At 42.3% G+C, this 69,097-nt stretch overlaps 1 protein-coding gene across 1 annotated transcript; it reads left to right on the top strand.

Moving 5' to 3' along the window:
- Positions 1–877: 877 nt before the first annotated feature.
- Positions 878–47,191, top strand: LOC143962298 (uncharacterized). The gene is made up of 13 exons (XM_077471600.1): positions 878–947; positions 10,938–11,051; positions 19,443–26,993; positions 30,843–30,947; positions 33,758–33,879; positions 35,747–35,805; positions 35,897–36,039; positions 37,955–38,017; positions 38,113–38,278; positions 41,178–41,342; positions 43,860–43,960; positions 46,143–46,198; positions 46,839–47,191. Exons 1-13 carry the CDS (start codon positions 878–880, stop codon positions 46,872–46,874), a joined length of 8,751 nt encoding a protein of 2,916 aa, XP_077327726.1. The 3' UTR covers positions 46,875–47,191.
- Positions 47,192–69,097: the final 21,906 nt, after the last annotated feature.

Here is a 69,097-nt window from a genome sequence, read left to right on the forward strand (position 1 = left end):
TGGCTTTGCATTTACTTTAAGACTGAAAACCTGAAAAAAAAGAGTTGAGAAGCAGATTCTTACAAATGCCCATTCTTAACCGCTTAAGCCCCGGACCATTTTGTTGCCCAAAGACCAGAGCACTTTTTGCGATTCGGCACTGTGACGCTTTAACTGACAATTGCGTGGTCGTGCGACGTGACTCCAAAACAAAATTGATGTATTTTTTTTTCCCACAAATAGAGCTTTCTTTTGGTGGTATTTGATCACCTCTGCGGTTTTTATTTTTTGCGATATAAACAAAGAAAGAGTGTCAATTTTGAAAAAACGTATTATTTTTATTTTTTGCTATAATAAATATCTCCAAAAGATATTGAAATTATTTTTTTCTCAATTTAGACTGATACGTATTCTTCTACATATTTTTGGTAAAAAAAATCGCAATAAGCGTATATTGATTGGTTTGCGCAAACGTTATAGCGTCTACAAAATAGGGGATAGTTTTATGGCATTTTTATTAATATTTTTTTTTTTGCTAGTAATGGCAATGATCAGTGATTTTTATCATGACTGCGACATTATGGTGGACATGTCAAACAATTTTGACACATTTTTGGGACCATTGGCATTAATACAGCAATCAGTGCGATTAAAATTACATATAAAATCTTGATGGGATTTAAAATATCGGAGCCCCCACTATATATTAAAAAATGGGATGAAGAGATTGGGACAGGTAGTACAGAGGCAGAAGTGTATAAAATATTAAGGACGCCGCATGCGATTTAACCAGATTGTAGTTTATTGGAAATGAACTACAAATGTATGGCTCGTGGTATTTAACTCCAGATAGAGTACACCATTTTCAAAGAGAGGTCTCTAATTTATGTTGGCGAGGATGTTCAGAAATAGGATCTATGATCCATCTTTGATGGACATGCCCCAAAATGAAAGAATTCTGGAAAGAGGTAATATCAACAATTGAGGAAATTACGGGTTTAAAAATACCAGAAGAGCCAAGGGTGTGCTTGGTTCACGGAGCTACGTTGCCCATTAAACAATATAGGAATACACTGATATCTTGCTTACTAAATGCAGCAAAGAGTCTAATTCCTCTGATATGGAAAAATCCGAAGAGTTCCTCTTTGAGAAGTTGGTTCTGTAAAATTAATAAAATTTACAACCTTGAGTATTTAAAGTTTAGTGGAGAAATAGGTGAAGTGGGGTTTCTAAAGAGATGGAAAGATTGGGAAAAATACAAGCAATTAGTGAGATACGCCGAAAGGATGGCTGCAGTAGTATAATATGACTCTGAAAGGGTAGGATTTTACATATTTGGAGAGACCTAGGGTGGGTCGTGGGAAGGGGGAACTGAAATGGGTTGGATGAGATACTACTTTGTAAACATTGTATACTGTGAGAGGACCTGTTTGCAGCCCAAGGGGCAAAAAACAAAAAACACCACATTTAAAGCGGGAGTCCGCCGGGACTCCGCGTTTATTTTATTTTTTTAAAGTCAGCAGCTACAAATACTGCAGCTGCTGACTTTTAAAATAGTGTCACTTACCTGTCCAGCGCGCCCGCGATGTCGGCACCCGAAGCCGATCTCTAGATCGACACTCGAGTGCTGCCGCCGCCATCTTGGGTATGGGAATCAGGAAATGGAGCCTTTTGGCTTCATTTCCCGGTTCCCTACTGCGCATGCGCGAGCCGCGCTGCGCAATGAGGACGGTCCCCGCTGCCTCTGGGATCTGTGTGTTTCCCAGCAGGCAGCGGGGCACTTGCGGAAGGGGGCGGGCACTTGCGGAAAGGAGCATAATGTACGCCCCTTTCCGCAGAGAGCTAGCCCGGAAGTGGGTGCAGTTACCTGGATTATCCAGGTAACTGCACCCCCCTCCCTCCTGAAAGGTGCCAATTGTGGCGCCGGAGGGGGGGAGGAATCTGATGAGCGGAAGGTCCATTTTAGGGTGGACCTCCGCTTTAAGTGATATATATTTGCTACTATGATGTTGAAATGGGTTGAGACTAAGATGAACGGAAGAGTTGATTCAAGTCTCTCTAAAGGATTCAAAAAATAAAAATTGCATTGATTACTGTAATAATGTCACTGGCAGTGAATGGGTTAACTCTAAGGGGCAGTGGAGGGGTCAATATGCATCCTAGGAAGTGTTCTAACTGAAGGGGGATAGGACTGTGCAGGGAAACTAACAGATCGCTGTTCATACTCTGTATGAACAGACAATCTGTCAGTTCACTGCTCAGAGAATCAGAAACTGTGTTTACACACACAGCCCCTGGTTCTCCATGTGCCCGAGCGATCGCGGGAGCCCAGCGGCGATCGAGACCGCCGGGCACTCGCATTGGCTCACGGAACGGTCAGGGGGCACTGCGGTGGTTGGTCAGCTAGCAGTTAACTAGCTCTCTTAAATAGACCTTTAAAGTGTTACTAAACGCTGTTGGATCACTTTTAGAAGCGGCAGAAGGGGGTCCCTCCCCATCCCCCGCTGTTTTACAGTGGTTTCTGGGCTTACCTGGATGATCGGTAGCTCCACTAACCAATCCTGCGCTGCCAGTGTCTGCTCACAGAGATGAACAAAGAAAAAAATTGCCTCCACTCATCTATATTGCCTAGGAGGACCAGTGCAATGTCATGACGTCACTTACGGTTCCGGACCCTTGTAAACAAGGACATTTTTTTTTTATATCAAAAGATCACATTTTTTTAAATCTTTTGCTTTTAAAGGTAGAGGAGAGATTTTGGGTCTAATAGACCCCAGATCTCTCCATAAAGAGGACCTGTCATGCTGTATAATTATCGCAAGAGATGTTTACCTGTGCTAGCAATAAAAGTGATAAAAGTGATAAAAACGAAAAAAAAAACATTTTTAAAGGGACAACAATTTAAAAAAATTTAATAAAATAAATAATAATTTTAAAAATGTTTTATCCACTTCTGGACTGCCACACACCGATGTACATCCCTAATTTAAGGATGGATATCATTGTTAAGGCAGCAGCTAGCTGCCATAACCCCAGTATCCCGTGTTCGGCCGGCGGTCCAGTACAAGATAAAAGTGGTCTCTGCAACAGATTCGCCACAAGATCACTTTTATCGGCGGCGGGAGAGGGCCCCCCTCCCGGCGTGATCCTATGCCCTCCGCCGCTTACCGGGGCCGTCAGCAGCGACGGAGGGGATCCAATCCTTCTCAGGGCTGTGCATGGAGATGAGTGAGGGGGAAGATGGCCCTCACCCATCTCCAGGACACTGCAGGGCGGAAGCAATGTCAAAACGTCACTTCCGCCCATTTATTTTTTTCATTTTTTTAAATGACAATTTTTATTTATTTTGCATTTTAGTGGAGGTTGTGTCATGCTTTTTTTCTATTAGAAGGAATGTAAACATATTTACACTAAAATGTAATAGGAATAAAAGTGACACAATTTTTTTTTTTAAACAGTGTAAAATAAAAAATAAAACGTAAAATAAATAAGAAAATAAATGTTTTTAAACATGCCCCGTCCCGCCGAGCTCATGTGCAGAAGCGAACGCATACGTGAGTAGCGCCCGAATATGAAAACGGTGTTCAAACCCTGCATGTGAGGTATCACCGCAATTGGCAGAGTGAGAGAAATAATTCTAGCCTAGAACTCCTTTGCAACACAAAACATGCAACCTGTAGAATTTTTTAAATGTTGCCTATGGAGATTTTTAAGGGTAAAAGTTTGTCACCATTCCACGAGTGGGCGCAATTTTGAAGCGTGACATGTTGGGTATCAATTTACTCGGTGTAACATTATATTTCACAATATAACAAAAAAATTGAGCTAACTTTTCTGTTGTCTTAATTTTTAATTCAAAACAGCATATTTTTTTTTTTAAAAGTGCGATTGTAAGACCGCAGTGCAAACTATGATGTGACAGAAAGTATTGCAACGACTGCCGTTTTATTCTCTAGGGTGTTCGAAAAAAAATGTATAATATTTGGGGGTTCTAAGTAATTTTCTAGCAAAAGAACTTGTAAACACCACATCTAAAAAAGAGGCCCGGTCTTAAAGTGGTTAAAGTGCCCTCGTTCACGTGCAGTGGTGAACAAATACAGTGCCTTGCGAAAGTATTCGGCCCCCTTGAACTTTTCAACCTTTTGCCACATTTCAGGCTTCAAACATAAAGATATAAAAAAATTATTTTTTGTGAAGAATCACCAACAAGTGGGACACAATTGTGAAGTGGAACGAAATCTATTGGATTTTTTAAACTTTTTTAACTAATAAAAAAATGAAAAAGTGGGGCGTGCAACATTATTCGGCCCCCTTGTGGTAATACTTTGTAGAGCCACCTTTTGCTGCAATTACAGCTGCAAGTCACTTGGGGTATGTCTCTATCAGTTTTGCACAACGAGAGACTGAAATTCTTCCCCATTCTTCCTTGCAAAACAGCTCAAGCTCAGTGAGGTTGGATGGAGAGCGTTTGTGAACAGCAGTTTTCAGCTCTTTCCACAGATTCTCGATTGGATTCAGGTCTGGACTTTGACTTGGCCATTCTAACACCTGGATACGTTTATTTGTGAACCATTCCTTTGTAGATTTTTCTGTATGTTTGGAATCATTGTCTTGTTAGAAGATAAATCTCTGTCCCAGTTTCAGGTCTTTTGCAGACTCCAACAGGTTTTCATCCAGAATGTTCCTGTATTTGGCTGCATCCATCTTCCCCTCAATTTTAACCATCTTCCCTGTCCCTGCTGAAGAAAAGCAGGCCCAAACCATGATGCTGCCACCACCATGTTTGACAGTGGGGATGGTGTGTTGAGGGTTATGAGCTGTGTTGCTTTTACGCCAAACATATCGTTTTGCATTGTGGGCAAAAAGTTTGATTTTGGTTTCATCTGACCAGAGCACCTTCTTCCACATGTTTGGTGTGTCTCCCAGGTGGCTTGTGGCAAACTTTAGACGAGACTTTTTATGGATATCTTTGAGAAATGGCTTTCTTCTTGCCACTCTTCCATAAAGGGCAGATTTGTGCAGTGTACGACTGATTGTTGTCCTATGGACAGACTCTCCCACCTCAGCTGTAGTTCTCTGCAGTTCATCCAGAGTGATCATGGGCCTCTTGGCTGCATCTCTGATCAGTCTTCTCCTTGTCTGAGCTGAAAGTTTAGAGGGACGGCCAGGTCTTGGTAGATTTGCAGTGGTCTGATACTCCTTCCATTTCAAAATGTTCGCTTGCACAGTGCTCCTTGGGATGTTTAAAGCTTGGGAAATCTTTTTGTATCCAAATCCCGCTTTAAACTTCTCCACAACAGTATTACGGACCTGCCTGGTGTGTTCCTTGGGCTTCATGATGCTCTCTGCGCTTTCAGCAGAACCCTGAGACTATCACAGAGCAGGTGCATTTATACAGAGACTTGATTACACACAGGTGGATTCTATTTATCACCATCAGTCATTTAGGACAACATTGGATCATTCAGAGATCCTCGCTGAACTTCTGGAGTGAGTTTGCTGCACTGAAAGTAAAGGGCCGAATAATTTTGCACGCACCACTTTTCAGTTTTTTATCTGCTAAAAAAGTTTAAAACATCCAATAGATTTCGTTCCACTTCACAATTGTGTCCCACTTGTTGGTGATTCTTCACAAAAAATGTATATCTTTATGTTTGAAGCCTGAAATGTGGCAAAAGGTTGAAAAGTTCAAGGGGGCCGAATACTTTCGCAAGGCACTATATATAGATATATATATATATAGATAATGTTTGGGGTTCTAAGTATTTTTCTAGCAAAAAAATACTGATTATTACTTGTAAACAAAGGGTGCCAGAAAAAGGTCTGATCAGCAAGTGGTTTATATCAAAGAGCCGCATTTAGCTCATGCGACTGTGGGCGAAAGTTTCCCACAAGAGCTAATAAAAATTCTAAAAACAGCTCCATAAGCAGGCAGATTTACAATAATTATATATCATAAACAGTAATATGAAAATATGTTCTGCCTTGGTTTTGACCTTGCTTGAAGGATTCATATACTGTATGTTGAAACAGTGCCTCTTATTATCAGACAAATTAAAATAAACTTCAATTGTCTCCTTGTCTTCTAGATCAGTGGTCTCCAAACTGCAGCCCTGGGGGTGGATGTGATCATTTGTTTGCCTCTATCTGGCCCTCCCATTGATATCAACAAAGGGGCACCATTCCACCAAAACCAAAGATGGGGTATTGTTTACTTCCATTGACTTAAGCATTTTCTAGTCTCACCGGCCACAGTCCGGCTCCCCTAAAATCTCAAGGACAGTAAACTGGCCCTTTGTTTAGAACATTTGGAGACCCTTGTTCTAGATTTATCTACCAATGAGATTTGTCTATTAAGCATTATTTTACAAAGTAGGGAATATTATACAGATAACTCTAGTACACACATAGGAGAGTTTATCCTTGTGATATACAGTATATGACTTTTACCATTTTCTGAAGAAAAGGGAACCTAATAATTTCATTACTCACAGGGTAATAAATAAATCTCCTGTCTCAGGAATACTTTAACTTCCTTTCCAAAATAGGTGTTGCAGAGCTGAATAGCTGAATATCACAATACATAAACACCTAGTAGGGCAGGCTACCCAGGTAGCTTCACATGGCCTTCGCATTCAGTCGGGTGCCAGCCTCTACATGCAGCTTGCAGCACATTGATTCAGGTTGTTCTCAGGTGGCCTGAGTTCAATCCTTACCATCCTACTGGTCATCTCTCTGCCCTTTATAGCTCACAGCTTCCTACCTAGAGGATTTGCTTATATGTGCCCATGGTGGACATGTGGTACAGAAGGAGGTTCCAGAGTCCAGCTGATCACCTGGGGCCCATGCGACATGGAATCCTGTGCCACATGACACATGCCATCTTACCAACTAAACAGGGCACTCCTTCTCCACTATCATCACCAACTACAAGCCCTGACCTGACATGCACTAGTAAAACATAGAACTCTCTTCACCTTCCAGGTACTGACCATGCTGAACACTTCACATTAGATTATCACATAGAGGCTTCTTCTAAACTCTCCTGCAATTTAACAACCCTGATGATGACAGCAATATACTCCAAATACTGGATTTTATATCAATAGACAGGAACAAAGATAGCTTGTGGCTTTTAGCTAACATACTGGTTTTCTCAGTCCCTCGTTGGAATTCTTCCAACATGCCTTCTAGTTCTTCTGGAGAGACAAACAAGAGGACACACCAACCTCTCACACTTTCTTGGGCCCCTGCTCCAGCCCTGCTGTTCTTAAATTCTTATTGCCCATTTCTCCTTCTTGTGAACATCTTATGAAAGATGGAGAACCAACCACAGCTCCTCTCCCGATGGGGAGAGCACAAACCCTGGAAGAGAACCTCTACTCTCTCTCCAACACTCTGCCAGAAGCCTGTAGACCCTGACTCCACCCACCTTAAATAGGGACACATACAGTGGTCTAAAAAATAGGAGGAGCAACCATTAAGAGGAACACCACTTGCCTACAAGCTGGTGGAATCAGGGCAGGTAAAAGACAAATAATGCAAAACATATTGCATTCTTGTACCTATATTGCAAGTGCTGGACACTAATATTATGTAGGTATTTGCTGCCCTCTACTGTCAGCTGCTAGTATCATACTGTAATATATAATTATGTATGTCACTTCCTGACTCTATGGTTGCTGGGAAAAGATCCTGGAAGGAGAAAGTTGAGAGACTAAAGGTCTTAGCCACATGTACTGTCTATGCTACCAGATCAGAAGAGACAATTATTGCCAGATTACTAGGAGTGTCTGGATCCAGTCCACTTGTGCTGTGCACTATAAATTAGTACAGTGATCCTGTTCAGAGAGTTTCCCCCTGAGGGGGCCCAGGGGAGTTGTCTTTGGTCCTGCAAGAGAAACTGAGTGAACACAGTTCAGATTTGAGTGTGAAACCCACAGGGGATGGAGACAGAAGAAGAGACCCACAGGAGTAGGAGAAGGTTATCTGGTATTGTTTAAATTGTACATATTTATATTGATGTGATTTTTTATATGCATATTATATATACTATTTATTTATGTAGCTAGGTAGCGCCACATCATTTATTTATCACTATCTGTTATGGCCTGCAACAGAGACTTTTAACTTGAGGTTAGCCCTGAAGATGCTAACACTGGATTATGCCTCTAAACAACCTACACTTGCGTGAGAGAGCCTGTGTAGAACTATGGACACTGAAATGCACTTTTTTCAGGTATGCAGGGGCAGCGTTTGAAACTTTGTCCTTGCTTGGTCTAAAGTTATTATTAAAGAGGTGTATCATAGTAACCAGCACACACACAGTTAACCAGTGAGTATTAACACATTGGGGTATGAAGACATCAATGTAGAATGAAGAACCGTGAAGCCATAATTAGTTGGCAAGAGTAATGGAAGTGTAACGAGCAGCCTGTCGATAGCGTGAACCTGTTATAGGTGACAAGGCCTCTAGTAGTGAAGGAGATGTTGTCGGCATTCCTTGAACCTGCGGTCTGTCTCTCATAGCAATCAGAGCGGATTACACCGCAGAGGTTTGCCATCCTGTACAATGGTGCGGAAGTTTGAGAGTTACCTAAGTGCATACGTGGAGCCCACACATAGGGCATGGTGGGGCCCCTTAACTACTGAAAAGTAATATTGGAAGACACTAGACATAGGTGGTTGTGGACATTGGCTCAGCCTGTACCTTCAAACTGCAAGTTACTGTGGAAGTTCTGCTTTGAAATGAGACCTGACAGTTAACTGGAGAATAGATGCAGTGCAGTGTACGTAAAGTATGTTCATCTCTAAGAGTAGAGGCCCTCATTGACTTTGAATATTACCCCCATAGTAGCCTCAACTTTGTTGCAAGGTGTCAAGAAATGACAAAAAGTAAATGTACCCTGTGTGTGTAAAATTAACCTGTAACAAAGTGCCTAACGTAGCCCAGAAGAACCCGCCCTGGGGGTAGGCCTCTCATGTGACCCTTGCTTGGTGTCCAACAAAGAAGGAAACATGGAGGATGTAAGTGAAACCCACCCTCCTACCCCTTCTGAGACTGGGCCGCAGGGCAGTATTCCAACATAATAACTACCCCAAACACAACTCCAAGATGACTACTGCCTCCCTAAAGAAGCTGAGGGTAAAGGTGATCTGGCCAAGCATGTCTCCAGACCAAACATGCTCCAAAGGTGCTGCTTTATACAAGCTGTACACTCCCTACTTTACATTGAAGCAAAGTGTCATTTGTTCAGTGTTGTCACATGAAAAGATAGAATAAAATATTTACAAAAATGTAAGGGGTGTACTCACTTTTGTGAGATACCGTATGTATAAACAGTTCGATATAGAATAGGAGATTCAACATGACACTGACAATAGCGATCTGCGTTCGTCGAACCTGTGGTCGAATGTGCCTAACCTTAGCTCTATTAGTCCAAGATTATTCTACATAGAGAGAAAAGATTCAACATGAAGATTCGACTAAGCAGTCGCCGCGAGTGGACATTTATGGTCAAATGCTCCGCCCATAAGCTATAGAAGAATTCTAATGTTGGTTGACTAGTAATAATAATTAATAAATATAATTATGACTAGTGTCATACAACATTAGAATTCTACTATAGCTTGTAGGCGGAACATTCGACCGGAAATGTACGATTGCGGCGTCGTACAGTTTAGCTGCTCCGTCGAATCTTCTTAGAACATTCGACAGACACCATAAGCCTTCAATGACAAATTCGACCTTAATTATTTCGGATTTTCGGACGAATTCTTTTTTTTTTAACGAAACAAAATAAATAAAAACGAATTTCGGATGTAACTAAGTAAATGTATTTTTCGGACAAAAACTAAATTCCAAAACAAAATATTTCACTGTGCACATGTCTGCTGTATACTATACTATACTATACTATACTCTCTCTCTCTCTCTCTCTCTCTCTCTCTCTCTCTCTCTATATATATATATATATATATATATATATATATATATATATATATATATATATACACACACAAATAAAAAGTACAGTTAGTGCTGCACTGTCCCCCCTAGGCGTGCATGTAAATGTGAAGAAAAAGGCTTTTAATTTAATAAAAAAAGTATATGTACAAAAAATCACAAAAAAAATCTAATATAATTTTTAAATGTAATTTGAAGTTATTTTCAATCTTTTCTAATCTGTAGCTTACATTAAAATAATACCTGCGATCCGGTCATGGGGGTCCTATCAGACCTTTGCTTGCCAAAAATCCGGCGGACTTTAGAAATAGAACATATTTAAAATTTTCTCACCGGAACTCCGCCGGACCGAGAAATCTGTTCGTGTGTATGCTAGTCCGACGGACAAACAGACACTGACGCTAGGGCAGCTATTGGCTACTGGCTATGAACTTCCTTATTCTAGTCCGGTCGTACGTCATCATGTTCGAATCCGTCAAACTTTGGTGTGATTGTGTGTGGCCAAGTCTGTTCATTCTGAAAGTCCGTCGGAACTCCGCCAAAAGTCCGTCGGAAAGACAGTCGGACCTAGTCCCTCAAAAAGTCCGGTTGAGTGTATGCGGCATTAGTCTTTGGGACCTAGACACAGAAGGTCTTTTACCCTCATGCAAAGAATGATTTAGAGTAGAACATCTTCTGCCTTTAAAACCACTTTAATGTCTTTGTCATTGTACCGTCTATGTCTATATGACAGGGACGCTAGACTCTTCTGAACACCTTTGTACCTTAAGGTTTGATGTGCTAGGCTTTCCTTTACTGTATGACAATCAGGAAGTTTTTTTTTTTTCTTTGACTTATGAACTGTCATTCAAATTTATTTTCTATTATATTATTTTACACCCCAATTCATCCTACAATAAACGTATGTGTCCATGCAATGTAGGCAATGTTGACGCAAGAGAAAGGTATATAAGGAGAGATATGTAGTCTCAGTCTCCATATTTCTGTTAAGGAAGGATCTTCTACAATCTCATCTCTGAGAAGCAGATCTTATCATTGGATTGGAATACTGAGCAGACCATGAAGCTTCCAGTGATGACTGTGATGCTACTTGTTGCAACAATAGGTAAGTAAAGCTCTTCTTATTACTCTCTTTTTATCTTTTTTTTGTAGCTGGAAGTATGTTTTGACTTTTTTTTTGAACACAACATTTTTTCTTCTTGATTCCAATAAGATATAGAATACTTTGACAGTATAGTATTTATGGTCTTTCTTCTCCCCTTGAAGCAGTGTTGCCAACCTACCATATTGAAATTTACTGACACGACAGCCAACATTTCCTGGCACAGCCAAGTTTTTACTGGCATTTTCAAAAGTTACAAAATTACAGTTTTAAGGGCAAATTTTTGTATTTAGGCTACAAACAAGTACAATATGCAATGTGATTTAAGGTAGATATTAGGGCAAAAAACATATTTCTTGTTTTATTTTTGATATAGTAAGTAAGTAGCTAAGGGACAGGACTCAGGAGGGTAAGAAATTAGAATAGGAAGGCACACACACACACACACACACACACATGAAGTTGACTCTTGGTCCCTTAAGTCCACTCCAGTCTAAACAGTAGTGACTGTTTAGTCCCACTCCCGACCTGCCCTGCTCCTGTCCTGCAGACCCGCACAGGAGGCTTTGGCCGCTCTGCTTTGCTCACTTGCACTATGACATCACACGACATGCTCGGGCACCACCTCTGCCACAGCTGCCTAAACACAATGTAGCAGGGACTCGGAATGTCCCGGTCGGCTCTGGACTGAGCCGAACATCACAGCCATATTTTTTACTGGCAACTTTTTTCTTTTTCTGACATTTACTGGCAGGAGAAAATTGCCTGTTGTTTTTACTGGCTGCCAGTAAAAATACTGTCTTGAAGCACTAGCTGTTTGGGGCAATTTTTACCATTTTCACATGCATGAGAAAAATCTGCATTTTCTTCTAGAAAAGTACTTAGAACCCCCAAATATATATTTTCTCAAAGCAGAGGCCCCAGAGAATAAAACAGTGGCCATTCATGAATTGTAATTCGTCAATTTTAGTACACACAAACACAATATAATACTTGATTTTTGGTAAAATATAAAAAGATGATGTTGTGTTAAGTAAATCGATAACAAACATGTTAAGATTTAACCACTTGAAGACCAGGCCTTTTCTAGAAGTTTTTATTTAAATATTTAAATTAGTATTCTTTGCTAGAAAATGACTTAGAAGCCCAAAACATTATATATATATATATATATATATATATATATATATATATATATATATATATATATATATATATATATATATATATGTATATATATTTTGGGCTTCTAAGTCATTTTCTAGCAAAGAGTACTAATTTAAATATTTAAATAATAACAATCGCCATTTTATTCTCTAGATTCTCTGCTAAAAATAAATAAATAAATATATATATATATATATATATATATATATATATATATATATATATATATATATATATTTTTTTTTTTTTAGCAGAGAATCTAGAGAATAAAATGGCGGTTGTTATTAATTGAATATTTAAATTAGTACTCTTTGCTAGAAAATGACTTAGAAGCCCAAAACATATCTATCTATCTATCTATCTATCTATCTATATATATATATATATATATATATATATATATATATATATAGATAGATAGATATTTATTTTTTAGCAGAGACTCTAGAGAATAAAATGGCGACTGTTGCAATATTTTATGTCACACTGTATTTGTGCAGCGGTCTTTCAAACTGAATTTTTGGAGAACAAATACACTTTAAGGTTGGATTCACACTGCTGTGTAGAGCGTCTCACAGCTGAACCTGAAACGGACCAGAAAACGCACAGGACTCCTGTGAAATTCGCTTCACAACGGTCCCAGAGCTGTGTAAACCAGCTCCATTGAGATCCAGTCAAGGTCTCCTGGCATGCGAATTGGATGCAGGGAAACCCGTAGCCAATATTTCCCTCTATTTTCTTATAAAATGTGAAAGATGATGTTAAGCCAAGTAAATAGATACCTAACACGCCATGCTTTAAAATTGCGCATGTTAATGGGATGGCGATAAAGTATGGTACTTAAAAATCTCCATAGGCGATGCTTTAAACATTGTCACAGGTTACTTGTTTAGAGTTACAGAGGAGGTCTTGCAACAGAATTATTGCTCTCACTCTAGTGATCACTGCGATATCTCACATGTGTGTGCTACATATGCGTTAGCTACTTATATAAGCTTTCACCTCAGCGCACAAGCACAGAGGGATGGGGCGCTTTCAATTTTTTTTTTTCTTATTTGTTTTACTCTTTATTTTACACTGTCCCTTTATTTATTTATTTGTAATCACTTTTATTCCTAAACATTTATTGTAATAAAAATAAGGATGACAGGTCCACTTTATTGAGAGATCTGGGGTCAAAAACATCCCAAATCTCTCATTTACATTTAAAAGCATAATGATTTTTTTTTTTTTACTTTTGCCATAAAAAAATTATATTTACTATGGCCCGAGAACCAGAAGTGACTTCAGGCATCACTCGGTTCCTCCAAGGGCATAGAGATGAGTGGCAGCAATCTTGGACTCACTTTTCTCCATGCCCAGCCAGTGGCTGCATTGAATAGCTCCCGGGCTTTACAGATCCATTAGGTAGGGGGTGACTGGGAAGCGGCCATGAGACCACTTTTATCTTACAGAGAATCAGTCTTAGTAAAAGTATTGGGACATCTGCCTTCTTTACACGCAGATGAACTTTAATGGCATCCCAGTCTTAGTCCGTAGGGTTCAGTATTGAGTTGGCCCATCATTTGGAGCTATAACAACTTCAACTCTTCTGGGAAGGCTGTCCACAAGGTTTAGGAGTGTGTCTATGGGAATGTTTGACCATTCTTCCAGAAGAGCATTTGTGAGGTCAGGTACTGATGTGGTCAAAGGTGTTCTATTGGGCTGAGGTCAGTACTCTGTGCAGGCTAGTCAAGTTCCTCCACTCCAAACTCACTCATCCATGTCTTTATGGACCTTGCTTTGTGCTCTGGTGCGCAGTCATGTTGGAATAGGAAGGGGCCATCCCCAAACTGTTCCCACAAAGTTGGGAGCATGAAATTGTCCAAAATATCTTGGTATGCTGATGCCTTAAGAGTTCCCTTCACTGGAACTAGTGGGCCAAACCCAACACCTGAAAAACACCCCCACACCACCAAATGATTTTGAGGGGTGGCCCAATGTTTTTGCCAATATAGTGTGGATAAGCGAGTATGAGGTGGACTAAGACTGGAATGCCATTAAAGTTCATGTGTGTGCAAAGACCGGTGTCCCAATACATATAGTGTGGGTGTATATATATATATATATATATATATATATATATATATATATATATATATATATATATATATATATATATATTTGTGAGGACATCATCCTCAAGCAGGACGTTTCTACACTATGTTATCTATGCTATAAAGTGTGTATATATATATATACATACACACTTTATAACATAGATAACATTGGGGGTTATTTACTAAAGGCAAATCCACTTTGCACTACAAGTGCACTTAGAAGTACAGTCGCTCTAAATCTAAAGCCCCGTACACACGAGCGGACTTTTCAACATCCAAAGTCCGTCAGACCGAGTCCGTCAGACTATCCGATCGTGTGTGGGCTGCAACGGACTTTAGCTTCGCAAAAGTCTGACGGACTTTAGAAATGAAGCATGCTTCAAATTTTCCCGACGGAACTCCGCCGGACCCGGTCCCCTTCGAAAAATTCGCTCGTGTGTGTGCTACTCCGACGGACTAAAACCGACGCTAGGGCAGCTATTGGCTACTGTCTATGAACTTCCTACGTCGAATCCAGTCGTACGTCATCACGTTCGACTCCGTCTGAGTTTGGTGTGATGGTGTGTGGTCAAGTCCGTTCGGTCGAAAAGTCCGCCAGAACTCCGTCGGAACTCCGTCGGAACTCCTTTGGAGGTCTGTCAGACTTAATCCCTCTCGTGTGTACGGGGCATAAGGGGTAGATCTGAAATGATCATCCAATTATGTACAAGCTAAAATGCTGTTTTTTATTTTCCTTGCATGTTACCCCTCGGATCTACAGCGACTTTACTTCCAAGTGCACTTGCAGTGCAAAGTGGATTTTCCTTTAGTAAATAACCCCCATAGTGTAGAAGCGTCCTGCTTGAGGATGATGTCCTCACAGATATAGGTTAGAAGTGATACATGGAGGGAGGCTATAACTCTTAATGAATTTTGCAAAAAAGGGGCCTACCCTGTTCTCCTGAAGATCGATCCATTGGCTTCCATTCACACATGAAATTAAATTCAAAATACTAACAACAACTTCCAAAGCCATCCACAACTCTGCCCCCAGCTACATCACTCAAAAGACCAACCAAATTATTCTCTTAGTTCCTCCCAAGACCTCCTGCTCTCTAGCTCCCTCACCTCCACCCATGCTTACTTCAAGAACTTCTCCCAAGCCTCTCCCATCCTCTCAAACCCCCTACACCAACCTAGTCTATCCACTTTTAGATGATCCCTGAAATCCCTTCTCTTCAGAGAAGCCTATCCTTCCTCCACCTAACAACTGTACTTTTATTTTCTCCATCAGCTCATCTCCCACGGTTATTACCTTTTGTATCACTTGACCTTCCCCTTTTTCTACCAAGCAGGGATCTCTGATTCCTCCTGTATTGCATTGTATTGTAACTGTACTGACTGCCCTCATGTTATGTAAAGTGCTGCACAAACCGTTGGTGCTAGATAAATCCTGTATATTAATAATAATAACTATGCCCACTAGGTAGCGCTGATGATATTGGAAACAATTTTCATGATTGTGTGGAGGTTTGTCATATCTGCACAGTGATCATTTTTTATAATGATCCCAGGTGTTTTAAGACTGCAATCGGAAAACGATCGGAATATACGATGAAAAGCTCCCGTCTGACTTTTTCTGTCGAACATTCCGCTCGTGTGTACACAGCATTAGATTAGGGAATGTATTGGGGGGGGGGGAGGGGGGTGTATTACTTCTATAACACATTTAGCTATGAAAGAAGTTTGTAAATAACTGTTTATTTATTAGTACAGGAGATACGTTGATTAGTCAGATTAGATTGAGAAAGAGTAGAACCCTGCCTCCTCCCTGCTCTTTCCTCCACTCTAGGTTCTCTCCTCCACAACCAAGCTCTCTCTTCCACTTCCGGCTGTCTCCTCTGCTCCAGGCTCTCTCCTCCACTTCCGACTCTCTCCTCCACTTCCGGCTGTCTCCTCCACTCCCGGCTCTCTCCTCCACTCCCAACTCTCTCCTCCACTCCCGACTCTCTCCTCCACTCCCGACTCTCTCCTCCACTCCCAACTCTCTCCTCCAATCCTGGCTCTCTCCTCCACTCCGACTCTCTCCTCCGCTCCAGGCTCTCTCTTCCGCTCCAGGCCCTCTCCTCCACTCCCAACTGTCTCCTCCACTCCCGACTGTCTCTTCCACTCCCGACTCTCTCCTCCGCTCCAGGCTCTCTCCTCCACTCCCAACTGTCTCCTCCACTCCCGACTCTCTCCTCCACTTCCGACTCTCTCCTCCACTCCCTGCTCTCTCCTCCGCTCCCAACTCTCTCCTCCACTCCCAACTCTCTCCTCCAATCCCAGCTCTCTCCTCCACTCCCGGCTCTCTCCTCCAGTTCCAACTTTCTCCTTCACTCCCAGCTATCTCCTCCACTCCCGATACTCTCCTTCACTCCATGCTCTATCCTCCACTCCCGACATTCTCCTCCACTCCCAACTCTCTCCTCCACTTCCGACTCCCTCCTCCACTCCCAGCTGTCTCCTCCACTCCAACTCTCTCCTCCTACTCCCAGCTCTTTCCTCCATTTCAGGCTCTTTTCTCCACTCACGGCTCTCCCCACCACTCCAGGCTTTCTCCTCCACTCCAGGCTCTCTCCTACACTCCCAGCTCTCTCTTTCACCCCAGGCTCTCTCCTCCACTCCAACTCTCTCCTCCTACTCCCGGCTCTTTCCTCCATTCCAGGCTTTTCTCTCCACTCCTGGCTCTCCCCACCACTCCAGGCTTTCTCCTCCACTCCAGGCTCTCTCCTCCACTCCAGGCTCTCTCCTCCACTTCCAGCTCTCTCCTTCACTCCAGGTTCTCGCCTCCACTTCAGGCTCTCTCCTCCACTTCCAGCTCTCTCCTTCACTCCAGGTTCTCACCTCCACTCCTGGCTCTCTCTTCCTACTCCCGTCTCTCTTCTCCCCTCCAGGCTCTCTCCTGAACACTTCTGCACTCAGCTATGGACTGTGTTCTCTCTCGTCTCCTGCCTCCTGCAAGCACAGTGCTCCTGTGTGTAGAGTTGCCACCTGTGCAGGATTCACCCAGGCAGTCTGGGTTTTAAATCATGTGTCTGCCTGAAACCCAGGCACATTATTTAGACCAGATTGTAGTTTCCCAAGTAACCGAGATAGTCCCACACAAATCTGTTGCCGCCTGGGTGCCATACCCCTGTTTACCGCAGCATGCCCCATTACTACTCTCCTTGGGACACCCACAGGTGTACTAGGTATTTTATTATCCTATAGTGTATACTATGAAAAAAAAGTGCCCTGTGCCGCTAAAGTGTTTGGGTTTGGCTTAAAGAACAACCCTACCTGTGTTTCTGTGATCACTGCTGTCGACTTCTGAATACAAGAGTGCTGCACTGGCAGGAAGGAGGAGGGGCCACACTAGGAAGGTGCCCACATCCTTACAGTAAACCATTGTGCCCAGGGCAGCTGACCCTCCTGCAACCCCCCCCCCCCGTCCTGGCTCTGAGTACTAATAAGAGCAAAACAACAGGTTTGATAAATAGCCCCCCTTCCACCCGATACTTTCCTCCTTCTCACTCCCACACTTTCTCTCAACCTGGCTAGTTCCAAGTAAGGACAACTTCTTGTACTGGGTCTGAGCCCCATCAGTTCAGGCACCTAAACAGCTCAGACACCTGCCGACCAGGAGGGATGGCTGTACTGTCTTATTGCACACACTGATCCTCTTCTGCTTCCCCTGTAGTGTCGCCCCCCCCCCCCCTCCACCTCTGGCTGCACTGCAGGGGGATTGGTTCTAGCACATGCACCCCTTCCATCTGCTGCCTGGGCATCCCTATGTACCTCTTTACCCCGCATCGCTGCTGGCTTCCCTCCACTCCTGCTGGCAGCTACTGCGGGCACATGGGCGGGATATTTCAGGAGGGAAAGCTGGGGGAAGAGGCCCAGTAAATATATAATTTACTGCCCCCTTCATTTCCTGAATATACACAGTGAGCGACTGGTACCTATCACTCCTGTGTCCTTCATCACTGAAGCATAGTAAACTGTGTTTACTATGTTTCAGTTTGTGAATGAGCAGGAAACCTCAGAACATTTCCTATTTAGTCATACAGGGGGTTGTTTTAGGATGGAAAAGGGGGGGGGCAGCAAATATGTAATTTATTGACCCCTTAATTTCCTGAATGGACACAGTGAGCAATTGGTACCAATCACTCCTGTGTCCATTCATCACTGAAGCATAGTAAACTGTGTTTACTATGTTTCAGTTTGTGAATGAACAGGAAGCCTCAGACCACTTCCTACTCATTCATCTGAGGCTGTAGAGATGGGGACTCTATGTCTATGTAAATCTATGTCCTCTGTCACTTTCGGCTTGGGAGGGGGGGGGGGGGCTGTCATGTAGGCTGTATGGGGAACCATGATTTCTAATAGCAGCCCTGGGTATCAGTGTTGGTATACAGGGTGCCAGTCTTCCCTCCCACTCACATGCTTACATTTCCCTAGAGCCAGCGCAACACTGAGGATAATAGAATGAAACAGACCCAGTCCCTTGCCACACACAAGTAGAGGGTGATAGGACTCTGGCCAATTGGACTACGTCTGAGCTGGCAGGTGGCCAATGAGCTTGATAGAGTTGGATGCCTTGGAAGAGTTGTGTAATTTACTGTTTAGAGGAGAGTTCTGGATGACGGACTAAGCCTTCCTGCTCTCACCGTGTTAGGACACAGTTCAGTTTTGTTCAAATCCTGGGGCAGTACCACTTGGGATGGTTGGATAGTATTCTGCCTCCATATGGCAACTCATAAACTTGAGGATTGGCTGCTTAGGAACCCAGGGGTGCACCAAGTGAGGAAGGGGAGGAAGTCGCACACTCCTCTATATATATGGAAATTGCAGGTATTTCATGGAGCTTCGGAAGGTAAACAAGGTAACTGGGAAGGGTAAGCATCTGCAGCAGTGGGGCAGACTACTCAGAAAATCCATTACCTTGCCGAAAAAAAAAAAAAAAATGTGCTTCATTTACCTGGGAAACTTATACAGGCTTTCCAGCCTGCCAGTAATGTTTAAGCATTTCTATCCTGTCTTATTCATTTTATTTTGAAAATATACCAGGAAAAGAGTATCAGCCGTGTAGGTGACCTTCAATAATCTTGTTTTCATTTTTTTCTAGGAAACAACAAAATCACTGCTCAATCTGCAACAACCGACTATAATACAGAACCTACAAGTCCAAACATTGAATCAACCGACTCTAATACAGCAACTACAAGTCCAAACATTGAATCAACCGACTATAATACAGCACCTACGAGTCCAAACACAGCAGAAATCGACTCTAATACAGCACCTACGAGTCCAAACACAGCAGAAATCGACTCTAATACAGCACCTACGAGTCCAAACACTGCAGAAATCGACTCTAATACAGCACCTACAAGTCCAAACATAGCAGAAACCTACTATAATACAGCACCTACGAGTCCAAACACTGCAGAAATCGACTCGAATACAGCACCTACGAGTCCAAACACAGCAGAAATCGACTCTAATACAGCACCTACGAGTCCAAACACAGCAGAAATCGACTCTAATACAGCACCTACGAGTCCAAACACTGCAGAAATCGACTCTAATACAGCACCTACAAGTCCAAACATAGCAGAAACCTACTATAATACAGCACCTACGAGTCCAAACACTGCAGAAATCAACTCTAATACAGCACCTACGAGTCCAAACACTGCAGAAACCTACTATAATACAGCACTTACGAGTCCAAACACTGCAGAAATCAACTCTAATACAGCACCTACGAGTCCAAACACTGCAGAAATCGACTCTAATACAGCACCTACGAGTCCAAACACTGCAGAAACCTACTATAATACAGCACCTACGAGTCCAAACACTGCAGAAATCAACTCTAATACAGCACCTACAAGTTCAAACACTGCAGAAACCTACTCTAATACAGCACTTACGAGTCCAAACATAGCAGAAACCTACTCTAATACAGCACTTACGAGTCCAAACATAGCAGAAACAGACTCTAATACAGCACCTACGAGTTCAAACACAGCAACAACCGACTCTAATACAGCACCTACGAGTTCAAACACAGCAACAACCGACTCTAACACAGCACCTACAAGTTCAAACAATGCAATAACTGACTCTAATACAGCACCTACGAGTTCAAACAGTGCAACAACCGACTCTACTACAGCACCTACGAGTTCAAACACCACAACAACTGACTCTAATACAGCAACTACAAGTCCAAACATTGCAACAACCGACTCTAGTACAGCATCTACGAGTTCAAACACTGCAACAACCGACTCTACTACCGCACCTACAAGTTCAAACACCACAACAATCGACTCTAATACAGCACCTACCAGTTCAAACACAGCAACAACCGACTCTAGTACAGAACCCACGAGTTCAAACAATGCAACAATTGCCTCTAATACAACACCTACGAGTTCAAACACTGTAACAACTGACCCTACTACAGCACCTACAAGTTCAAACACTGCAACAACTGACTCTACTACAGCCCCTTCGAGTTCAAACACCGCAACAACCTCCTCTAATACAGCACCTACAAGTTCAAACATTGCAACAGCCGCCTCTAATACAGCACCTACGAGTTCAAACACTGCAACAACCGCCTCTAGTACAGCCCCTACGAGTTCAAACACCGCAACAACCTCCTCTAATACAGCACCTACGAGTTCAAACACTGCAGCAACTGACTCTACTACAGCACCTACAAATCCAAACACTCCAACAACCGCCTCTACTACAGCACCTATGATTTCAAATACTGCAACAACAACCACCTCTACTACAGCACCTATGAGTTCAAACACTGCAACAATTGCCTCTACAACAGCACCTACGAATCCAAACACTGCAACAACCTCCCCTACTACAGTACCTACGGGTACAAACACAGCAACAACTGCCTCTACTACAGCACCTACAGGTACAAACACAGCAACAACTGCCTCTACTACAGCACCTACGAGTACAAACACAGCAACAACTGCCTCTACTACAGCACCTATGAGTCCAAACACTGCAACAACCACCTCTACTATAGCAAGTACAGGTACAAACACAGCAACAACTGCTTCTACTACAGCACCTACGAGTTCAAACACTGCAGCAACTGACTCTACTACAGCACCTACAAGTACAAACACTCCAACAACCGCCTCTACTACAGCACCTATGATTTCAAATACTGCAACAACAACCGCCTCTACTACAGCACCTACGAGTTCAAACACTGCAACAATTGCCTCTACAACAGCACCTACGAATCCAAACACTGCAACAACATCCTCTACTACAGCACCTACGGGTACAAACACAGCAACAACTGCCTCTACTACAGCACCTACAGCTACAAACACAGCAACAACTGCCTCTACTACAGCACCTACGGGTGCAAACACAGCAACAACTGCCTCTACTACAGCACCTATGAGTCCAAACACTGCAACAACTACCTCTACTATAGCAAGTACAGGTACAAACACAGCAACAACTGCCTCTACTACAGCACCTACGAGTTCAAACACTGCAGCAACTGACTCTACTATAGCACCTACAAGTACAAACACTCCAACAACCGCCTCTACTACAGCACCTATGATTTCAAATACTGCAACAACAACCGCCTCTACTACAGCACCTACGAGTTCAAACACTGCAACAATTACCTCTACAACAGCACCTACGAATCCAAACACTGCAACAACCTCCTCTACTACAGCACCTACGGGTACAAACACAGCAACAACTGCCTCTACTACAGCACCTACAGCTACAAACACAGCAACAACTGCCTCTACTACAGCACCTACGGGTACAAACACAGCAACAACTGCCTCTACTACAGCACCTATGAGTCCAAACACTGCAACAACTACCTCTACTATAGCAAGTACAGGTACAAACACAGCAACAACTGCCTCTACTACAGCACCTACGAGTTCAAACACTGCAGCAACTGACTCTACTACAGCACCTACAAGTACAAACACTCCAACAACCGCCTCTACTACAGCACCTATGATTTCAAATACTGCAACAACAACCGCCTCTACTACAGCACCTACGAGTTCAAACACTGCAACAATTGCCTCTACAACAGCACCTACGAATCCAAACACTGCAACAACCTCCTCTACTACAGCACCTACGGGTACAAACACAGCAACAACTGCCTCTACTACAGCACCTACAGGTACAAAAACAGCAACAACTGCCTCTACTACAGCACCTATGGGTACAAACACAGCAACAACTGCCTCTACTACAGCACCTATGAGTCCAAACACTGCAACAACTACCTCTACTATAGCAAGTACAGGTACAAACACAGCAACAACTGCCTCTACTACAGCACCTACGAGTTCAAACACTGCAGCAACTGACTCTACTACAGCACCTACAAGTACAAACACTCCAACAACCGCCTCTACTACAGCACCTATGATTTCAAATACTGCAACAACAACCGCCTCTACTACAGCACCTACGAGTTCAAACACTGCAACAATTGCCTCTACAACAGCACCTACGAATCCAAACACTGCAACAACCTCCTCTACTACAGCACCTACGGGTACAAACACAGCAACAACTGCCTCTACTACAGCACCTACAGGTACAAACACAGCAACAACTGCCTCTACTACAGCACCTACGGGTACAAACACAGCAACAACTGCCTCTACTACAGCACCTATGAGTCCAAACACTGCAACAACTACCTCTACTATAGCAAGTACAGGTACAAACACAGCAACAACTGCCTCTACTACAGCACCTACAAGTTCAAACACTGCAGCAACTGACTCTACTACAGCACCTACAAGTACAAACACTCCAACAACCGCCTCTACTACAGCACCTATGATTTCAAATACTGCAACAACAACCGCCTCTACTACAGCACCTACGAGTTCAAACACTGCAACAATTGCCTCTACAACAGCACCTACGAATCCAAACACTGCAACAACCTCCTCTACTACAGCACCTACGGGTACAAACACAGCAACAACTGCCTCTACTACAGCACCTACAGGTACAAACACAGCAACAACTGCCTCTACTACAGCACCTACGGGTACAAACACAGCAACAACTGCCTCTACTACAGCACCTATAAGTCCAAACACTGCAATAACCACCTCTACTATAGCAAGTACAGGTACAAACACAGCAACAACTGCCTCTACTACAGCACCTACGAGTTCAAACACTGCAGCAACTGACTCTACTACAGCACCTACGGGTACAAACACAGCAACAACTCCCTCTACTACAGCACCCATGAGTCCAAACACTGCAACAACCACCTCTAGTACAACACCTACGAGTTCAAACACTGCAACGACTGCCTCTACTACAGCACCTACAGGTACAAACACTGCAACAAGTGCCTCTACAACAGTGCCTATGAGTCCAAACACTGCAACAACCACCTCTACTATAGCAAGTACAGGTACAAACACAGCAACAACTGCCTCTACTACAGCACCTACAGGTACAAACACTGCAAAAACCGCCTACAATACAACACCTACAGGTGCAAACTTTGCAACAGCTACCTCTACTACAGCACCTACAAGTCAAAACACTGCAATGACTGCCTCTACTACAGCACCTACGGGTACAGACACCACAACAACCTCCTCTACTACAGCACCTATGATTTCAAATACTGCAACAACAACCGCCTCTACTACAGCGCCTACGAGTTCAAACACTGCAACAATTGCCTCTACAACAGCACCTACGAATCCAAACACTGCAACAACCTCCTCTACTACAGCACCTACGGGTACAAACACAGCAACAACTGCCTCTACTACAGCACCTACAGGTACAAACACAGCAACAACTGCCTCTACTACAGCACCCACGGGTACAAACACAGCAACAACTGCCTCTACTACAGCACCTATGAGTCCAAACACTGCAACAACCACCTCTAGTACAACACCTACGAGTCCAAACACTGCAACGACTGCCTCTCCTACAGCACCTACAGGTACAAACACTGCAACAACCGCCTACAATACAACACCTACAGGTGCAAACATTGCAACAGCTACCTCTACTACAGCACCTACAAGTCAAAACACTGCAATAACTGCCTCTACTACAGCACCTACGGGTACAGACACCACAACAACAGTCTCTACAACAGTACCTATGAGTTCAAACACTGCAACAACCTCCTCTACTGCAGCACCTACGGGTACAAATACTGCAACAACCACCTCTAGTACAACACCTACGAGTCCAAACACTGCAACAACTGCCTCTACTACAGCACCTACAGGTACAAACACTGCAACAAGCGACTCTACAACAGTGCCTATGAGTTCAAACACTGCAACAACCGCCTCTACTATAGCACCTACGGGTACAAACACAGCAACAACTGCCTCTATTACAGCATCTACAGGTACAAACACTGCAACAATCGCCTCCAATACAAAACCTACAGGTGCAAACATTGCAACAGCCGCCTCTACTACAGCACCTACAAGTCAAACTGCAACAACTGCCTCTACTACAGTACCTACGGGTACAGAGACACCAACAACAGTCTCTACAATAGTACCTACAAGTCCAAACACTGCAACAACCTCCTCTACTGCAGCACCTCCAGGTACAAACACTACAACAACCACCTCTAATACAACACTTACGAGTCCAAACACTGCAACGACTGCCTCTACTACAGCACCTACAGGTACAAACACTGCAACAAACGCCTCTACAACAGTGCCTATGAGTCCAAACACTGCAACAACCGTCTCTACTATAGCAAGTACAGGTACAAACACAGCAACAACTGCCTCTACTACAGCACCTACAGGTACAAACACTGCAACAACCGCCTACAATACAACACCTACAGGTGCAAACATTGCAACAGCTACCTCTACTACAGCACCTACAAGTCAAAACACTGCAATAACTGCCTCTACTACAGCACCTACGGGTACAGACACCACAACAACAGTCTCTACAACAGTACCTATGAGTTCAAACACTGCAACAACCTCCTCTACTGCAGCACCTTCGGGTACAAATACTGCAACAACCACCTCTAGTACAACACCTACGAGTCCAAACACTGCAACAACTGCCTCTACTACAGCACCTACGGGTACAAACACTGCAACAAGCGCCTCTACAACAGTGCCTATGAGTTCAAACACTGCAACAACCGCCTCTACTATAGCACCTATGGGTACAAACACAGCAACAACTGCCTCTATTACAGCATCTACAGGTACAAACACTGCAACAATCGCCTCCAATACAAAACCTACAGGTGCAAACATTGCAACAGCCGCCTCTACTACAGCACCTACAAGTCAAAACACTGCAACAACTGCCTCTACTACAGTACCTACGGGTACAGAGACACCAACAACAGTCTCTACAATAGTATCTACAAGTCCAAACACTGCAACAACCTCCTCTACTGCAGCACCTCCAGGTACAAACCCTACAACAACCACCTCTAGTACAACACCTACGAGTCCAAACACTGCAACGACTGCCTCTACTACAGCACCTACAGGTACAAACACTGCAACAAGCACCTCTACAACAGTGCCCGTGAGTCCAAACACTGCAACAACCGCCTCTACTATAGCAAGTACAGATACAAACACAGCAACAACTGCCTCTACTACAGCACCTATGAGTCCAAACACTGCAACAACTGCCTCTACTACAGCACCTACAGATACAAATACTGCAACAACCGCCTCCAATAGAACACCTACAGATGTTAACATTGCAACAGCTGCCTCTACTAGAGCACCTACAAGTCCAAACACTGAAACAACCTCCACTACTACAGCATCTACAGGTACAAGCACTGCAACAACTGCCTCTACTACAGCACCTATGAGTCCAAACACTGCAACAACTGCCTCTAATACATCACCAACGAGTCCAAACACTGCAACAACTGCCTTTACTACAGTACCTACAGGTACAAAAACTGAAACAACTGCCTCTACTATAGCACCTACGAGTTCAAACACTGCAAGAACCTCCTCTACTACAACATCTACAGGTATAAACACTGCAACAACTGCCTCTACTACAGTACCTACAGGTACAGACACACCAACAACAGTCTCTACAATAGTACCTACAAGTTCAAACACTGCAACAACCCCCTCTACTACAGCACCCATGGATACAAACACTGCAACAACCGCCTCTACTACAGTACCTACCAGTCCAAACACTTCAACAACTGCCTCTATTATAGCACCTACGGGTACAAACACCACAATAACTGTCTTTACTACAGCACCTACCATTACAAACACCACAACGTCCGCCTCTAATACAGGACCGACGAGTCCAAACACTGCAACAACCGGCTCTACTAGAGCATCTACAGGTACGAACACTGCAGCAACCGCCTCTACTACAGCACCTACAAGTCCAAACAATGCAGCAACTGCCTCTACTACAGCACCTACTAGTCCAAACACCGCAACAACTCCCTCTACTACAGCACCTATGAGTCCAAATACTGCAACAACCGCTTCTACTACAGCACCTACGAGTACAAACACTGCAACAACTCCCTCTACTGCAGCACCCACAAGTCCAAACACCGCAACAACTGCCTCTACTTCAGCACCTACAGGTACAAATGCCTTTTTTTTTTCTGGGAGGGGGTACCCTTTTTCTAACAAATGAGAAGTATGGTCAATTTTGACCTAGGTGAGAAATACTAAAGCTTTGCCCGAACCTTGCTCACCCTAAACCTCTTGGGGCATGTCACATGTCCCAGGAGGCTGTGGGACCAATGCCGATACACAGTATGATCTTGCACATGCACAGTGGGGAGCCAACTGTAAAACGTCAGGAAGTGACAGCCGACTCCCACAACCAAGATGGTGGGGCTGGGAATCTTAAGCCTGGCAAAAAACAGCTTAGTTAAACACAGCACTGAACTGCTGGACTGGTAAGTGTCTTTTTGTAACACTTTTAAGAAGTGTCCAAAGTTCTTCTTTAAAGACCTATTCTAAATACAGTTTGGTGATCTTAAAGATCATATGGAAGGAAAAGATTTCCTAGTTTTAGTTCTGGATAGAGTGGAGAGGGCTTAGGGCCTCTGTTGGGTTTCTTTACTCCTGTCTGTCTCACACCGAGGACATTCACCCTCTCTATTTGTCCTGATTAGGGATGAGCCGAACACCCCCCGGTTCGGTTCGTACCAGAACATTCGAACGGACTGAAAATTCATACGAACTTTAGAACCCTATTAAAGTCTATGGGACTCGAACGTTTGAAATCAAAAGTGCTAATTTTAAAGGCTAATATGCAAGATATGCAACAGACAACACCAGCACTAAGGGGTATCTTCAGGTGTATGCTGTGTTTGAGGCACACAACACCTGATTTAACTCCTGCAGATGCCTGTATTAGAGAACACCAGCAATAAAGGGTAGATACAGGTGTATACTGTGCTGTGTTGGAGGCACACAACACCCACTAACTCCAGCAGATGCCTGTATTAGAGAACACTAGCAATAAAGGGTAGATACAGGTGTATACTGTGCTGGGGGCACACAACACCCACTAACTCCTGCAGATGGCTGTATTAGAGAACAACAGCAATAAAGGGTAGATACAGGTGTATACTGTGCTGGAGGCACACAACACCCACTAACTCCTGCAGATGGCTGAGAAAAGAACACACTGTCCCTGCCTATTTAGCTCTTTCCCTGCACGCCAACACACTACACAAGGCCGCCACGCTGGCGGCCTTATTTAGTGTGGGGCGTGTACTAAACCCCCTGAGCTATAATTGGCCACAGGCAATCATGGCTCTCCTCGCTGCCGGCACTGTGATTGGCCAAGCATGCGGTGTCACAGTGCATGCTTGGCCAATCATGAGCCAGCAATGCACTGCGATGGCGTAGTGCATTGTGGGCCGTTGGTGCGAATGGTCCACAAAGTTCTGAATCCACTGAACAGACGAACGGCCGATGTTCGAGTCGAACATGCATTCGAATCAAACACCAAGCTAATCCCTAATCCTGATGACCGCTGTCTCTGGTACAGAAAGTTCTGGGAAATTCAAAAGTATATACTTGACCCTAAAACAGAAGATGAGGGGAAATCTGATTCAATGACAACTCTCCACAAAGGAGGTTTTTTTAAATTCAGGAAGACTTACGTTTTCTTTCTAATGTGTCTCCAGGGTCACAGGCAGGAAAAAAAATACTTAGAAGGTTCCCTACTTTATTCCAAGCCTAAAATCACTATAGACATATATATAGACATATAGAAATGTGTACTGAAAAGATCTAGAAGCAGAAATGCCGATCCCTCCATCTTAAAACGCTGGTTGTTGGGTTGTCATGCTAGTAGATTTACATTTTTTTGAGGCACTGACACGGAAAAAGTATGTACAAAGGACACTCTGACTTTCTAATTGGCCAAATCTATAAGAGGCAACCCATGAATGTGTACTAAAAGTTGTTTTTTTTTCGATGTGAACACATCTGTTTGAGTAAGTTTTTACCTTTATAACTGAAAATGGGCAAACAGCATTTACAACATAAAAACAACATAAACAACATAAAAGAATGAACTATGCCAATCAATGTCAATACCAACTATGTTAAAGAGGAGTTCCACAAAATTTTAGAAGTTCACCTTAATAGCTTCCTATCATTACAGACATTGTCAAATGGAATTTTTTATTTTTTTTTCCCAAAGCCCCATACACACTATCAGTTTTTCTGCAGAGTTTTTCCTTCAGATTTACCAAAACCATGTTGTAGTACAAGAGCCTGCCTGATTGCATACAAATTGAAACTCCTAAGGTTTGCCCTCATATTATATGGTTTTGGTAAATCTGAGGGAAAAAGCACAAATTGCAGCAAAATCACGTGCACAAAAATAAAAAAAGGTACAGCAAAAAGCACTGCAGAAACAGATCAAAAGAAAACTGCATAGGTGTGTACTAAGCCTTATGCCGGCCACATGGATCAATTTTTAGATGTGAATATTCAGACGAAAAATCTTTGTACATTCGCTGAATGAAAGAATGTTGTTTGAAATTTTCACTTGTTTTTAACATTCTTTATTAAAATGAATATTATTTCTCAAAGAAAACCGCATACGCTGTCTTAAAATTCCTTTGACCTAGAAGTTTTCTATTATTGCTAAATTTTCCCTTCACTCTGGTTTAAAATGAAGGTCGATTTGACCCCACTAACGATTAGAAAATCGAACGAACGTTCTTAAAATAATTTTTTTTTTTTTAAGGAAGACACTGTTTTTGTATGCCCAGCATATAATATATTACAGTTCTGTTTAAAAATCTACAAAACAGTCTTTAAATTTTTGTTTCTTTAAAAAAAAAAAAAAATGATCTGATGATATTTACCAGATTCACCCTCTAATAGTATATACAGTTTATCTCCTCTAATAGTATATACAGTATATCTCTTCTAATAGTATAGTATATTTCCTCTAATAGTATATACAGTATATCTCTTCTAATAGTATATACAGTATAGCCCCTCTAATAGTATATACAGTATATCTCCTCTAATAGGTATATATCGTAAATCTCCTCTAATAGTATATACAGTATGTATCTCCTCTAATAGTATATGCAGTATATATCCTCTAATACTATATACAGTATAGCTCTTCCAATAGTTTATACAGTATATATTCTCTAATAGTATATACAGTATATCTCCTCTAATAGTATATACTGTATATATCTCCTCTAATAGTGTATACAGCATATCTCCTCTAATAGTATATACAGTATAGCTCCTCTAATAGTATATACAGTATATCCCTTCTAATAGTATATACAGTATAGCTCCTCTAATAGTATATACAGTATATCTCCTCTAATAGTTTATACAGTATATCTCCTCTAATAGTATATGCAGTATATTTCCTCTAATAGTATATACAGTATATTTCCTCTAATAGTATATGCAGTATATCTCTTCTAATAGTATACACATGATATCTCCTCTAATAGTTTATATAGTATATCTCTTCTAATAGTATATACAGTATATCTCTTAGAATAGTATATAAAGTAGATATCTTCTGTCTGTTATTCTCAGAGTGGATTAGAGATTTTGCTCCCTAACCATATAATTGGTTATTTCTATTTACCACTGCATAGAGATATTTAAAATAAATTGCCTTTTTATTAAACTTTACATATTAACTAAATTATAAACAACCCTTTCTTTTAAGGTTATTAACCGATTGATGGATTAATCAAAACAATATTCAGCTAACTAATCGATTATGAAAATAATTGTTAGTTGCAGCCCTAATAGAGAGCTTTCCCCTCATATCAGGAAGCACCAAGTGTACTGTGCAATGTAAGAAGGCCTGATTGGCTTACAGTGCTGTTTTTTCTCATGATAGACAACATTTAAAAATAAAGGCAAATACATCTGTGTGGTTGCTGTTTAATAAGCCTGTATTGTTTCTTCTATAGCTCTAGCATGCGAGAATGGAGGTATCTATGAAAATGGCATTTGTAAATGTCCAAACAATTTCGCAGGAACACAGTGTGAAGCCATAAGAAACATTATAACTGTTGGTAAGTGTGGAAATAAATGGTTTATTATTTAACATACAATATATCTAACTTTGAAGCTGTAGTCATATAAACAGTTACTTAGTGAGCAGCTGAAGAAGTCCCCATTAATGTTGCAAAGTTCCATTAGCATTTAATAGCAGCCATGCCAACCCGCTCGCTATGTTCACTGTGCTTAAGAGATTGGTGCTCCTCATTCCACCACCCTGTCCCCCTGCTTTTCCTCACAATTGGTCCCTCAATGTCATGAGCAGATTCACTGGCCAGTAGTAAGGCAAAGGGCCAGCTCTCACTGCTTTATTCCGGTGCTGTCTCTTGCAGAAAGGTCTCCTAACCACTAGATGGAGCTGCTCTCTTCAGCTGTCTCTCCTGAGCTCAGGATATCAAAGACATTCCCTCTGGTGGCTCATTATCAGGGCACCCTGGACCCTGCTGCCTCATTCATAGTTGCCAACATTGTAAAAAAAAAATGTAGGGACACTTTTTTGGCTGTAGGTGGAGTCTTATTATAATTAGGGGGCGGGCATGTGTTTGTATGCGTGATATATCCAAAAAGAAAACATTGGCATGGTTTACCTGAAACAGTGGGTGTGGCTTATATGGGCCTGGTTCAAATGGGGGTGTGGTTAGAGTCTGAGATGAATGAGAGATAGATAAAGAAAGGGGAAAAGAGGAAGGGAGACAGAAAAAAGGAAAGAAGGAGGGAAGGAGAGAGAAGGAAGGAAAGAGGGATGGAGGGACAGCAGTCCCAGATCCTACACCACATTAGAAATGTGTATTCCAGAGTTTAACAAATCAGCAGATAAAGATGCTCCAAACTCCTGGTGTTACCACCAGGGGCAGATCCAGTGTCTAGTCTCGGGAGAGGTACTGCCAGAAAAGAAGGTGTACCTGTAAGCCGTTTTGTCCAATAGCCAGCAAAGGCACGAGTGCTGATTGGCCATAGGGAGAGCCAATCAGCGGGTCTGGCAGAAGCGATGTCTGCCGGCCACCTGAAATCGCTCCCCACAGAGATCGAACAGCGGTCTGCTGATGTAAACAAGGCAGATCCCCTTTCTGTCAGAGATGAACAGAGTGATCTTGTGTTCCTGCTAACCAGGAACACAGATCTCTCTGTTCATCTAGTGAGTTCATCCCCCTACACAGTTAGCAAGCACCCCCTAGGGACACAGTTAACCCTTTGATCACCCCTGATGTTAACCCTTCCCAGCCAGTGTCATTAGTACAGTGACACTGGTCCCCAAAAAAGTGTCAGATAGGTGTCCAATCTGTCCGCCACAGTAACGCAACTATGAGCCTGAGACTCGGCTGATCACAGATCGGAGTAAGGGGCCGATCCTGACCCCCTTATCATCAATACAATAACAGCTGATCACGTGATGTAAACAGAAGATCGGTAATCAGTATGAATAAGCGCTGTTAAGTGTGAAACGCGTCAGCTCGTTTGTCCCATTCTCTGCTGTGGCTTGTATTTTTGATTTTTTTATAATAAAGGCTATATTCCAGAGTGCGGCCATCCAGAACTTTTCCTTGCCTCATTTAATCAGTATTTTTTTCCCCTCACGCGGTCAGCGTGAGGGAAAAATAAAGCAGATCATGGCTTTTGTCATAGGGAGTGGGACATCGTTCCCTCACACAGAGAGCTGCGGCTGCCTCATCTGTGCCCACCAGCACCACCTGCCAGTGCCCACCAGTGCCACCTATCAGTACCCACCAGTGCCATCTAACAGTGTCCACCAGTGGCACCTTCCAGTGCCCACCAGTGCCACCTATCATTATCCGCCAATGCTGCCAATCAGTTCCCATCAGTGCCTCATTGTCAGTGCCACCGATCAGTGCTGCCTACCATTGCCCATCAGTGCCACCCATCAGTGCCCATAAGCGCCACGTATCAGTGCCGCTTATCATTGCCCTTCAGTGCTGCCCATCATTTGCAACAATCAGTGCCCATCAGTGCCACCTATCAGGGCCCATCAGTGCTGCCTATCAGTACCCACCAGTGCCACCTACCAGTGCCCACCAGTGGCACCTACCAGTGCCCACCGGTGTCACCTATCAATGTCCACCAGTGCTGCCAATCAATTCCAATCAGTGCCTCATCGTCAGTGCCACCGATCAGTGCTGCCTACCAGTGTCCATGAGTGTCACCCATCAGTGCCCATAAGCACCACCTATCAGTGCCACTTATTAGTGCCCTTCAGTGCCGCCCATCATTGGCAACTATCAGTGCCCATCAGTGCCACCTATCAGGGCCCATCAGTGCCACCTCATCAGTGCCTATCAGTGCCACCTAGCAGTGCCCATTAGTGCCACCTTATCAGTGTAGCCTATCAATGCCCATCAGTGCCCATCAGTGCTGCCTCATCAGCACACATCAGTGAAGGAGAAAAATTACCTGTTTTAAAAATGTATAACAAACTATGAAACTGTTTTTTGTTTTCAAAATTTTGGGTCTTTTTTCATTTTTTTTAGCAAAAAATAATAAAAACACAGCAGTGATTAAATATTACCGAAAGAAAGATCTATTTGTGTGAAAAAAATTGATAACAATTTAATTTGGGTACAGTTTTGTATGACCGCACAATTGTCATTCAAAGAGTGAGAGCGCTAAGAGCTGAAAATTGGTCTGGGCAGGAAGGGGGTTAGAGTGCCCAGTAGGCAGGTGGTTAAAGGAGAGTGGAAGAAACAAGAGCTAGGAAAGACATTTCTCACTGATTGGTAGAATCATGGTTCTTGTGCTTGAAAAGTAGTTGTTCTTTTTAGCCTGGAGTTCTTCTTTATCGTTAAAAAAAACACCATTTATATCATTGCAGATAATGGCACCACTGCGTCTTTAAATGTAGACCTGAAATTCACCAACATAGATTTTACTGAAAATCTGAAAGATAACACATCTCAAGAATATAAAACGTTTGAAAGAGAATTCAAACAAAATGTAAGTGGTTTACAATCTGTATTTAAAGAGTACCTGTCATTACAAATCACATTTTACATGAATAGGTAGGGAGCTCCTATGCATGACAAAGCATCACTGAACTTTAAAAGTGTATCTAAGCCCAAAAACATATTAGGTACTACTAAATATTATATATTACAGCTTACCAGTCATTATCTGTGGTGGCCACGTTACTTTTCTTTTTTCCTTTTTTATACTTGATGATCCTGCCAGGAACACATTTCCTCTCCTAGGGTGACAACACTCACTTGCCGTACTGTATCAGGACTGGACTATAAATGCCTCCCCCTCATTTTCATCACATCATCACAAACTGGATTCTTCTTCTTCTTATTATTATACAGAATGTATATAGTGCCAACAGTTTACGCAGCACTTTACAATATAAAAGGCAGACAATACAGTTACAAAACAATAAAATGCAAGAAGATTAGGAGGGCCCTGCTCAGAAGAGCTTACAATCTAATAGGGTGTGGCAGGTGGTACAAACGTTTGTAACTGTGGGGAATGAGCTGATGAAAGTGGTAAAAAGTTGGAGGCAGTGTTGCCAACCTACCAGATTGAAATTTACTGACATGACACCCAAAATTTACTGGCACTGTCAAGTTTTTACTGGCATATCCAAAAGTTACAAAATTACAGTTTTAGTGCAAATTTCAGTATTTAGGCTAAAAACATGTACAATATGCAATCAGCAATGTGATTTAAGGTAGATATTAAAGAAAAAACATATTTTTTTATTATATTTTTGATACAGTAAGTAAGTAGCTCTTAGGCAGGACTCAGGAGGGCAAGACTTTTGAATGGGCAGGCCAGGCACACACATACACACACATGAAATTGACTCTCACAGTGATATTGACAGCAGTGTGCAGCAGAACAGATGATGATGACACCTCACCAACATGAGCCATGACCTCCTGACTCATAGTGACACTTTCTCCACGTCAGGTGGTCCCTTCAGTACACGCCAGTCCAAACACCAATGACAGTCCCGTTCCCGGCTTGACTTGCTCCCATTCCGCAAATGAGGCTCTGGCAGCTCCGCTCAGCTCCCTTGCACCATGACATCACATGACACCTTCAGGCAATGCCTCTGCCAGGCTCGCCCCCCAAAAAACACTGCAGTAGGCACTCAGATGGTCTCAGCCAGCCGTTGAGCATCTCAGCTATATTTTTCACTGGCAACCTATTCCTGTCAATGGCATTTACTAGCAGGAGAAAAGTGCCCATTTTTTACTGGCTGCCAGTAAAAATACTGACGGTTGGCAATACTGGTTGGAGGTGTGATAGAGTTGAGTTTTCAGAGATTGCCTGAAGGCAGCTAGAGTAGCTGGACAGGTTGAGGTAGAGAGTTCCAGAGGATGGGGGAGGCTCTGGAGAAATCCTAGAGAGGAGCATGGGAGGAGGAGATGAGAGAGCTTGAGAGTAGGAGGTCTTGAGAGGAGCAGAGATGATGGTTTGGGCGATATTTGGAGACAAGATTGGTGATGTAGCTCAGGGCAGAGTTGTCAATGACTCTGTTTGTTGTGGTTAGTATCTTGACCATGACAATGAGGTCACTGTACTCCAATGGTCTCCACAGTCATGTTACGGGGAATTACAGCCACTATGTGTAGCAGGGTCCAGAGGGGTAACCCGGATTTTTGGATTTAGTTCACTTTTGAATTTTTCATGAATTTACCCATTAAAGGTCCCATTTAGGCTCATTATTTTCTATGTAATAAAACTTACAAGGGATGTGGGTACCTCCCCTAAGGGGCATATTTCCTTCCCAGATGCCAGACTTTGTTGTCTATACTGTAGATTGTAATCTTACATTTGGTTTATTTTTATTTTTTGACAGATGACCATCGTCTATAAGAATGTTGCTGGGTTTCAAGAAGTACAAATACTGAATATAAGGTATGAAGACATTTTTAAGACAAAGTAAAAGTAAAAAAAAAATGTAAAAATAAATAAATCCTGAACAATAAACTGTTTGTGTCTCCGGCAGTAAAGGAAGTGTTATTGTGCTTCATGAGATCATTGTGAGATTGCTATATAAGGACAATGTGACTATAGCTGACCAGTTCAAAGAAGCAATTAATGATGTACAAGCAAACCTTGAAGAACTGAATAAAAACTGTGACTCAAACCGTAAGTACAATACAACTGCTGGTCCAATAGACTAGTTTGACTTTTTTGGGTTTCATGAACATGGGGGGTATTTGCCCAGGCAATGTAATAAGCATTATTCTGCTTCCTGGGATGTCCTGGATCTGCCTATAGATATGAATGGGTAAAGACGGCTGTACGCATCTATGCACTACTCCTAGCATAGCGTAGTGCGTGTGAATGGGTGTATTGCCCCAGACACAGCTAGTGCGTGCTCAGGACCCTGCATCTGTGAGCATGTGTTGATTTCCGCTGAGGAATCATGCATATTGGATGTTTTAACACTGCTCTTAGGCAGTGGTGGTCTGTTCATGCAGGGGCGCCACCCCCTAATCCATGTGCCCAGCCCCTAATCTCCATGGAGGGTGTCGGACGCATGGATTTCAATTGGGCCTTTTTTTTTTAAGCAAATTATTAGAGCCTGAGGCGCTAATAGGCTTCAAAAAAGGGTGGGCTCGGGGCGCACAGCACTGCGCCCTGAGCCCACCCAGTTGTGTGAAATTGGAAAATTAATATTCGCTATAGTCTCCCTGTTTCTTCTTCCGGCCAATCAGGAAGTGGGTCCTGAGGTGGGTCCGGCGGTGTGAGTGAATTATAGATAGCCTCTGCAAACAATGTTAATGAATAGATAAGATCAAGTAGGGGTTGTACCATCAGCCATAATTTTTTAGAAATAAAAGGGTGGGGGGCTTGGTCCCCAGCCTGATTTCACCAAGGAATTGCATTGTACCGAGATAGTCCAATTGCCCCCTAGCTTCCTTGGTGAGACCTGGCTGGGGACCAAACCCCCAACCCCTTTATTTCTAAAGGGGGAGGTTTGTTTGCCACCCCCACCTAAATATTGAGCACTAGTCGCCACTGCTCTTAGCCCTTGTACACACGATTGGATATTCCAGCGGAAAACGTCTGACCGTGTTATCAGATAATCCGACCGTGTGTGGGCTCCATTGGACTGTTTCCGTCGGAAAATCCAACCGACAAAGTTTGAGAGTTGGGCTATAAAATTTTCCGACAACATGATCCGATCGTGTTTTGTCCGATCGTTTTGTAGAGAATTCCGATCGTACAAAGTGCCACGCATGCTCAGATCAAATTACGACACCAAAGCTATTGGCTACTAGCTGCAACGTTGTCCCGTCACAAGGCACGAACGTAATCACGTTCCGAACGATCGGATTTTCCGACAATTTTGTCCAACAGTGTGTATGCAACACCACTTTTGGACAAAATCCGCCGGAAAAAATCTGGAATGTCTGACCGCGTGTACAAGGGCTTTGAGGAATCTGGCGGGGTGGGGTGGGTGGGTGTTCTGTCTCTAAACATCTCTGAATGTTAGTCTATGGGGTGATAGGTAAAGGCAAATAGAATGTGCATCTTGCAAAGTGCACAGTTTGTTTGCCTTTAGTAAATCAACCCCATACACACATACACCGATTGTAGGTGTTTAGAGGAGTGTATAGGCAGTGTTTAGAAGCAGAAGAAAAAACAAAACAAAAAAACACTGCCAGCGCATTCAGGTGCATGAACGTTTAAGCAAAAGAAATGCTTGACGCCTATAAATGTCTATAAATGCGCCTAGGCACCCTTAGTGCTTGAGCGTTAAAGGAGAAGTCCAGCGTGAGCTCATTTGGCTGGGCTTCTCCTATGGGTCACAGGAGTGCAATTCTGAAGTCCACTCTCTGCTGTCGTCACCAAGATCAGTCCCGATTTCCGAAGAGTCTGGTCAGGTCCACCTGTCAGTTTTTCAGGCAGACCTGGTCGGATTGGTCTATTCATCCCTATGGACTACCTCTGATCCAATTGAGTCCCCAGAAAAAAAATTAAAAATGGAAGGAATCCAGAAATGGCTTTTTATACCAAACTTTATGTCCTGATCTTATGTTTTCCTGTCTTATAGCTGAGATGTGTATTGCCAACGATTTCGATGTTACAACTACAAAGGAACCAACGTCTCCTGAAGGTAGGTGAAATGTTTGTGGTTTCTCAGTGACTTGTCCTAGGACATTCCAGATACGATATTAAGACAACGACACGTTCTATCTCTTGTCTCATCAGAACTATGCAGGCAAAATATTGAAGAAGGTTTTCAAGATTTTTTCACTCCAGAATTTGAAAATGGGAATCTTATCTGTATGTCTTATTGTGGTGAGAAATCTCCTGGCTTTAAGGACTGTCATAAAGGAACCTGTGAGATTCAGAAATGGAAGGGGCCCCGCTGCTCGTGAGTATCCTTTGATCAAATTCATTATTGCATGCATTTATAGGTACACTTAGATCAAATAATGGATTTCAGATGTCACTTTATACATTGACATACCTCCTTAGACACAGTGGGGTTGATTTACTAAAACTGGAAAGTACACAATCTGGTGCAGATGTTCATGGTAGCCAATCAGCTTCTAACTTCTGCTTGTTCAATTAAGCGTTGACAATAAAAACCTGGAAGCTGATTCGTTTCTATGCAGAGCTGCACCAGATTTTGTCCAGACAGTATGGCAACCTGCTGATTAGGCACCATCCAAAGACAGGTTAACGTTTCATTAAGACACAATACTTAAAGTAATTGTAAAGTCAAATTTTCCCCCCATAAAAATAGCACACATTATACTTCCCTGCTCTGTGTAGTGGTTTTGCCCAGAGCGGCCCAGATCCTCCTCTTCTCGGGTCCCTCTTCAGTGCTCCTTGTCCCTCCCTCCTGTTCAGTGCCCCTGCAGCAAGTAACTTGCTATGGGGGTACCCTAGCTGAGCCACAGCTCCCTGTGACCATTCAAACACTGAGCCTGGCCCCACCCCCTTTCTCTCCTCATTGGCTGACTGATGACTGATGATTTATTAAAACTGGTGCACACAGAATCGGGTGCAGCTATGTATATTATTATTATTATTATACAGGAATTATATAGGGTCAACAGTTTGAGCAGCATATTACAACATGAGGGCGGACAGTTACAATACAATTCAATACAGGAGGAATCAGAGGGCCCTCCTTGTTAAAGCTTACAATCTAGGCTTCAACATCAGGTTGTTCAATTAAGCTTTAATGTGAAACTTTTAGTAATTTTTTCAACTTTCCATCTATTAAATCTTCTGCCCTTGTTGTTGATTTAACTTTGGATAGTAAAACTTTTTTTTTCTGCCAGTGAATCCCTTATACAGCCCACTTCCTGTTTCCTGTCTGGTCATTAGCCTAGGCTTATGACATCATGCACAGCTCTCTCTCTCTCACTCTCATTTGCCAGTAAGGGAGGGGGATGAGTCATAAGAGGGCCAATGAAAGTGGCAGGGCTGCAGAGCTGGAGGTGTGCCTCTATGTGTCTGTGTAAATCCAGGAAGTGAACAGGCAGCAGCTTCAGCTGCCCACAGTTAAAATGGCTGCAGCCAGACTCAGTGGAGGGAGATTTCTGCAGCATATTTGGCAAGTACAGAAACACGGTATATATAAAATAATATGCAAGGTGGTTGGAGGGAAGCTTCAGAATGGCAAAGATGTTTTTTTAATTACAAATTATGTGTGCAGACTGCAGTTCCTGTTCGACGATAAAACCTTGAAGCTGCACCAGATTTTGTGCACAACAGTTTTAGTAAATTTCCCCCAATGACTTCCCTAAGCCCTGTTTCTGTGAAGTACTAACACTGACTGAGGGAACAAGCTAGCAAAATAAAAAGGCATATACCGCGCTACTAGTGAAATTAAATGAAAACACAAATGTTCTGTGAAGAAAAAGCTGTGACACATAAACATGCAATATCCATGCAAGGAAAGATTGTATAAAGGAAAAAAGTTGCGTTACCTTTTTCCTATATACAACTAAATAGCACCAAACAGGATGGGTGGACAGAGTGAGAGCCCAAAATCTCAAAGTAAACAAGTTGTGCTGGCCCAAAACTGCCTCTAGATGTCAGCATACTTCTGAACAATAATAACCTGATGCAAATCAATACAACATATAAAAAAATACATGCAAGTGGGACAGAACACATGCAGTATATTTATATTACCTCTCCGTAATAGCACTGCAGATTCAAGGCTTGTGTATGTCACTTCTTATACTGCTTTTATTCTGCAATTCACTATGGAACTACTGGAGCAGTTCAAGCCACACTTGCAAAGTCTGTGTTCATATTATAGTTATAATGGGGCACTAAGGTGACTCCTTGTTCACCTATTTACCATAGTTGGGTTGTTCTCTGAAGAGTGATTCACCTGTTTTAATCTCAAAAAGCCTGCACCATTGTGCGGCAACTGCATGCGGTATGTGGCCCCATACACAGCCTATTAAACATGGCAGAGGGATACTGTGTGACACACCACAGTGCAAAGTGTATACCCCTGTATACACTGTATACTAAGCTGCCTTGCCGCTTAGAGAGGACAGTTGGCTGGGACAACAAAAACAGCTTAACAGCCAATTTTTACCGCCTCCCCAACTGCAAGTGTAAGCTAAGCTCCAAAGACAAGCCTGCACTGAGCCACACAGCACAATGCAAATAAAATTGTGGCACATTAGCCCCAAGGGCGACTCCAAACTAGCAATCCTGATGCTGCTCTTCTCTTGTGGTGCCTGTCCCTGTGTCGGTAGCGTCAGTCTGCGGAGGACTGCTTTGCCATCTATGTAAGTGAGCTGGGAGGTGGGCTCTGCGGGGCGCATGGACCTAATGGGATCAAGAGGGCTCTCAGGGAGGAAGTGTGGCTGATGGACTCTAAGGGGCTCTTGGAGGGTTCAGAGGATTAGGGGGAAGGTCTAGGGCTGAGTTCTCCCCCCCCAGGGAAAGGGAATAAAAGTTGCTCTGATGAAGAGGGGATTCCCCTTGAAATGCATTAGAAAGATTGGACTTGGATGGTTTCAAGTCCCATGCTGTTGATTAAGTTCTGCAGATATAGCGGTTGTGGCTTTGAATTCACTGATACGCATGTTAACCTAAACTTTTTCCGAATATAATATTTGCTTTTATGAATTAATAGATGGTATATGAAGTCAATGCACTAGGCTGGCGCTTCCTCTTTTTGTTGATTTTCTTTTTTAGAATATTTATGTTCCCTGCAGTTAGGCTGTAAAGCATTGATAAAGGGGGTATGTCCACCAATGAGGTTAACCGAATTGTTGTATCTTTTTTTACAGGTGCCCAGTATTGGACAATTATATGTACGCAAATTCAGATTGCACGGGCACAATTCTCAAGGCTGCTTTATATGGTGGCGTGGGAGCAGCCATTGGTGTCTTGGTTGTCATCATTTGCACTGTACTATTCCTCCTGTACAGATCTAAAAAGTTAAGCAAGGCCAGGTGAGACCATAAGCAAGATACAGTACAACCCTGTGGTTGTTCCTACAAACAATAGCTGTATAAACAGCATGTGTCCCCATATAACATAAAGGTCTAACTTCAGATTTTTTGGGGATTTTGATAGAGTAGCATGAAATTAAAATCTCCGTAGGTTACCCATTTCTATCTGTGAACCTATTAGGGAGATTTTTTTTTTATTACTCCTAGTCCCTGTGACATCCATGCAAAAACAGGGGTACAGGTGGCCTCAGAACAGGAAGACATGGATGGCAATGAAAGAAAAAAAAAAATCTCAGATGTTCTTACCCTTCCTCACTTTTTGGAATGAGTTTGAAGTTCGTAGGAACTTTGGGGTTGAGGAGGCTTGAAAAAGCTCAAATACAGATCATAAGGAGATCAACTGCAAGTCAAATGCACCTGGCATTTAACTGAATGCGCTCCGAAGTATCTCAAACTGAGGTCAACTGTGGTTGATACAGGCCCTAGTTGTGAATTCCTTCAGCAGGAGATGTTTGTCATCTGATGGACCTTTATAGGGGTTAAGTTAAGTGGCTATGGGTATTTGTATTCACTCAAATGAGCTGCTAGACCATAGAGCGAAAATATCTCACAACATAGAAAGCAACACTGATCAGATCTTTATGGCCTGTAGACTATTGTTGCACCAAGGTAGCACTGAAGGCTTAGTATGAGCTATGTGCTCTACATAATTCTGCTTGTAGGCTATGGTTATACCCATATGTGTGTGTAGTGTAGACTAGTAAATTAAGCTTTGTGAGGCCTTAGGCAAAATTTAGACACGAGGCCCCACTCTTAATCTTATTACTGCTGCTGCTTGTATGGATGGGATGTGTACTGCGCCAATGGCATGGGATGAATAGGAGAGGAGGGTCAGCAGGGATTGACACAGTATACATTGCACCCACACAAGCAGCAGCAATAATAAGATGCACCGCCTTAGTGTTCTTCCTTAGCCCAGAAAGAAAGAAAGAAAAAAGAAGGATTGAGGGATGGAGGGAGGGAGGGAGAAAGAAAGAAAAAAGGAGAGAGGGATGGAGGGAACGAGAAATAAATAAAAAGAGAGGGATGGAGGAAGGGAGAAATCTCTCTAATGGGACACCATTAACTACCCTAATGCCACGTACACATGACCGCACATTCCGACAACAAACTCCATGGGATTTTTTCCAATGGATGTTGGCTCAAACTTGTGTTGCATACACACGGTCACACAATGTTGTCGGAAATGCCGAACGTCAAGAACGCGGTGACGTACGACGAGCTGAGAAATTTGAAGTTCAATAGCCAGTGTGGCTCCTCTGCTTGATTCCGAGCATGCATGGAACTTTGTGCGTCGGAATTGTGTACACACAATCGTAAATTTCCGACAACGGATTTTGTTGTCGGAAAATTTGAGATCCAGTTCTGAAATTTTGTTTGTCGGAAATTCTGATGTAGAATGTCTGATGGAGCCTACACACGATCGGAATTTCCTACAACAAGCTCCCATCGAACATTTCCCACTGGAAAATCTGACCATGTGTACGTGGCATTAGAATTGCGTTCCATAGAACACTGTTTTGCCTACACGCCTCTTCAAACAGAAGAGTCAATTTTTTTCCATTTTGGTGGTCTGACTTTTTCTACAGTTTTATCTACCATATTCCTGCAATTTTGCACCTATTCTCATTGGATTGGTTTAGGAGGTATGTTTGTAGGTGGACCTCTCTACATCTCTCCATTGGGGAAACAGATATCAACAAAAAAAAAAACCTTTTTGTAGAATTTGGGAGGGTTACATCTTTTGCCACTTTTTTGATGTGGTTCTTTCTTCTATTTTCACCCATTCTCTCCAAAAAAACTCTGTAGATCTCTTTCACTCTGGGGCAGTTTTCAGCTACAAATAGCCTCTGCAAACTGCCTGAAAACCGACTACCATTCACAGCAGTGTGTCTTTTTACACTGGGGCTGTGCGCTTACGGGACGTTACAAAAAGTCCTGCACGCAGAATCATTGGTGTGGGTTGGGAGCACTGTATTTAGCACTCCCAAAATTCCCTGCCTATTGCAATGAATGGACAGTGCTTCCATTGCCTGAAAAGTGCTTCGGAAGCGCAGCAAAACTGGAGTTTTTACCCTTTTTTGGGGTAAAAAATGTCCCAAAAGTGCAGCTAAAACGGCGCTAAAGTGCCGCTTAAAAGAATGATACTTTAGTGCTAATGGCGGGTGCTGGCAGTGTGAAAGGGTTCTTAATGATGTTGCAAACATCAAACCCTTGCAGTGATTATACCCAATCCCTGGAATATCTAAACCTGATTTAAGTTTGAAGTAAAGGTTGGTCTAAAAATTGGAATGTTTGAATGTAAGTCCCATTGTTTATAGCTAAATTTACTATTTGTTATACAGATTATAAAGGGTTCCTATTATTTATATTAAAAAACATACTGTATACAATATTACAAAATTGGTTTTGTTAATGTAGCCTTTTGTAATAATCTGTAAATCCTTTTGTTATTAGAGATGCAATTATGAACGACACTGACCAGTGGTTCGAAGAAGACAAAGATGATGAATGGAGTAACAATGTTAACAGAAGTGATTCAAATCAAGGCAAGCAAGGTATGTGGAATAGCCTCAACTTCTTCTATAGTGGCTGAGGAACAGGAAAGGTATTGGTCATATTGTGCTCCCATGCTGCTACCTGACATTTGAGAGCTGGAATTGTAGTTAACTAGTTTGTCTGTACACATTCAAGAACCATATATTCTAATATAGAAACATAGAAGAGTGATAGCAGAAAAAAGAACAAGTGGTCCATCAAGTTTGCCCGTTTTATTTTTTTTTTATTTTGTTTTGTTTCGTTAACATTTTGTTTGAGTATAGTTCCATTCTCTCCGTAAATTTATTGGATTTCTCAATAAATCCTTGTATCGCAGATGGGAGGACACTTGTGGTATATGTATACATTTTCTCTGGTATGCAGGTTGTGCTGTCCTTACTTAACAGAGCAAATGAGGGGGTCATGTTCTGTAAAGCCAAATCTTTATTTTGCTTTGCGTAGAGTACTCTTCCCAGAATTTTTTTCTCCTTACTGTGTCTTGTCAGGGAGCTTTCCATTTAATAGAAATCCCTTGCTAATCCAGAAGACATAGCAAGAAGTAAGAGAAGCCCTCTCCAAAATAAAGTGTTGTTCCATCTTAAAACAGTTGCCACCAGAATCGGTTTACCTATTAAAAAAAGATTTCCTTCTTCTCCCGTTGATGCGAAAAGTCTAAAATGTTGAGTGTGAATCTCGGCAGAGGGGACACAAACACAGACTGTAATGGGATTTACTTTTGGTGGGGGGGTTTATGCAACTCAGCTTAACTTGGAGAGCTCTGGAAACTCTGTGTCCAGCTTCCCCGGCCCTTCTTATGTGTAAATCAGCCTGTATTGTCTTGGTAGGACTTAAAGTCCTTCCTGGAAATTCTTTGGGTCTCCCGTACAGTGGGGGAGACACAGGGGTGGTGGCTCGTTTTTTTGCAGTCTCCCATTCCTTTTTGTCTTATTGTGCCTTTTAAATGGCTGCAAGATTTATTTTGGTGGTGGCATCCTTCCCCGGAATGGCCATCTCTTCCTTGTACCAGACAACCCAGGGAGTCCTACTGCCTGGGCTGGGAGGCTCGGTCTGTTTTCGCTGGGAAGTGCCTGACCCCCATCTGTGGTCGACTCCTCCCGCTGGCTATTTTCTTCCAGCAACTGGACCAGCTGTCCTTATTCAGTCCCTTGTGGTTGAGACCCAACATTCTGGCACTTTCTTGGAGACTGCTTGCTGTCCAGTGGTGATACTCTGGGGCCTCAGTGCTTCTGGTGTGCAGACTTTCATCTGCCATCTTGAGCACCCTCATCCCGCTGCTGCCAACCAATTGGGACAAACCCTTGTCCTCAACAGGACTATGTCTGCCATAAATGCTTTCTCTGTGCAGTACCACACAATCCAAGATCTTTTAGCCCACCCAGTCACTAGCTGTAACTCAGTGTAGGCTGAAAAGCATCAAACTCTCTTTATTCACGCACATGTTACAACAGATATATACAGTAACTCAGGGACACCCCCCCCCCCCCTCCCTTGGATTCAGGGCAGAGTAAACTGTCTAATAATAATAGACCGACAGGTCAGGTGTATTCAAACTACTCATCAGTAAACATTAGCAGCAGGGAGGGGCTTCTGGAGGAGCTCCCCTCCCCCTCCACGTAGACATACATCCCATAATATACTTTTCTTCCAAGGCAGACACAATAAAACAATGGAATAAAACCACACCCCAAACGATCCCAACAAAGAGTCCACAACAGCATAAGATAACACACAGTATATACAACATTTCAGTGTGACTGTACAACTAGCACAGATCATAGTGGGGTTCTTGGTCACCCTGTGCCCCTAATGGACACAGGTTATTTACCCATAAGTGGGGCCGGGGAAGCTGGATACTGAGTTTCCAGAGTGCTTCAAGATAAGCTGAGTTGCACAAACCCCCCGACCCAAAGTAACTCCCATCACACAGACAGGAGCTCTAACCACATTATACCCAAAACTAAATAAAAGTTTTGGCATTGCATACACTTAGCTCTCATCTTTGAATAAGAAGAGACAACCATGGGTTTGGAAAACTTTAAAAGATTTTACGTATATATTTCTATAAACTAATGTGAATTTTGACTTTGATACCTGAGGGGCATCACATCTAGATTGTAGCTAATTCTAGGACAACTGGCAAATATAGATTTACTAATTTCTTTGTACCTTATTTTTAAACAGGCTCTTCCAGAGGGAACTTTAGACCAGCCTTGGAAAACATCAACACACATATTGAGGTATGTAGACAGCTCTTATCTCTCTCTCTCTTTTTTTATCAAGAATGAAGCTATATACTGTAAATATTTGGTTTGTTCTTTCACCAAAAAAATAGAAACTCCCAAAAAAGCTGCTCTATTAATAGATGTCGTACTATAGCTTCTATGAATGAAACAGTATCTCTCAATAGAGGGGGCAGAGATATAAATCATCCACCCATCCTCCATTCATAGATCATGTTTCATTCATAAAATCTGTAATACTTGCTTCTATGAATGGTGGGGTTGGGCAGAAAGGATGGACATAGTCAAGCTCTCTTGATGAGAGCTTGTGATAACCCATTAGTTGTATTACCGTGCACCCAAAAATTACAACGGGGGAGTGAGGAGTTGGAACAGAGGAAAATTTGGTTGGTTTAGACTACAAGGGTGAATCATTCTCTACTTCCAAGAGATCTAACAACTTCTTGTCCATCGTCACATTAGCAGAAGGAAGATTTCAGTGTGCTGCAAATGAGCTTACTGTCAACAAGCAGCTCAATTTTTCGGTAGCAAAGAGAATAAATCATAAGTGTAGCTTTAGACTAAGGCACATTTTGTGTTTTTTTTTTTTAAATATTGTCCTATGAATTTCTAAATTTTGTTTAACTTTCTTATCTAGGTGAAGATACAAAGACCCCAGATATCCCTAGCTTGATCCATTTCTAGGACAATCAGTCCAACAGATGAATAGGAGAGCTTCTGAAGATTTTAACACCATTGTGAACTTTAAGTGCAATAAGAAAACATCTCCAGTAGTAAAAGTGCCAACATTTTGGCTATGAATGAACTTTTGAAAGACAAAGACCTTTCAGAAATATAAGCCTAAAGTGGACACATTAACAGTATGGGTGAAACATAGGAGAACAACTGAGCTACAGAACTGGATTTATCTGTAGGAGAAGGATAAAGAAATCATGGCTCCCAGAATTATGACACCCTATGTCAATATTTTAATAAAATGTATTGCACTTGTGGAGGAATGCATTGGTTACATTTTAGCCGTACAGATCAACAATTGATAAAAAATAATAGATGGTTTCATGTGTTCTGAACTATAAAGAGTCCGACTCTTCATAGTATCTTCTACACCCCCTTCACCTAGAAGTATTTTTCTAAAATTGGCCAGGAATATCAACAAGTGGACAGAAAGAGGGGAAAAAAGGAAACAACTTAAACCCTGTTGCCCTGGGCACAGGCCCATGAATGTCATTGTGTTAAACACAGACCTGGACAAAGATCTAATTACCGTAATTCTGACATAAACATAGATAATAATAAAAATTAGGGAGGTCATTTAACTATATACAACATACAAACAATATAAAACACTTGTTATTGCTAGTGATGGGAAGTCTGCAATGGAGACACACAAAATTTAAAAATAATTAGTATTAGTATTAGTGTTCCCCCCCATTTCTTGTGCTGGTTACATAAGGAGAGGAAGTGAGGGAACATTTTGCCAATGGAGTCATGAACAAAAATTAAAATCTAGAAGGAATTATAACTCTAACCTAGTAAAAACATTATTTTATTTGATGTACAGGCTTTTTAAGGTTATTTATTCAAATGGGATTTCCTTTTTTCTAATTTTGACAAATGCTTATTTTATATGTTTTTATACTAGTAGTATTAATACATACATCTAATGATTGCTAATATTAAAAACAATATTGTATTAAATGCTGATCCTCTATATTCTACAGGACTTTAAGATTTAAGTTATTTTACTATTTATTAAAACGAAATTTCAGAAATATTATCTTTATATTATACACATGGAAAGTTATTGAAAGTATGATGTTTTTATGTCTATGTATCCATGTTTTATTATATATATAGTATTTTATTTTTATATATAAAAATCCAATAGCTTATAAAGTGTTATTTATAAAGGTATAAATATTGCCGTTATAAATTCTAGTTATAATATTATTGTAAATGTTCCAGTTAATAAACTGTTATATTTTTCTGATACTGCTAAACATTCCAATTTTTGGGTATCCTTAGTTTCCTTCAAGTAACTTTTAACAATTTTTAAATGTATGTACGGTGACTTCTTCTTCTTTAATTATTATGGTCAGAACTACAGTACATATATGTGTGTATATATATATATATATATATATATATATATATATATATATAGTGACAGCACGCAGGTAAAATCACCTGGTTGTATCCAGGATGGGAAATATGTGTGCCCTAGATTCAGGCTTTAGGCAGACTTTTACAATTAGAGGGGAAGAGTTAATGAGCCCAGCTGAAGTAAGTGGGCTCATTAAGACCTCTACAAAAAACCCCAGCATGCTTAGGGAGATGCTCCATCCTGGAACCAGTTTTGTGTTGTATAGACTGGGGAGTGTGACACTTGTTCTGTGCGGTGAGTTAACGCCTGTGTGGCAAACCTCTACAACAGAGACAGGGACTGGTGCTGCACAAGGCTGCACTCAGTTGTTAGATAGGGAATCTAAGTGTGTAGTTAGAGGTCAAGCTGACCAAGGATTTATTTTCATGTTTTATTTTTGTTTGGCTGTTATATGTTTCACTGCATGTAGCACAAATAAACCGCATCTTTTGTTTTTTTGCACCTACAACGCTGTCTGCTGTGCCTGATTTTGTGTTGTGAACCCATCCAGGGGGTCACACACACCCGCTGCCGAGCTAACCCCCTCACAATATATATATATATATATATATATATATATATGTATATATATATATATATATATATATATATATACACACTATATTACCAAAAGTATTGAGACACTTGCCTTTACACACGCATAAAGCATAATGGCATCCCAATCTTTGTCTGTAGGATTCAATATTGAGTTGGCTCACTCTTTGCAGCTATGACAGCTTCAACACTTCTGGGAAGGCTGTCCACAAGGTTTAGAAGTGTGTCTATGGGAATGTTCGACCATTCTTCCAGAAGCCCATTTGTGAGGTCAGATAATGATGTTGAACAAGAAGGCCTGGCTCACAGTCTCTGCTCTAATTCATCCCAAAGGTGTTCTATGGGGTTGTGGTGCAGGCAAGTCAAGTTCCTCCATCCCAAACTCGCTCATCCATGTCTTTATAGACCTTGCTTTGTGCACTGGTAGAATGGTTGAACAGAAAGGGTCCATCCGCAAACTGTTCCCACAAAGTTGGGAGCATGAAAATGTCTTGGTATGCTGATGCCGTAAGAGTTCCCTTCACTGAAACGAAGGGGTCAAGCTCAACCCCTGAAAAACTACCCCACATCATAATCCCCCCTCCACCAAATGATTTGGACCAAGGCACAAAAGAAATATACATATTACAAATAAACCACTTAAAGGGTTAAGTGGCACCCAGTGTTCTCATCCATACAGGCTGATGGGTTTCAGGATGTGTGTTTGGTACAGAATAAATCGTCTTTTTAGTGTCCTCTGGAATTAGAAAGGCCTGGTATGTGTTCTGGAGCCTGATGCCTCATAGCAACTTGGGTGGTATGAAGTCTCTATTCTTGGGTCCATAGTTTGCCACTGAGTGAGCAGCTGTGTACAAGGCAAGCCCTTGCAGTTGTATGAATGACTGTTGCTTCAGAAATCTGTGTGGTTGCAAGGGAGCAGCTAGATCTGGTAAACAGGTGCACAAGAGTTTCTTGGTGGAGCTCTTTCTGGAGGATAAAGACAAGTGCCTAGGCCTGATGGCTAGAGTAGCACTGCTGCAAAGTGAAAGCCAAGAGGTATGTGTTTATGGCCATAGATGTTGTGTACCATGAATTGTGGACACCCCCTACATCATACACCGGTTGGTGATGTCACAAGGGAGCGGCGCCACTGTGAGGACGCGGTCACCCCAAGCTCCCGGGCCAGACACCAATCACCAGGGACAACGGGGAGCCACGCAGACAGTGTCTGCATCGGTCCCCCCACGGTGCGGCAGGTGCACTGGTGGATTACAGCGCATTCTAGTGAAACATTGGGAAACACTCTTGGTCACACTGCCGCAGGGCTAATTTTTTTTCTCATGGCATAGGTGCAGTCACCCCTTGTCACCAGCCTCTACCCACCTCTGAGCACTGTTGAACCTGTGGTTCTACTCGCTTCCCACCATCCAGAACCATCCGTTTTAGAGAATACAGGAGCATGTAACATTTGTTGTAGTAAGTAATTTGCATGGAACTTGTCAATACTAACAAGAAAAGCAGTAAAATATATCCACTACAGATACACCCTGCAACAATGGACCACCCACAACAAACCCCCCCCCCCCCAACAACAAAAGACCCCTTGCAGCAACAACAAATCTCCCCACAGCCAACATCAATAGACCCCCCGAGTAGTACAATGTAACTACAGTGACACTGAACTACTCTGATGATAGTATTTATAAAAAAATCTTATATATATATATATATATATATATATATATATATATATATATATTATTTTTCAAAAGAATTGTGACAAAAAGATTACAACTTCAAAAAACTTGCCATGCCTCTTACTAAATACTGTCCTGGAATTTTAGGGCCTCAAGAAATAAGATAGGCTGTCAAAACATCAGAACTGATCAATTTTTAAATATACAGTATATACTGCAACAAAGTTTGAAGACTTTATAACTTTCACACATACTAAATATTATACACTGATGTTTGTTACTTTTTTCAAAAAAATACATTTCGACCTAAATTTATGAAGAAATATTATTTGTTTGCCAAAATGTATAACAGAAAACTAAGACAATTTTGGATTATAAGCCAAAGTAGAAAATATATATATTTTTTTCACAATTTTTGGTATTTTTTTTGTTTTTATATCAATAAATAAAAAACACAGCGGTGATCAAATACCACTAAAAGAAAGCTCTATTTGTGTAAAAAATATATATAAATTTAATTTAGGTACAGTGTTGCATGACAGAGCAATTGCCAGTTAAATTAGCGTCAGGAAGAGGGTAAAACCTTTTAGTGGTCAAGGGGGTAAAGCAGTATATTGAAACTAAAATCGGGTACACACTGCTGTTCATTTTTTCATTCAACTCAGCGGGTTGAATGGAAAAAAAATCTCACAACTCAGGTCACAGGCGCTGTACTAACAATTCAATGTTAGTACAATGATCTACCTTGCTGAGCTATTGTATTCTGACAGGGGGACCACCCCTCCGCCAGAACACTCTGGTCAGTGCTCTCAGCCATCGGCTGAGAGTACTGATCAGGAGCCAATCGTGAGCCAATCGCCAAACCTATTTCAGTCATGCCCCTTTGACAGAAGCCGGCTGAATGGACTTTCAGACTGGCTTCCATACACACGCCGCAATGTCACCCAACATTCGACCCATGAGTACTAGGCTTTTGTGTTAAAGGCTTTCTCAACAAATACAAAGTATTCTCTGATTAAATGAAATGAAGAGGTGGGCAGGGATGTCATGATCTTCTCATCGTCTAATCAGAGAACGTTTTACATTTATTAAGAAACTTCAAAGTATTATCTGAATGGTGCCAAGGGGGCGACCTCCTATGTTCACAATGCAGCAGTGCAGTCAATCAGCTGTAAAGACCACTTCAGTAGCGATTGCCAGTGATTTCCAGCTTCCATGGAGATCCCACAGATTTGACACATACAGTACATACTTTCATTAGTCCAAGTTGTAACTATGCAAAGCAAACCATACCTAAACTTCAACTATAAAGTTGTAGTGTGTAATGTGTCTACAGTTCAGCTACTCTATTCTTCTTTGTATCCTTGGATAGATGAATTGGTGCTGCGGGCAGGCATGTACTGGCTATCGGGACTATCGGGAATTTCCCGGTGGGCCGATAGCTCAGTGGGCCGTTTTCAGTGACAGCCAGTGGCATTGCTAGGGGGGACTTTTGGGGCTATAGCCCCAAATCTGGGGCCCATAGCCCCGAGTCAGACCAGGAGTCCCGGCCCACAGGGTCCCGGCCCACTATTGGGCCATGGGCTCCCTGCAGCCATGCGGCGGCAGCTGGAGAGAGCTGGAGAGCGGGCAGGCAGCTCTCACTGCCCTCTTTCTGATGACTCTGATGTAAGGGGGAGGCTCTCTGGGGAACCTGCTGTAAGAGAGAGGCTCTCTGTGGATCTGGATGTAAGGGGGGTTCTCTGGGGACCTGGATGTAAGGGGGATGCTCTCTAGGGACCCCGATGTAAGGAGAGGCTCTCTGGGGACCCTGATGTAAGAGGGGGCTCTCTGGGGACCAAATGTAAGGAGGGGCTCTCTGGGCACCCTGATGTAAGAGGGGGGCTCTCTGGGGACCCAGATGTAAGGAGGGGCTCTCTGGGGGCCCTAATGTAAGGGGGTTCTCTAGGGATGTTTTTGCACAATTGCGTACAGTTTATATACTGTTTTTGAGCGTGTTTGCAAAATGTAAGTGGGCCGGTCTGTATGAAGTCCAGGGCCAAATTTTTGTCCCAGTCCAGCCCTGGCTGCAGGATACATTTGCCTGGAGCACAGAACAATTAGACTGGGATAGTTTGGCTCAAAGTTTATTGCCAGGACTAGTAGAGGTCTCTCGGTACAGTAGGGTGGAGAATATTTCTGCTGTACAAGATCTAGGGGCTGCTGAATAACTTTTAGACAAGGGCTCGCTTGCTGCTGCAGGTGATATCCCTCACAAGATGGAAGGGCCATCTAAGAATAAGATATCTTATTCATAGCTCAAGCAAGCAAACGATGTGTTGGAAATCAAATTGGTATTGGTGGAAATGTCAAGAGTATATGTGAATAATGGGAACTTTGTTGACAGCGATAAAAATGGTGATTTATGTAATGAAGGTTAATGAAGGCTGGGACAGTTGCTGGCAGGACAGTTGCTGGCAGAGTTTTGTGTGGCGGTAAAGTTGGGCTACAGACTGATAGTGCACAAATAAAACGCCGCTCCTTATGTACCCCACTGTGCTTTATGAACAAAGTGAAAAAACTTCTATCTCAAGCCGCCACTTAATAAATCGTACTGTGAGTGAATATACCTAACTGAAATAAAATAAAAGCGAGGTATGTGGCACTCATAGGGGAAAAAAGAGTGGGTTGCGCTGAAAAAAAATTACTAAACAAAACGAAAAATACACCTGTGTGAAAAAACTCCAATAACTATAACTTAATCATTTATCAATCCTATGCGGAAAGGTTTTAAGTGCAAGGAAATTTAAGCAATCGCATAAAAATGATAAGTGCTGAATTTATGAAGACAGCAACTATACCAGGAGATAGAATTATATGTATAGGTAACAAATATATATAAATATTATCAGTGAAGATACCATAAATAATAATGAATTATCCTAACACATCATTTTTTTTGGTTTGATGGGCATTTCTACCGTCAAGATAGAGGAGTCGCCATGGGGGCCAAATATGCCCCCAGCTTGGCTAATTTGTTCATGGCCAAGTGGGAGGAGGACGTCATCTATGCGGAGCCTAGGTCAGAGGTCATCCTCTGGGTCCGGTATATAGATGACGTCCTCCTCCTCTGGGATGGTGATCTACCTGCTCTTTCTGAGTATATGGATTTCCTAAATACCAACAACAGAGGGATACATTTTAGTTATGAAGCAAGTTTAGAACAAATTCATTTTTTGGATCTAGTCATCTCTGTCAGGGAAGATAGATTTATTACTTCCACCTATTTTAAGCCTACAGACAGGAATGCCTACATACCCCGAGACAGTTGCCATCACAAATCATGGCTTAACTCAATCCCAAAAAGCCAATACCTTAGAATCAAACGCAACTGTTCAGAGGATAGTACCTTTTTGACACAGGCGGAGGTCCTCACTAAGAGGTTTTTGGATAAGGGGTACAGTTCTGAATTCCTTAAAGACGCCCTAGATCAGGTTATTGGCACCAATCGAGGTGATCTATTGGAGGCCAAAGAGAGAAATGAGGGTGGTGTCGGTTCTTACAAATGCCCTTTTATTACTATTTTTTCGCGCCAACACTTTAGCGTGAAAAATATTATGAACAAATACTGGCACATCTTGAAGAGCGACAGGGTTTTAGGTGCCATTTTACCAGATAAACCAAAGGTTGTCTTTAGAGGTGTGCCTAACCTCAGAGACAAATTGGCCCCTAATGTTGTAAACCCCCCTAGAGAGAGAACAAATTTGTTCTCCGAGCTAAAAGGGTACTATCAATGTAAAAGATGCCAGGTGTGCCAACTCAACCGATGCACCACGAGAAGGACCACTAGTTTTTCTTCTACCTGTACCTCTAAAACCTTCCCCATAGATTCTTTTATCACTTGCTCTACTACCGGTGTTGTTTATTTGCTCCAATGTCCGTGCGGCCTGCAATATGTGGGCCGGACTAAAAGACCCCTTCAGGTCCGGATCAATGAGCACATAGGCAACATCAGGAAAGGGTTTACTAAACACTCCGTTTCCAAGCATTATTTAACGGTTCATAACAGGGATCCCTCAAATACGCTGTTCCTTGGCATAGATAGATATAGGCCGAATTGGAGGGGGAGTTGCTTGGTTCGTAGTATCTCCAGGTTGGAGATGGCCTGGGTACACAAACTAAAGAGTTATACCCCCTTTGGGTTAAACATTGATGTTGATGTCAATTGTTTCATCGACAACTCCTAACACTGTATTTTTTCTCACTGTTTATGTTTACTAAAAATAATTTTTGTACATGGATTTAATTTCCATATTCTTGCCTTTCACATCCGAACCCTTATGTACCATTTTTAGGAGTCATGCATGGCCCTATGGTCTACATATATCTAGGCCCAGGAGTATAGTATGGTACTGTTTCTGGTTGACCATTGTGATTTAACAACGGATGCAGTGTAATTTTATTCCAATTCCACTATGGCTATTTATTAAATATAACAGACATTTATGGTCTGACCTTTGGAATGGGATCATATATGCGGTTAAACTCATCTAGAGGGTTTACCTAAGTTTCTATGTATTAATTTTAGGGGCCATGCACGGCTCTAGGGTCTGCACATATTTTGGTCCATGGTTGCAGGGAGGTACTGTTATCGGGACTTAAACAATAGATGCAATGCATTTCTGTTTCAATTTTACTATTGATATATAATATTAGATGCAATAGTTGTTTTTTATGAGCTATACATCTATGGTTTGACCTTTGGAATTGAGTGAATCATATATGTGGTTAATTCATTTAGATGGTTTACCTGATCTAATTAATTTATATGGAGCCCTTATAAGGTTCTTTTAATGTATTATATGGGCTCTTTTAATGTGTCCATATAGATAATTAGAGTATATCCTTTTTTAACATATATGCCTTTGGGGGCTGATTCTTTCTATTTTTTCTTTTATCATCGTATGTATGCTTCCTGTTTGGTTGCATAGTCTTTTGAATTTACATTTTTCATTTATTTGCTAAATTTATCTATTCAATATGATGGCCGTTTTCGGCAGCACTAGTTATTGCTATTTTCCCTAAACCAAGATGGCGTTTTCCGTCTCAGTTCCGGGGTCAAACCGAGGCTTGGTTTATTGTTTGTATTATTTAAGCGGTGCGTCAGGACGCCGCCCGTACCCCGTGACCACGTCCTATAGTGACTAAACGCGTAGGGAGGAGGAGCGACGTCCTGACGCCACCAGCTCGTGTTGTTTGTTTGCGGAAGTATTGGGTGCGAATCGAGACCGGCTGGCTCGGTTTTGCTTAACGATCGTTTTAAACGTCATTTCTGTAAGTGCGCATTTGTCTCTTACATTCGATTAAAATTTACTTGGGTTTTACACTATTGTGAGTTTTATTACCTTCTATGTAAACCGGTGAGAGGGAGTGTATTTGGAGGCGAACGGGTTCCAGAGTTCCTTTTCATCCATTTGTGAAAACCCTGGACTGGGAGAATCAGTCATCCGCTCTGCATGGTTCTCTGTAATAAGGAACCATACACCTTCAGTAAGCAGCAGTAATATCTGTGGTGGAGGTTGTGCACAGTTCACGTTCGTTTTGGATATTTATGCTGTCACCATATCACCGTGGAATACTTTGAAAATAGATACTTTTCATGGACTTTATGATCACTTTAATATTCAATGTTATGACTTTTTTTTCACATACATTGATGTTTTACTAATGTTTTAAGGCAATTGGTCATTGGATGTCACATTGCTCCTTTCTTTGAATGTTCACATCATATTAGGATAATTAATTATTATTTATGGTATCTTCACTGATAATATTGATATATATTTGTTACCTATACCTAATATAATTCTATCTCCTGGTATAGTTGCTGTCTTCATAAATTCAGCACTTATCATTTTTATGCGATTGCTTAAATTTCCTTGCACTTAAAACCTTTCCGCATAGGATTGATAAATGATTAAGTTATAGTTATTGGAGTTTTTTCACACAGGTGTATTTTTCGTTTTGTTTAGTAATTTTTTTTCAGCGCAACCCACTCTTTTTTCCTTTATGCCAAATGTAGTATAACATTTGGGTTGCTGCTTTTTCTTATTTGATAAGCGCGGTTTTTCCTCTTGTTTTATCATGTGGCACTCATAAACACACAAAAAAAAGCCAAGTATAAATACAATGACCTAAATAGTGAGTTAACCTAAATCTCCCTAATAAAAAAATTTACATACAAATTAGTAAATGCAACATCCAACATAAATCACTGTGTTATCATGTGAATACAGCAAAAAATTCCAGCGCATACATAAAGTGCTATACAACATGTGCATCCAATACTGTTGCTAAAACAATAATAACAAAGTATCATTAGTGTCAATATTCAACATAAATGTCTGTGAAATTCAAGTCTCTTAATGAAAACTAAAACTAAAAAAACAATCAAATGAATGGCGTAAAATCAAAACAGGTTAATCCAATTTAATATTCTTCCACCACACCGCTGTGCTCGTGCCTCCGCTCCCCTTATTCAAACACACTCACCAAATAGATTTGCCTCCCACTCTCGTGTTTGGCTTAATGCACATTCATCAACTCCTGGATATGATGCCAAATGCACTCAAAAGATATCCGCCAAGTGTGACCCACTGTCCTAGATGTCATACATCAGTTTGCCCCACATGTGAAAATAAAGAGATGCTCCAATAGTGTAACAATGTCTCACACCACTTTATTAAAACAGCACTTCAAATATTTCACTCACATGTGTCACATAGAAAACAGCGCCAAAAATCAATCTTGTCACAGAAAACCAAACATTGGTGATACAATCAGGATCGGTCACGGCGGACCCAGGGTGTGAGGTAAATTCTAAGTACTCTCACCCACTCCTTGACCCGTGAGACACACATGTAGTACATCTAATTGCCACACCGCCAATCCCATTGAAAAAGTCTCCTATGACGAAACATATCTGGGCGTGGCTTCCTGGCAATCTGTTGAGCGGGATGTAGGACGGAGGAACGAGATCTACTACATCAGCTTGTGCCTCACGGGGTCGAGGAGTGGGTGAGAGTACTGAGAATTTACCACACACCCTGGGTCTGCCGTGACCCCTTGATATGTAGTTATATATTTTCTTTTGTAGTAGTAGTAGACCGCGTTCCTCCGTCCTACACCCCGCTCAACAGTTTGCCAGGAAGCCACGCTCAGACATGTTTGGTCATAGGAGACTTTTTCAATGGGATTGACGGTATGGCAATTAGATGTACTTCATCAGCTTGTGCCTCACGGGGTCAAGGAGTGAGTGAGAGTACGGAGAATTTACCGCACACCCTGGGTCCGCCATGACCCCTTGATATGTAGTTATATATTTTCTTTTGTAGTAGTAGTAGATCGCGTTCCTCCGTCCTACACCCCACTCAACAGATTGCCAGGAAGCCACGCTCAGACATGTTTCGTCATAGGAGACTTTTTCAATGGGATTGGCGGTATGGCAATTAGATGTACTCCATCAGCTTGTCTCACGGGGTCAAGGAGTGGATGAGAGTACTGAGAATTTACCGCACTCCCTGGGTCCGCCGTGTCCCCTTCATATGTAGTTATATATTTTCTTTTTTTTATATATATACAGTATATATATTTTCTTCAGTTCTTGTAAGGAAAGCCTTGTGATATTGAGATAAAGGTCCTTTCTTAAACCTCAAGCTTTATAGTTTTATTTTAAAGTTTTATTTGTTTTTCAATACCAATTTTGTCGCTACTTACAAAAGTCTGCAGTAAGTAGGGATAAAACTCAGCAATACAATATTTTCTACCTCAGTTTATTAAACCATTAAATAGTTAATCTAGGTCTTTGTACTAAGTAGGGCTATATAACTTCTTGCTAAACAGTACAGTAAAGTAGTGAATTGCATAGAGAATATAGATCTATTACGCAAAAGTCATATGCAAATTCTCATGACTAAAGGAATAAACAAGACACCACAATAAAAATATCCAAGTAGATGTAAAGATAAACTAGCATAAAATGCTAATGAATACCTGCAATTAAGGCTTCCTTATGAAAATGAAAGAAACATTTCTTCATGGTTTTAATTTCTTTAAATACTTAACCTCCCTGGCGGTATGATTATGTCAAATTTTTGCGTCTCAAAACGGTACAATTTGCATTTATATTGTAGGCCTGTAATTCTTAGCAATAACACACTTAAATCTGTCCAAACAAGAGTCTAGTAGATATTCGGTGTATGCTAAAGTTTGAAACACAAAATCATAAATTATAATATAATAAATAAATATAAATAATTATAAAAAATAATAATATGATAATAATAAAATGAATTTCCCCACGATTCACTATCGCTCAATTCTGCAAGTGTTCTAATTTACTTTCACTGTTTTCTAGCGGGTCTAAAACCACTTTTGATGTAAAGGGACACTTTTTGGTTGCTATGGACAATCTCCAGTTTCCAGGCAGAAAGAAGAGTATATATAATATAAAACTGCATGCAGGGCATTGGACAAAGCACTGGGGACAAAAGGGAGGTGAAATAATTTGATACAGTAATGTAAACTGTAAGATTATAACTGTACTGTATGTATTATGATTTTTCAATTCTTTGAATTTGCCACCGTGCTCCGTCCCCTTGCATCACGGTGCTCGCAGGGAACGGAGCCCGGCATACAGAGGCATTGGACAGAGGACAGACCCGCGGACACAGTAATGGGACATCGCAGGATTCTGGGGACAAGGTGAGTATACCGCACCAGGATCCTGCAATGCAATCCTGAGTGTGGCTCGGGGCTACCACTTATGGTACTAAAATATAACCCCGAGCCACACTCGGGAAAACCGCCAGGAGGTTAAAGGCCTATTAAAGAGAGGTTGTTAAGAATGGGTATTTGTAAGAATCTGTATCTTAGCTCCTAAGTTGTTCCAGGTTTTTCTTGTAAATGTAAATCCAATCACTAAAATCTCAAATAAGCTTTAATGTAATTCCAGTAGTCATTTGTCATTGTCACATAACTGGGAGGGCTCAGGGCGCAGTGCTCTGCTCCCGGAGCCCACACTTTTTTGAAGCCAATTAGAGCCTCAGGCTCTAAACATGAGTTTTTACACAAGAACTGAATGGACTTTCTTGGAACTTTCCTCATCAATATGAATTATCAAAATATCGTTATTATTACTGTACAAATTAGAATTTTACATCCTGTGATGGACAGAACACTGGTCCAATGCCAGTGGCGGAGGCAGGACTGTGTGTGTGACATGGGAGCTGAGTGAGAGCCGAGTAAACAGGAGATGATGGCTCATGAATTCCAGCGGCGTTGGTCCCCCTACTTCCCCTCCGAGGTACGCTGTCGGCGTGTAACACACACCTGTGATTTGCCCCCTATTTTCAGGGGGAAAAAAGTGCGTGTTATAAACCGATAAATACCGTAGGTGCAGCAGCTGAACTAGTCCATTGCCATCTGATCTGCAGCTTTACCCATATTCCTTTTCCTGCACCCTGTGTTTGATTCCTGTGTTTGACCCGGCTTACCCTGACCACTCCGCACTCCACCTGTCCTGATATCTGCTAGCTTTAAGACTTTGTTTATCTCTACACATCTGCCTGATATCCTGTTGCCAACCTCTGCCTGCAACTTGAGCATTGTCTGCCTGCCATTTATGCTTATACCTGATCGTCTGTTGTTGACCCGGCTTGTCTGACCCTGCATCCAGTCATCCGTCTGTCCTTCTCTGCATTGTTACGGCGACGCTAGTCCCCCATCTGCTGTGTGCTGCTAGCCTTACTGCATCTGTTACCAGCTACTTCCTACCAAACCTGGGGATGGCTATTCCGGCTGCCATCCGCTGCTTCCGCTATCCAGCCCAACTCTGATGACGCAACTGCCACACACACCCCTGCAACCAATGGGAAATCTTCAATAGAGCAGGGCTCAGACAGTGATAGTTAGTGTTATTGTGGCTGAGTGTAGAGTGTCAGTGTAGTGTGTTAGTACAGTGTAGTGTCAGTATAGATTCAGTGTAGTGGGTTAGTGAAGTGTCAGTGTAGTGTGAGTATGGTGTAGTGTCAGTGTAGATTCAGTGTAGTGGGTTAGTGTAGTGTCAGTGTAGTGTGGGTATGGTGTAGTGTCAGTGTAGTGCAGTGTTTAACAGCATTGCATTTAGTGCTGTATACAGTGCTGTATACCTTACCAGGGATATAAGTTGCTCGGGCAGGTCAGCTAAGCATTTCACATGGGCCATTCACACAAGCGGCATTCCAGGCATGCATACGGCCATAGAATCATACACAAGGTAATTGAGTTTCACTCTTACCTATATACGACACTTTTTGGGTTTATTTCAGTTTCACATTTCACTATTCACCACCATATGGTGGTTTTGGTTTTGGATTTATCTGTTGTGAGTATAATGTATACACATTTTCCCTAGCTGTAGTCCCCTTGGCTAGTACATTCCATATCACTGCAGTAATTACACACCATCCATCACTTCCACTCATTCAGAAGCATATGTTCATCCCATTAATAAAAAAAAAAAAATATGGGACTACCATCAACCTGCGAAAATGGCGTATAAACCAAAAATCGGTGAAAAAAACAAATAAAATAAAAAATAAAAATAAAAAAGTGAAAAAAATTAAAATAAAAATAAAAAGAAACGCAGCTGGAATGCAAACAGCATTTCCAAACACATGGTTGTGACAGATTTTACCTGTCTTTATCCATGTTTACTTTGTTTCTTTATTACATTTTTTGATATATTTTACCATAGGAGCCTTTTTCTTCTTTCCATCTATGGCATTGATGTTATAACCATTCTCACATCGAGTCTCCCACAATACATCCACAAATACCTGAATAGGTTCACCGAGATACTGGTTATACTTATCGTTCGGATTGAAGCCGTGGTCGTGAGAGCTTCATTGGCATTTTCCGAAAGTGCGTATGGCTACCTGTAACGGGGGTCATTGGGTTCTGGCCAGTAGGATGTGTGGCTGGTGAAGTTGGTGGAAGATCTACTCTCTTGCTGTTTGCTGGATATTTGAAGATTTATATCCTAATCCTAACCTCACCCCCGGGGGAGATCGTCATCCTTGTCCCCGTCTTCTCTTGGACATAGGTTGGGCGTCACTACGGGGCTGCATTGTAAGTTATAGACCTTCACTTGAGAGATGGCTCTCCGTTTAAAGGGTATCCTATATTTAAAGATATTACTGATTTCATTTCAGAGCATTTTACTCCTGATGATTGGCATGAACCATGAAACGTGCGTCGAGTATACATCAAACTGATGCCCAGACAAGTTTGGCTCACCATGAGCAATTGCTTATGTTTATTGAACCATGTTGCATTTTATTTTGTGTAATAACTCTGGATCAACTGGGGTTATAGAATTGGGTATATGGGCTAGTATGATATTTATTATATATATATTTTTTTTGTTGTTGAACTGGATGGACTTGTGTCTTTTTTCAACCTGACTAACTATGTAACTATGTATGTACAGTGGTGTGAAAAAGTGTTTGCCCCCTTCCTCATTTCCTGTTCCTTTGCATGTTTGTCACACTTAAGTGTTTCGGAACATCAAACCAATTTAAACAATAGTCAAGGAAAACACAAGTAAACACAAAATGCAATTTGTAAATGAAGGTGTTTATTATTAAAGGTGAAAAAAAATCAAAACCATCATGGCCCTGTGTGAAAAAGTGATTGCCCCCTTGTTAAAACATACTATAACTGTGGTTGTCCACACCTGAGTTCAATTTCTCTAGCCACACCCAGGCCTGATTATTGCCACACCTGTTCACAATCAAGGCATCACTTAAATAGGAGCTGCTTGACACAGTAAGGTCCACCAGAAGATCCTTAAAAGCTACACATCATGCCGAGACCCAAAGAAATTCAGGAACAATTGAGAAAGAAAGTAATTGAGATCTATCAGTCTGGAAAGGGTTATAAAGCCATTTCCAAAGCTTTGGGAATCCAGCGAACCACAGTGAGAGCCATTATCCACAAATGGCGAAGACATGGAACAGTGGTGAACCTTCCCAGGAGTGGCCGGCCGCCCAAAATTACCCCAAGAGCGCAGCAACGACTCATCCAAGAGGTCACAAAAGACCCCACAACAACGTCCAAGGAACTGCAGGCCTCACTTGCCTCAGTTAAGGTCAGCGTTCATGCCTCCACCATCAGGAAAAGACTGGGCAAAAATGGCCTGCATGGCAGAGTTCCAAGGAGAAAACCACTGCTGAGCAAAAAGAACATCAAAGCTCGTCTCAATTTCTCCACAACACATCTTGATGATCCCCAAGACTTTTGGGACAACATTCTGTGGACCGATGAGACAAAAGTGGAACTCTTTGGAAGGTGTGTGTCCAAGTATATCTGGCGTAGAAGGAACACTGCATTTCAGAAAAAGAACATTATACCAACAGTAAAATATGGTGGTGGTAGTGTGATTGTCTGGGGCTGTTTTGCCGCTTCAGGACCTGGAAGACTTTCCGTGATAAAAGGAACTATGAATTCTGCTGTCTACCAAGAGATCCTGAAGGAGAATATCCGACCATCTGTTCGTGTACTCAAGCTGAAACGAACTTGGGTTCTGCAGCAGGACAATGATCCTAAACACACCAGCAAGTCCACCACCGAATGGCTGAAGAAAAACAAAATGAAGACTTTGGAGTGGCCTAGCCAAAGTCCTGACCTGAATCCTATTGAGATGTTGTGGTATGACCTTAAAAAGGCCGTTCATGCTCCAAAACCCTCTAATGTAACTGAATTAGGACAATTCTGCAAAGATGAGTGGGCCAAAATTCCTCCAGGACGCTGTAAAAGCCTCATTGCACGTTATCGCAAATGCTTGGTTACAGTTGTTGCTGCTAAGGGTGGCCCAACCAGTTATTAGGTTTAGGGGGCAATCACTTTTTCACACAGGGCCATGATGGTTTGGATTTTTTTTCACCTTTAATAATAAACACCTTCATTTACAAATTGCATTTTGTGTTTACTTGTGTTGTCCTTGACTATTGTTTAAATTGGTTTGATGTTCCGAAACACTTAAGTGTGACAAACATGCAAAGGAACAGGAAATGCGGAAGGGGGCAAACACTTTTTCACACCATTGTAACTGTATATTCATACACGTGTATCATAGTATATTGTGTTTTTTATCACATATTGAGACTTTTTATAACTTGATTTGTAAGTAATAAACAATTCAATGAATAATATGAATAAGGTATCCATTCAGTGACATGACTCATACAAAGTCCCATTCCTTTTTCTTTTCTGTCGTTCAACAGTGCTGTATACACTTTGTTTTGTTATCGCTGCATCCTTTTTTATTTTTTCTTGTTCCTCTGCCTGCCCCCTTTTTTTGTCAGCCGCAGTTTGTCTTACTGCGATGCTGGTGTTCCCCCTTTTTAATTTTTTTATATAATTTTTAAATTTCTGTCAGCGGCAGTCCTCAATTTATAGTGCACTATGCAACCACAGCATGCAGAGGAGGTGGTGGACTGGCTTACTAAACCATCCTCATCCTCCTCATCATCCATCACGCAAGCTGGAGCTAGTTTACAGTCCACCGCAGCTGCCAGAGAACTCTATTCTGCCTCCTTGTCCACAGCTACTCCTGCCATAGCCCCACAATCTTTACTTGATTCTGATGTTGGTTCTGAGGTTGAGGAAGGGAGTAGGCCTACAGAGAGTGGATAACACTGATAAACAACAAATTGGCTGCAGGGGATAATGATGATGAGGTCACTGACTCTACTTGGGTGCCTGATAGAGCAGACGAAGAAAGTGAAGGGGGCAGAACAGGGGCGTCGCGAGGGGGTGGCTAGGGGGGGCTGAGCCCCGAATGTGCCCCCCTAAAGCCCCGAGTCTCAGCTCTGCAATATCTCCATTGCTAGCCCCTAGCGCCGGGACCAATCTGATCCTGAGCACCGCCGAGTGTGGCCGAGTGTGGCCGAGTGCGGCCGAGTGCTATAGCTGGTCACGCCTTCTGGAGCCTGCACGTCTATGATGGACGTCCCACTGGTCCAATGCCGGGACCGTGGGACGTGTGACGTCCATCATAGGCGTTGTTGGCTCCAGAAGGCAGGAATTGCAAAGCGGCTGCCGCGCCACATCCACGCTTGGGCGAGCCGCTCTCCTCTCCTCCTCGGCTCCTCCTCTGAGGACTGGCTGCCTGGCTGCTGTGACACCGCACACCACGGCTGAGACAGGTCAGTGTATGTTAATGTCAGTGTAGGTAGGTCAGTGTATGTAAATGTCAGTGTAGGTAGGTCAGTGTAGGTAGGTCAGTGTATGTAAATGTCAGTCAGTGTAGGTAGGTCAGGCAAGTGTAGGTATTTCAGTGTAGGTAGGTCAGTGTATGTAAATGTCAGTGTATGTGTAAGCAGGTCACTACCGTCAGTGTATGTAAATGTCCAGTGTATGTGGGTCAGGCAGGTGAGTGTAGGTAGGTCACTATCATCAGTGTAGGTAGGTCAGGTAGGTTAGGGTAGGTAGGTCAGCTAGGTTAGTGTAGGTAGGTCAGTGTATGTAGGTCACTACCGTCAACCTGCGTCACGTACAACACCCCCCCGTTTCCGACCTTGGACTTCGGGCTGAAGCCCCTGGTCCTTTTGCCACCTAGCAATGCCCCTGGGGCAGAACAAACCCAATGAGGCAGGGTGTCCTTCAGATACAGCCATCATTGAGCAGTAGGGAGCAGCCAGGCAATTCCATCAGATTATAGAGCTCTTATCTCCTGGCCCACTTTCCACAGCTCAGCTGTGTAGGTCTTTTTTAGTACATGTGCAACCGATCATACTTTTGCAATTTGCTGCAAGCAGATCAAGCATGGCAAAAAACAGTCATTTGGGTACCACATGCTTGCAAAGGCATTTAACCTCCCACCACTCAGCCTATTGGCAAAAGCACTGGAAAGTCACAGACAAGGGACACACTTCTTCTCCTCACACCTCATCTTTCATCTCTACCCCCTCTATATCTCATGATGATGACCTCTCAGCAGCCTCCACTGACAGAGATGATGGTAGAGCAAAGGGTGTCACAGGTCCTTGCAACATGTCTGCCAGCAGCACACCACCAGCTGCAGAGTATAGCAGGCACATTTCTCTGCCCCAGCTGCTGCATCAAAAAAATAAATAAATACACTCCCAGGCCTGTACTGGCCATCGGGACTACCGGGAGAATCCTGGTGGGCCGATTGGCTCAGTGGGCCACTGGGCTGGTTGTCAGTTTGAGTCATAGTGTTTTTTTATTTTTAGCGACTGCGGCGGCCGCGGCTCCGCTACAGCACCTGGGCCGCCCCGGCACACAGGTTCCACCCCCTCATGACGCTGCCACTCACTAACCTTACTGGCAGCCTCCTTGTCCCAGCGCCATGACGTCACCCACGGCCGGAGGGCGGAGGCGGCCCGGGGATATGGGAGGAGTCAGAGCGTAGCAGCTGCTGCCCAAGCTTAGCTGCCTGGCCTGGGACTGAAGAGAAAGCGCCGCCGAGATGGAACGAGGAACCAGAACATTGCTCCACAGCTCCAGGACTCCACTCCAGACAGCAGCCCAGACAGGGTCAGGGTCCATCACCTCACCAGTGTCATTAAAGTAAGTGAGATAATCAAATGCTATACTGGATGCAGGCTGCATGGCATATCTGTGATATCTTTAATATGCAGCATAGTTGGGGGACTGGGTAGGGGTAAATGTACTGCCACTGACTATGGTAATTGATTAATAATTTATTGTCACTGTCCACGGTAATTGATTAATAATTTATTGTCACTGTCCATGGTAATTGATGAATAATTTATTGTCACTGTCCACGGTAATTGATTAATAATTTATTGTCACTGTCCACGGTAATTGCTTAAACATTTATTGTCACTGGTCACGGTAATTGATTAATAATTTATTGTCACTGGTGACAGTAATTGATTAATAATATATTGTTACTGGTGATGGTAATTGATTAATAATTTAATGTCACTGGTCATGGTAATTGATTAATAATTTAATGTCACTGGTCACGATAACTGATTAATAATTTAATGTCACTGGTCAGGATAACTGATTAATAATTTATTGTCACTGGTCACGGTAATCGATTAATAATTTATTGTCACTGGTCACGGTAATTGATTAATAATTTAATGTCACTGGTCCCGATAACTGATTAATAATGTATTGTCACTGGTCCCGATAACTGATTAATAATTTATTGTCACTGGTCACTGTAATTGATTAATAATTTATTGTCACTGTCCACGGTAATTGATTAATAATTTATTTTTTTGTGCAATTGTGTATAGTTTATATACTTTTTTTTGTGTGTGTTTGCAAAATTAAAGTGGGCCAGTCTGGATGAAGTCCAGGGCTAAATTTTTGTCCCAGTCCAGCCCTGTACACTCCCTACCACCCACATGACCAGCGTCTAAATTACAGCTCGACCAAATTGCTGGCTTTACAATTCATGCTTTTCTGTCTAGTGGATTCTTCTGTGCATTTGCAGAATGTACTGTACCTCAATGGCAGGTTCCCAATCCTTATTTTTTTTAACATAAGGCCATTCCAGCTCTGTACTATCATGTGGAAATAATTGTTGGCATCATTGGGAAAGGCAGTCAGCAGCAATGTCCACATTACTGCTAATACATGGTCCAGCAAGTATGGTCAGGGACAATATATTTAATTCACACAGTACATTGGGTAGCTCTGCTTGCAACTAGCAAGGATGCAGGACAGGGCTCAGTACTGGTGCTTGTTTTGCTCCCAGTATAAAAATATATTCTGCTTTTGTTTTTCCTGTAACAGAGCTGCCTGACTAGATGGATTTATTTATATTTAAAATTGCCTTATCAGATGAACTAAAGTTAAAGGATACATTCACTTTTACAAAAAAATGAATAAATGCACACTTTTTTGCAGGTAATAAGCATTTTTTTATGGGTTGAGTCCTGTTCAGGTTATTGCGTTTTTCATGCTGTTTTCTATTACTTTTGATTGGTATATTGATTAGTTTGCGCAAAAGTTATAGCATCTACAAAATACGGCATAGATTTAGGGACTTTTTTTTATTGTTCTTACTGGTAATGGCGGCAATCTGCATTTTTTAGTGGGACTGCGACATTGCAGTGGACAGATCTGACCCTAAGTGACACTTTTTGGGGACCAGTGACACCAATACAGTGATCAGTACTAAAAAAACACTGATCAATGTATAAGTGACACTGGCAGGCAAGGGGTTAAAACTAGGGGGTGATCAAAGGGTTAACTGTGTTCCCTGGGTGTGTTCTAACTGTGTGGTAGATGGGCTTACTGGAACAATACAGAGATCGCTGTTCCTAATCACAAGGAACAGCTGATCTCTCTCTCCTGCCCTGTCGGAACAGGGATCCGTCTTGTTTACATAGGCAGATCCCCATTCTGCCTCTCTGTACCGCGATTGCGGGTGGACAGCGGACAACAAAGTCATTTTGCCCCTTGTATGTCTTTAACCACTTAAGGACCGCCGCATGTAATTATACGTCTGCAGAATGGCACGGACGGGCACAAGCACGTACCCCTATGTGCCCGCCTTCCAGCGGGTGGGGGGTCCGATCGGACCCCCTCCCACTGGCTGCGGTGGTCCATTTCGCTTCAGGAACGATCCGGGATGAGGGGATGGCCGTTGGTTTCTGGCCATCCCCTCTCGATCGCTCCTGGCGAATGAGAAGCTTCCCCTGCCTGTGTAGTGTAAACACAGGCAGGAGGAAGTGATGTCACGGTCTTTTTGACCGAACGGCGAGGAGAGAAGACATAGTAAGTGCACCAACACTACACTGACATGTAGGTACACATAGGCACACTGTCACCCCCCGATCGCCCCCCGCCCCTCCTAGTCAGTGTCACTGATTGCAGTGATCATTTATTTACTGATCACTGCATTTAGTGTCAGTTTTGACAGTAAAAAGTGTCAGGGCAGTTAGTGTTAGGTCCAGGGTAGCCCCCTACCCCCCCTAATAAAGGTTTAACCCCCTGATTGCCCCTAGAGTTAACCCTTTCACCCCTTTTGCCAGTTTCACTAAGCGATCATTTTTCTGATCGCTGCATTAGTGTCACTGGTGCCGCTAGGTAGCTAGTTATTTTTTAGGTTCACCGCCAGGTTTTTATAGCATTAGCTACCCCCCATATACTACCCAATAAAGGTTTTAACCTCCTGATTGCCCCTAGATTTAATCCTTTCACCAGCGATCACCGTATAAGTGTCACCGGTGATGCTGGTTAGTCATTTAGTTATTTAGGTTCTCCGCCAGGTTTTTATATAGCGTCAGGGACCCCCATATACTACCTAATAAAGGTTTTAACCCCCTGATTGCCCCCAGGTAACCCTTTCACCCCCTTTTGCCAGTGTCACTAAGCAATAGTTTTTCTGATCGCTGCATTCGTTTCACTGGTGCCGCTAGGTAGCTAGTTATTTTTTAGGTTCACCGCCAGGTTTTTATAGCGTTAGATACCCCCATATACTACCCAATA

Source organism: Lithobates pipiens, unplaced genomic scaffold (assembly GCF_037356315.1).
Source record: "Lithobates pipiens isolate NorthernLeopardFrog02 unplaced genomic scaffold, aLitPip1_a1.2 Scaffold_8, whole genome shotgun sequence".
NCBI classification, from domain to species: domain Eukaryota; kingdom Metazoa; phylum Chordata; class Amphibia; order Anura; family Ranidae; genus Lithobates; species Lithobates pipiens.

What these genes read in the sequence shown, in the direction of transcription:
- LOC143962298 (XM_077471600.1), top strand. Translation starts at nt 878, where the DNA reads ATGTTCAGAAATAGGATCTATGATCCATCTTTGATGGACATGCCCCAA. An exon ending in TGAAAGAATTCTGGAAAGAG is followed by an intron (nt 948 to 10,937) that starts GTAATATCAACA and finishes ATTTCTGTTAAG; the next exon opens with GAAGGATCTTCTACAATCTC. An exon ending in AAAGAGAATTCAAACAAAAT is followed by an intron (nt 33,880 to 35,746) that starts GTAAGTGGTTTA and finishes ATTTTTTGACAG; the next exon opens with ATGACCATCGTCTATAAGAA.